The 72,089-nt window shown below is 40.0% G+C and overlaps 1 protein-coding gene and 2 long non-coding RNA genes across 3 annotated transcripts; 2 read left to right on the top strand and 1 right to left on the bottom strand.

Annotated features, from left to right (window-relative positions):
* Window positions 1-27,776: 27,776 nt before the first annotated feature.
* Window positions 27,777-29,387, top strand: LOC122051677. Its single transcript, XR_006131491.1, has 3 exons — window positions 27,777-28,513; window positions 28,587-28,704; window positions 28,984-29,387. It is a non-coding gene; the product is annotated as an uncharacterized LOC122051677 (long non-coding RNA).
* Window positions 29,388-29,823: 436 nt separating this feature from the next.
* LOC122051678 lies at window positions 29,824-30,333 on the top strand. The gene is made up of 2 exons (XR_006131492.1): window positions 29,824-29,987; window positions 30,143-30,333. It is a non-coding gene; the product is annotated as an uncharacterized LOC122051678 (long non-coding RNA).
* Window positions 30,334-34,621: 4,288 nt separating this feature from the next.
* On the bottom strand, window positions 34,622-37,121 carry LOC122050325 (flap endonuclease 1-A-like). Its single transcript, XM_042611242.1, has 9 exons — window positions 37,063-37,121; window positions 36,917-36,970; window positions 36,781-36,829; window positions 36,642-36,689; window positions 36,378-36,443; window positions 36,151-36,201; window positions 35,948-36,067; window positions 35,801-35,885; window positions 34,622-34,644 (listed from the first exon to the last, which is right to left on the bottom strand). Exons 1-9 carry the CDS (start codon window positions 37,119-37,121, stop codon window positions 34,622-34,624), a joined length of 555 nt encoding a protein of 184 aa, XP_042467176.1.
* Window positions 37,122-72,089: the final 34,968 nt, after the last annotated feature.

The following is a 72,089-nucleotide window of genomic DNA, read 5'->3' as shown; positions in this document are numbered from 1 at the left end:
CGGACGTTTATAGACGCCGGCTCGTCTCTCGATTTTTAACGTCGGAGCTCGACGGTCTTCCGCTCGGAGGGTTTATAGACGCCGGCTCGTCTCTCGATTTTTAACGTCGGAGCTCGACGGTCTTCCGCTCGGACGTTTATAGACGCCGGCTCGTCTCTCGATTTTTAACGTCGGAGCTCGACGGTCTTCCGCTCGGACGTTTATAGACGCCGGCTCGTCTCTCGATTTTTAACGTAGGAGCTCGATGGTCTTCCGCTCGGACGTTTATAGACGCCGGCTCGTCTCTCGATTTTTAACGTCGGAGCTCGACGGTTTTCCGCTCGGACGTTTATAGACGCCGGCTTGTCTCTCGATTTTTAACGTCGGAGCTCGACGGTCTTCCGCTCAGACGTTTATAGACGCCGGCTCGTCTCTCAATTTTTAACGTCGGAGCTCGACGGTCTTCCGCTCGGACGTTTATAGACGCCGGCTCGTCTCTCGATTTTTAACGTCGGAGCTCGACAGTCTTCATGGCTAATCTTTAACACAGCCACTCGGCAAGAATGATAGCCATCCTTTTAATTCATTTCTGCTTACTGCATTACAAGGACATGAGCAACTAGAATATACATAAATATGTGTTACACCAGTGCACCTTTCATCCAGCACGATAAGGCTGGAGATGATTCGCACTCCATGGTCGATCCAACTGCCGTCCGTCCTCATCTTCCAGATAGTAAGTGCCCGAGCGGAGCTTTTCGATAATCTTGAAGGGGCCCGCCCACGGAGCTTCAAGCTTGCCGACGTCACCGACCGGCTTGACTTTCTTCCAGACGAGATCGCCAACCTGGAATGATCTGGGGATTACGCGGCGGTTGTAGTTTTGCTTCATCCGCTGCCGGTATGCCATCAGCCGAACGGACGCCTTGGCTCTTTCTTCTTCGACCAAATCCAGCTCCATGTTCCTCCGTTCGGCGTTGTCCTCATCGTAATTTTGGATCTGAGCGGACTCGACGCCGACTTCAACAGGAATGACCGCTTCGCCGCCATACACCAAGTGGAAAGGCGTGATGCCTGTCCCTTCCTTTGGAGTCGTTCGGATGGCCCATAGGACGCCCGACACTTCATCTACCCAACTTCCTCCCAAGTGATCGAGCCAAGCGCACAGAATGCGAATAATTTCCCGATTGGCTACCTCGGCTTGACCGTTACTTTGGGGATAGGCCATGGACGTGAAGTGTTGCTCGATGCCATAGCTTTGGCACCAATCTTCAAGCAATTTTCCGGTGAACTGCCGTCCGTTGTCGGAAATCAGTCGGCGAGGGATGCCGAACCGACAGATGATGTTCTGCCAAATAAATTTTTTGACCATCTGCTCGGTGATCTTGGCGAGTGGCTCGGCCTCCACCCACTTGGAAAAATAATCGACCGCCACTAGCAGAAATTTTCGCTGCCCGGTCGCCATAGGAAATGGACCCACGATATCCATTCCCCACTGATCGAACGGACATGAGACTGTTGATGCCTTCATTTCTTCTGCCGACTGGTGGTAGAAGTTATGGTACTTCTGGCACGAAAGGCACGTCGATACGGTCCGAGCGGCGTCTGCTTGTAATGTTGGCCAGAAGTACCCTGCCAACAAGATCTTCTTAGCCAGCGATCGTCCGCCCGGATGCCCACCGCAGGATCCTTGATGCACTTCTTGGAGGATATAAGCCGAGTCCTCCGAGCTCACTCATTTCAACAGCGGGCATGAGAAAGCCTTTTTATAAAGCTGATCTCCGAGGAGTGTGAACCGACCGGCTCTCCTCCTTACCAGCTGGGCTTCACTCTCATTGGATGGTGTGGCGCCCGAGCGGAGGAACTCTATGATGGGTGTCCGCCAGTTGCTTGGAAACGTGAGGCCTTCCATCCGGTCGACGTGCGCCACCAACAGTACTTTTTCAATTGGCTGCTGAATGGCGACCGGCGTGATTGAGCTCGCGAGTTTGGCTAACTCATCGGCTGCTTGATTTTCTGCTCTGGGTATCTTCTGGACAATAACTTCTCTAAAATTGGCTTTAAGTTTCTCAAACGCTTCAGCATAGAGCTTGAGCCGGGCGCTGTTAATTTCAAAAGTGCCAGAGAGCTACTGCGCAGCCAATTGCGAATCCGAATGAAGTATTATCCGACCGGCGCCAACATGCCGAGCTGCCTGCAAGCCGGCTATGAGGGCCTCATACTCTGCTTCATTGTTGGTAGCTTTATAATCCAGCCGGACGGATAAGTGCATCTTTTCTTCTTGAGGGGAGAGCAACAATATTCCAATCCCGCTTCCGAGCCGAGTGGACGACCCATCCACATATACTCTCCACATAGCTTTCGGCTCCAGCTTTTGCACCTCAGTCATAAAATCGGCCAAGGATTGCGCTTTGATTGCCGAGCGGGGCTGGTATTGGATGTCAAATTCACTTAACTCCGTCGTCCATTTGATGAGCCACCCGGACGCTTCTGGATTCAGCAATACACGCCCGAGCGGGCTATTGGTTTTGACAATGATAGTATGCGCCAGGAAATATGGACGAAGGCGCCGAGCGGCGAGGACCAGAACGAAAGCTAGCTTTTCGAGAGCGAGATTCAACATCTTTTAAAATGTGACTAAGGAAATACACAGGCTCCTCTCCGCTCGCCCTCACCAGTGCTGAGCCGATTGCCTGCTCGGTCGAGAATAGATAAATACAAAGTGGCTCACCAATAATCAGCTTGGCTAATACCGGGAGCGAATTCAAATATGCCTTTAAATCTTCGAATGCCCGGTCGCATTCTTCGTCCCAGTGAAATTTTGTAGCCTTGCGTAAGATCTTGAAAAAAGGAAGGCTCCGGTCGGCGGTTTTGGAGATGAATCTGGACAGAGCGGTTATCCGACCGGTCAAACGCTGCACTTCCCTTGTATTTCTTGGAGGCGGCATATCTTGTAGAGCTTTCACCTTGCTGGGATTTGCTTCGATGCCCCGCTTGGTCACTATATACCCCAAGAAACGCCCTCCTTTTGCTCCGAACAGGCACTTCTGGGGATTTAGCTTGACTCCATATTTGCGTAGCGTTCGGAAGGTTTCTTCCATGTCCTTGAAGAGATCGGCCGCTCGGACGGACTTAATGAGAATGTCGTCCACATAAACTTCTAGATTCCACCCGATCTGCTCTCTAAATACTTTATTCATCAAGCGCTGATATGTGGCCCCCGCATTCTTTAATCCGAATGGCATCACATTATAGCAATAAGTGCCGTCGGCCGTCACGAAGCTGACTTTTTCTTGATCTTCACGGGCGAGCGGCACTTGGTGATAGCCCTGGTAGGCGCATATTAATTCACAGCCGGCCGTAGAGTCCACCAGCTGATCTATCCGGGGCAGAGGATAAAAATCTTTCGGGCAAGCTTTGTTGAGATCCCGAAAATCTATGCACACTCTCCACTTGTTGCCTGTCTTGGAGACTAATACTACGTTAGCCAACCAGCTCGGGAACTGCACCTCGCGTATATGGCCGGCCTCTAGAAGTTTTTCCACCTCCGCTCGGATGATGGAATTCTGCTCGGCGCTGAAGTCCCTTTTTCTTTGCTTTACTGGCCGTGCGTCCGGTCGGACATGTAGCTCATGCTGCGTTATGCTCGGCGAAATTCCAGGCAGCTCATGCGTCGACCAGACGAAGACATCATGGTTTCTCCTGAGGCATTCGATCACCTCCTCTTTCTGGTTGGCCTCCAGATCGGACGCGATGAATGTTGTAGCCTCCAATCGGGTGGGGTGTATCTGTACTTCCTCCTTTTCTTCGTAAACTAAAGAGGGAGGCTTTTCAGTTATAGCATTCACCTCGATCCGTTGTGATTTCCGAGCGGAACTTGCTTCTGCTCGGACCATTTCAATGTAGCATCACCGAGCTGCCAGTTGGTCTCCCCGTACCTCTCCTACTTTATCTTCGACGGGGAACTTGATCTTCTGGTGGAAGGTTGAGACGGCCGCTCGGAACTCATTGAGCGCCGGTCGCCCCAAAATGACGTTGTAGGACGAGGGAGAGTCCACCACCACGAAGTTCACTGTCCTCGTCCTCCTGAGCGGCTCTTCTCCCAGTGAGATGGCTAGCCGGATTTGCCCGACTGGCAGGACTTCGTTGCCCGTGAACCCGTAGAGTGGAGTTGTCATGGGCAGCAGCTCGGCTCGGTCAATTTGCAGCTGATCGAATGCTTTCTTGAAGATGATGTTGACCGAGCTCCCTGTATCAATAAAAACGCGGTGGATAGTATAATTCGCTATTACCGCTTTGATGAGGAGAGCGTCGTCATGCGGCACTTCGACCCCTTCCAAGTCTCTGGGCCCGAAGCTTATCTCGGGTCCGCTCGCCCTTTCCTGACTGCAGCCGACCGCATGAATCTGGAGCTGTCGGACGCTCGCCTTCCTCGCTCGGTTGGAGTCTCCTCCGGTCGGCCCACCAGCAATGATATTGATCTCGCCTCGGGAAGTATTGCTTCTATTTTCTTCCTCCCGAGCGGATGGTCGAGACCTTTCTCTTGACGCTCGGCGATTCTCCTGCCTTGGAGAGCGATGCCGATCGGGAGTCTATTGCTGTCGCCTATCAGCTCGCGCCCAGTCGGCTTCATGAGTTCTTTGTCGCCGGTCGACTGAGGGAGACCGTCGGCCGCCATTCCGGGGAACGGGATGAGCCACAAAGGGAAGACTGCGACAATCCCTTGTGTTGTGCGTGTCCGTCCGGTGGAAAGAGCAGAACATCGGGGTCCATTTCTTCTTTGGCTTGGGCCGGGCGGCAGCTACTTCTTGCACGTGAGACCTGGTATGGGGGGAGCGGATTGCTTCGGCCCTCGGTCCTCTGGGCGGCTGATGAGCGGCGTGCTGTTTCCGCTCGGCAGGAGGAGCCCGCTCGGTTGGAGTTTCTTTTTTCCTGGCCGCTTGCGCTTTCTCCACGTTGATGTATTCGTTGGCCCGGTGTAGCATATAGTCATAGTCTTGAGGCGGCTTCCGAACGAGCGAGCGGAAGAAGTCCCCGTCCACGAGGCCTTGTGTAAAGGCATTCATCATAGTTTCCGAAGTGGCCGTTGGAATGTCCATCGCCACTTTGTTGAACCGCTGGATGTAAGCTCGGAGCGATTCACGGGCTTCCTGCTTGATGGCGAACAGGCTCACGCTCGTTTTCTGGTAGCGCCGACTGCTCACAAAATGGTGGAGGAAGGCCGTTCGGAAGTCCTTGAAGCTTGTGATGGATCCGTCCGGCAGCCTCCGAAACCACCGTTGAGCCGATCCCGAGAGAGTAGTAAGAAAAACTCGGCATTTTACTCCATCTGTATATTGATGGAGCGTAGCTGTGTTATCAAACTTACCCAGATGATCATCCGGGTCGGTTGTCCCATTATACTCGCCGATCGTCGGAGGCACGTAGTGCTTCGGCAAGGGGTCTCTTAGAATGGCCTCCGAAAATTGGCGGTTAATTCGCTCGGGCGATGCATCCGCTCGGGGGGCTTTTCCTTTTCTGTCATCCCGTCTAGGCCTTTCATCAGAAGAAGATCCCCGATCTCTGTTAGTTGCTGCGGCTTCGGGGGTGCGGAATAGGGCCCGATGAAATGCAACGGTGGCCGGCGGTGCTTCCGCTCGACCACCAGACATTGACGTTGCTTGCTACTCCGACCGCTCGGCCGTGGCTCTCTGTTTTTGCTCCACAAGCTTGGCGGCCCTTATCTCGATCAGAGCGTCGAGTTCCTCCGTCGAAAGCGTCACCGTGTGTTGTCGTCCAGCCTCGTCCATTGTTTCCGTTCGGATGCAGGAGCGTTCCCACAGACGGCGCCAAATTGATCCTGTCCGAATGCTGAATCAATGGACGCTAGGCACGGGGCGCTCTTCGACTGCTGTCGTGGATCTTCGACTGGTGGCACGAAGCTCCGGCCAACCTGCACAGAAGTCGGACCGGGAAGGGGTTCCCGGCGGCGACTCTCCGACGCTCAAGTCAGGCGAAGCTCAAGAAAGAAACAGTGGCCTCAAAACTCGTAGAATGCGTACCTCCCGCGAAGAATGAGGGCCTTTATATAGGGCAGCGAAGAAGTGAGTGTACACCTACCGAGGTGTACACGTGTCCATGGCCCATACTCCAGTAAGGACTTGTCAGTGAGCTTCCCTAACCCATACTACTACAGTCTCAGCATGTCCTCGATGGGACAGCGGAATCCCCTGTCACAAGATTTGGAGCATGGCCCACACGTGAAACATACCTGCTGTCAGAAAAAGACGTTCCTTGTCCTTTTCCCCTCTGCTCCAGATCTGGCTTCCGGGCGGACAGCTCCCTCAACATCCGGCCGGACATATACGGTGGTTTACTTGGGGAGATCTTCCATCACGTGCTTTGCGGAGACTATTAGCAGTGTTACCTTATGGCTTTGGCCGAGCGTGAAGTCCGCTCGGCCCCGCGACCTTTTCCACTGAGCGCCGGAACCCTGATTTCGACGGCCCCTTGAACCATCAACCACACCGGCCGGCCATCCGGCCGGTCGGACCCACCCTCTCCGGATGGACAACTGCCACTGTGACTTCCACGTGGCGTTGACTCCACAGGGCGGGGTCCCCTGTTCTTACTACCGGATCATGCGATATTTCACCAATTCTAACAAATGGTGAAAAATCTGAGAATAAATTTTTCAAAAAAAATTGGAGGGAAAAAAATGAAAGGCGTATCGTACAAAAAATGAATGAAAAAGCGACAAAAAAATGCTCGAATGGTAGTTGTACCGCTTCAGAGCAGCTTCGCTCTAATACTAATTGTAGGATCGAGATGCGCTAGAGGGAGGTGAATAGCGTTCGTGTCTTTTTCATACTTTTTGAAAAACACAGAGTATCGTAGCGAAAGATAGAAATAGAGCGAAAGTAAAATAATCGCTAACACTTTTCTTTTACTTGGTTCGGAGCCTGTGATGACTCCTACTCTAAAGCCCATGATCGTCGATCACTTTCGTTGTACAATCACTATAGATTCAGAGAATTACAAATTGAAAGTATAATTAAGTTCAATAATTAAACATATATTGACAACTTTTGAGGATCTTAGAAGATCGTGCTTTCGGTCGTCGGAGTAGCGTCGCTCGGTCGTCGAAGTTGCATCATGGAGTCACAGGATCGTCTTTTAGAGCAGTGCGCCATAGAATGATAGCAAAAGTTAGTGTTATTGAGGCTCGACCCGAGACTGCCTTATATAGGTTGTTGAAGGCACCTTCAAGCTCCGTGGAATGCGTCTCCAGCTAAGCACTTATCCCCGCAGATTCGATCGTCGATAAAATCTGCTTTCTATGAATTCTATCTGTCTGAAGGAACCTTCAAGCTCCATGGAAGGGGCTTTCCACCCAGGATCCAAGGTGCCTTTAAGCTCCTTGAAGGCGCCTTCACGCCTTGCTGCGCGAGCCCTTCGACTAAGGCACCCGAGGCACCCGAGGCACCTCCAGCAGCCTCGGAGGCGCCTCGAACACTGTTCATCCGAGGTTTTCCTTGTGCAACTTCCTTCCTGCAAGGCATATTATGTTGGGATATGCTCGATATGGTGTGTGCTAAAACACGTTTCATAAACATGCACAGTGGAAGACTAAACGTAAATAAATCTAATTTATTACAACACACACACACACACAACACGCATGTAGGATACAATCTCATAGACAAGATCATAAAACAAAATGAAAACGAATAACAATTATTCAAGGTATACCTTACAAATGATCTGTAACAAGAAGGGCATCAACCGTAGCGATGTTATCGAACCTCGCCTCTATTCATATCCACACCGAGCTCCTCAAGACAACTTCGTGAGTACAAGCCTCTCCTTCAAAAGTTACTAGCCACGAGTGAAGAAGAGGGATCAAGAGGAAGAAGAGGAAGCAAAACAAGGAAGAGTTTTCTTGTTTTGGTGGCTCACAACAACAAGGAGAAGCCTCTCCTTATTGGCAGCGAGAGAGAGAGAGAGAGGGGAGAGAGGAGAGAAGAAAATTGGGCTAAGGATTTCCAAAACCCTTACAAGCCAATAATGATCTCAAGTGTTATTTCTTCTCCTAACCATATCTTTATATAGCCCTCATTAATGAGTTGGATTAGAAAGTCCAAATCCAACCCATTATCCCTTAACAAAAAAATTAGTCCATTAACCCCATGGTTTGATTCACAACTAAACCAAGTTGGTTCATGACTAGTCTAATTTGGTCTAAATCCCCATATGTGATGTGGCTTGTCCGTGCTTCCGTTGCGACAAATATTTCCATATTTATCTTATCTATGGTCCAACCAAACATTTATCTCTTGATCTAAGAATCTTATTCTTTAACTTGTTTTACGTCTTTTAGAGACTCGTTGTGCGTGTGACCCAATAGGTTCCCGATTTATCTTGGCCATCTATAATTAATTACTTAATTATAGAACAATCATGAGTGACACCTAGTAGTACATCATGATCTCCAATTAGCCAAAAAATCATAGTTGATTTCAGAATTACTTCTAAACCCTTTAGCCGCTACAGTAGTCATGCCTCGTTTCTTTCACTTGTCTTATACCCACTTGATTCAGGACATGGTCTATGTGTCTGTCCCCACTAGACTGACTACGCCACACCTAGCCCAAGTAATACTTCATCGTTCTGTAGATTCAAATTACTCATACATGTGTTCAAGAGTCTCACACTCTTTACAAATGATGCTTTTGCCAAAGACTTTGAGTAATAATCTTACGAGTGACCATAGCGTATACGTCTCCTCTCAAGGAGCGGTGAATACTCTTTGAGCTATCTAAACATCTTCAGGCACTTTGACTTATACTCAATCATCTCGGGTCCACACCTCGATGTGATGCTTGCTTAAGCTGTCAAAGTATAAGTCTCCATGACCAAGATGACTTATATACCTCAAGTCGAAGGAAACTTATACTTGAGCTGTAGTAAAACTTCACAGACATATCTATATATGTAGATAACCATATGAAGTCTTACAGCGAGTCACTCCAATGACCTAGTTACCATAACTTGCATTCACGTTTAACTCTCGACATCCTAATGTCTCCAGCTAATGAGAAAATAATTGCTTGGCCAAACCAAGGAATATAACTCGTGCTAGTCTTATAGAATTAATGATGTTCGAATACATCAATTCGATGACTAGGAAAATTCCAATACGTTCATAATTGCATATGTAGAGATAATCACTAGTTGTGATCCAATCACAACTTCTCTCATGTTATGAATTGTATTGCAGACATTCAGTAAATGAGTTTAAGACCTTCAAATATATAATATGTACTCAAATAGTGAATCTATATCTATCCAATAAATAGTAAAATCATAAGGTGATTTGTCTTAGATATCTTTCAAATTCTAACACTCCTACTTGGCCTAAAGCCAATCGCCACAGTGTCCTAAACTGTAAGTACAGACGTGACTCTTAAACTTACTTTGTGGTAGAGCCTTTGTCAAAGGATCTGCTAGGTTCCTTTCAGTGGGAATTTTTCCAAGTTGTATTCCTTTCCTACTAATGATCTCCCTAATCAGATGATAGCAGCGAAGTACGTGTTTTAATCGCTGATGAGACCTCAATTCCTTTACTTGCACAATAGCTTCAATGTTGTCTCAGTAAACAAGTAATGCTTCAACAATGGATAGAACCACACCAAATTCAGTAACAAACTTCTTGATCCAAACGACTTCTTTTGTTGCTTCTGAAGCTGCAATGTATTCCTCCTCACAAGTAGAATCTGCAACAGTGTCTTGCTTGGAACTTTTCCAACTAACTGCACCTCCATTTAATATGAATTATAAATCCAGATTATGACTTGGAAGCATCCTTATCTGTCTAGAAACTAGCATCCGTATAATTGTGTATGATCATATCACCATCTCCATATACTAAGAACATATCCTTAGTTCTTCTTAAGTACTTAAGGACCATCTTGACAGTCGTCCAATGATTCATTCCTGGATCAAACTGGTATTTGTTAGTAACACTCAGAGCATATGATACATCGGGTCTTGTACATAACATAACATAGCATACATGATAGATCCTATTGAGGACGCATAAGGTATCTTATCCATGCAAATCCTCTCATCTTCTATGCGCGGGTACATAGACTTCGAAAGGTGAATTTTATGCCTTATAGGTATGAAACCTTTCTTGGATTCAGACATGCTAAACCATTTTAGCACTCTGTCTATATACGTCGACTGTAAAAGACCAAGCAACCTTCTTGATTTATATCTATAGATCTTTATCCCGAGGATGTAAGTTGCTTCTCCTATGTCTTTCATGGAGAACGTCATGAACAACCAAACTTTAACTGATTGTAAAACTAGCACATCATTTCCTATGAGCAATATGTCATCAACATATAATATTAAGAATACGATCACACTCCCACTAACCTTTTGATACACACAAGGTTCGTCTGGATTTTGTGAGAAACTAAACTATTTGATTGCCTCATTAAAATAGATATTCCAACTCCTGGTTGCTTGCTTTAGTCCATAAATAGATCGTTGAAGCTTGCATACTTTATTTTTGTTAACAGATGTGAAACCTTCGGGCTATGTCATATACACGTCCTCAAGCAGATTTCCATTAAGGAAAGTTATTTTCACATCCATTTGTTATATCTCATAATCATGATGAGCTGATATGACCAGAAGTATCCGAATGGATTTACGTATGGCTACATGTGAGAAAGTTTCGTAATAGTCAATGCCTTACCTTTGACAATAGCCTTTCACCACCAACCTGGCTTTGTAGGTAATTACATTACCATCCATGTCGGATTTCTTCTTAAAAACCCACTTGCACTCTATAGGCGTAATGCCTTCAGGTGGGTCCACCAAATTCCAGACTTGATTTTTGTACATGGAATTCATTTCTGACTTCATGGCTATAAGCCACTTCTCTTTCTCTGAACTATTCAGAGCCTCTTCGTAATTAGTAGGTATCTCATCTTCAATGAGTAACATGTTATTCAATTCTTTTACAAGAGATCCATATCTCTCTGGAATATTACGTATCCTACCTGATCTACGAGGAGGTTGTGTCATAATCGGTTGTGGTTCTAGACTAGGCATCTCATTAGTGTTTATTGGAGTCTGTTGAACTTCATCAAGTTCAACTATACTCCCACTTGCTTCTTGTAAAGAAATTCTTTCTCTAGAAAAATAGCATGCCTTGAAACAAACACCTTTTGTTTCAAGGGGTGATAGAATTGATAACCCTTAATTTCCTTAGGATATCTAATAAATAAATACTTATCAAACTTAGCGCCCAACTTGTCTGATACAGTCCTCTTCACATAAGCAGGACATCCCCATATCTTCAAATACGATACGAGGGGTTTCTTACTAATCCATACCTCATATGGAGTAGTTGAGATTACCTTCATCGGGACTCTATTTAGCAAGTAAACAACAGTCATAAGTGCATAACCCCAAAAGATTTTAGGAAGATTTGCACTATCCATCATTAATCTAACCATGTCTAACAAGGTTCGATTACGCCTTTCAGATACACCATTGTGTTGTGGCTTATAAGGCAGAGCCCATTATGACAATATACCATTATCCCTTAGATAATCTTGAAACTCTTGGCTTAAATACTCACCACCTCGATTGGATCAAAGTATCTTAATATTTTTACCAAGTTGTTTCTCTACTTCATTTCTAAATTCTTTAAACTTTTCAAAGGCTTTATATTTATGTTTTATTAGATACACATACCCATAACGAGAGTGATTATCAATGAAAGTAATGAAGTAGCTATAACTTCCTAATGCACGAGTTGCCATTGGTCCATATACATCGATATGTACGAGCCCAAGTAACTCATCAACCCATTCACCCTTTCGAGAAAAAGGTAACTTTGTCATCTTGCCTTTTAAACATGAATCACATGTATCTAATTCAAATGATTCGAAAACTGTAATCTTTTGCAATTCAGACATGCGTTTCTTGCTTATATAGCCAAGGTGACAATGTCACGAGTAAGAGGTTAATTGATTATCTAATCGAGCGCGTTTATTACTCGTTTTGATATTGAGTACGCCACTAGATATATCTAACGCGTAGATACTATTGCATAAAGTTTCAGTGTCATAAAGAACACTATTTGAAGTTATATAACAATAATTATTACTAAAGGTTAAATGGAAACCTTTTCTATTTAAGAAAGAAATAGAAACAATGTTCTTTATTAACATATGAACAAAATAACAATTATCTAGTTCTAAGACATGTCCACTAGGAAGTTTTAACAAGTATGTTCCGATGACGACTGAAGCAACCTTTGCTCCATTCCCAACTCACAGGCTTGTTTCTCCCTTGATGAGTCTTCTGCTATTCCTTAGCCCCTGTATACCATTACATATATGTGAGCCACACCAAGTATCCAATATCCAAGTGTCTGAGAAAATAACATGACAATCAATAACGAAAATACCTGAAGAGGATGGGGCATCAGATGCTTTATTCTTCTTCACGGACTCAAGATAAATCTTACAATTTCTTTGCCAGTGTCCCATCTTGCCACAATGATGGCATGAGTCTTTTTGTGTCAGTTCTATTATCTTGGTTTTTTTGTTCTTCCTTTTAGCCTGATATTTTGGCTTCCTCTTAGAACCTTTCTTGGAGGAGTCTACTAACATCATAATTTTCTCTTCAACTTTAATAGAAGACTCCATAGTCTTGAGAAGATTAATCATCTCGGTAATGGTTGATTATAAATTGGTCATCTGATAGTTCATCATAAATTATGAATGATTTTTCGGTAAACTATGTAGAATTAAGTCATACTTAACTCATAATTCATCGTAAAATTGAGTGATGCTAAGCACTCTATGTAGTCGTTTATCTTTTGTACATATTATACTGCAGATGAACCCTCCTGTATCTTTGAGTAAAAGAGAAGCTTGGAGACCTCAAACCTTTCAGATCTAGCTTGCTCATCAAAAAAACTCATGAAGATGATAGACAATATCATAAGCATCCAAATGCTCATGTTGTTTATGTAATTCAGGAGTCATAACCGCTAGCATGATGCAACTTGCAAGTATAGAATCATCCTTATGTTTCTGAAGGGCCAACAATTGGTCCATAGTCGCATCAACATCAAGATTTATGGGAAGAGGTTGATCAAGGACATAAGCTAGTTTCTTAGCTTGAGAACAATTCTCAAATTTCGAAACCAGTCCAAGAAGTTCGGCTTAGTCAGTTTGTTAGAGTCCAAAATCGAACGCAGATTAATGGAAGTCATAATTAAATGATTAACCTAGAAATACAAAAACGAGAATGTATAAGAGATATGATTTTATTCATGTAAACATTCTACATGTAATAAAAGTCTGCTTATTTATCAAATTCAAACACCCTTATTTTGAATTCGGGAGATGGTAGATTTTCTCCAAGTGGGTTGATATCCACCATAGATAAGAACGACCTTGACTTTGGCCAACAATCCATTCTTAGCTATAGCGGTAGGTAACATGTTTACCGATTGCATATCACTTATATGTAACTATCACATTATGCTAGCAACTAATTGATCTTCGTATAAACATCGGGTTATTAACACATTAACAAGTATACATCGAATGCATATCACCCAACTTCACCTCTATTCACATTGATCTTGGCGTTGGCACAACAAATCAATGCTTCAAGTTTAAAATTGACCTGTTAATCATAAGATTGCATAACTCAATGGTTTGAACATATTTAATTTCAAGTTGAGCTTGACTTTGGCCAACAATTCAAACAAGAACTTAAACTCTAGTTCTTACCATATTAACAGAAGGTGTATGTTTTAATATTGTGTAAGGGATTTCGGTCTCATCTACATCATGTAAATATTCTATCTACATGACATTACACGCATGACATAAATGATGACATGGCACGCCGCACGCATGACATAGTATGACACATCACACGCATGGTATAACCTAATCACATCACACGCATGACAACAATGCAATTTATATGACATACACATGACATGAGATGCATACTTAATTTTATAGTTATCATTATTTTATTTAGATATATAAAATATGTGTAAGGATTTGATTTCATAAATTATGATCCTTTATTTACAGATTTTATAAAATATTTCTAAAAATATTTGATTTCATAAATAAAAAATCTTTAGTTATAAATTATAAAATATCTGTAAAAGATTTGATTTCATAAAATAAGATCTTTTAATTTTAGATTTGGAAACTGTAACGACCCACCTCCTACTAACTAGGCTGTGAGGTCGATCGTTACATTAATCTGTGCTACTATTCCCTGACCATCACTAAAACTAGATGCGGAAGCGGTACTAATTAAAATTCTACTCAACTACTAACATTTCTTGGTTCTATACATGCTAAGGTAGGTAAACTAATTATTCATGACATGTTTTACCTTCCCCATGGTCAAGGAACTGAACTTAGACATTTTCCCGCTGATATCAGACCTCCCAATCGATCCATTGATCGATTGGAATGTCGGATCGATCCAGTGATCGATCCAGCACGCTACTGTGCTCGGGGCAATAATTTGGATCGATCGGCTGATCGATCCAGGCTGGTCAATCGGCTGATCGATCCAGGCTGGTCAATCGATCCATTGATCGATCTCAGAGCTCTTTGTTCACGACGGAAATGGCTGGATCGATTGGCGGATCGATCCAGAAGCCTACTGTTCACGGAACAGATTACCCCAATCGATCAGCTGATCGATTGGGAACCCCCAATCGATCAGCTGATCGATTGGGAACCCCCAATCGATCCACTGATCGATTGGAGTTTCTGATTTCACAGCTAAACTCTGATTTCAGCACTGTTTCGTGCCTCAATCACATTACAAGTGCTAAAATGACTAAGAAACACTCTAACGACAACAACTAACATTCTAACAACATAAAAGAGGTGTTCTAAGCATAATAAGGTGCATGGTTAATTAATTCATAGCGATTAACATATTAAAGTGCAAAATGGTGAAAACACTGAAAAGTTCTAATGTTTGAAACAAAGCTTGCTAAGGTTCCCTAAGATCTCTATTCCAAGTTCCTGCCCACACACATCTTCGTAGCATTGCCCTCCAGCCTCCGCTAGTCCACCTTTCCTTTACCTTTATCTGCAGTATAAGGAAAAGAAAGTATCTATAAGCTTTCGCTTAGTAAGAAACCATCTACTCACAAAAACATGCATACGATAAGTTCATGCTTTGAAAGATGCTGATTGAAAACATGATGGAGAGTGCTAGGCATGGTATACTATCATACAAGACATAAAAATCAAGAGCTACTCATGGCAATAACTGAAGTATCAACAAGAAAGAACTAAACTGAAACATAACTGAGTTAACTAAAACTGAACTAAAACTGATTTCAAAACATAATCATATAACTGATTGTGAGTTTGGAAAGCTATTACCATAATAGATCAAAATACATAATCATACTGGTAATGGGCCCGGCAACTGTACATGCTATGCGCGTATCCTTAACTAGACCCGGGGTTGCAAGTCCCGAATTTAGTAAGATTTACTAGGTTATCTAAACCTAGGGACCGACTATGGGAGCCCAGCCCAATGGATATCTAATCCTGTACAGTGCCCTTACTGAAAGTAAAATACTGGATCATAGCTAATTAATTTATCTTGCTTTTACTAGGTTATCTGAACTTAGAGGCGACTATGGGTGCCCACCCATTGGACCGTAGTCCCATATATGCTGTAGCAAGACTAACTAAACTATTTTAAATGCTTCTAGTGCATTTACTGAGCTATTAAGAATGCCTACTGTAGCACTTTACTGAGCTAAGCATTTTATCGAACACTTAGTGTGCTCCAACTCTCCCCTCTATTAGGGAGATCACCTCTAGGCACCCGACATCGTCTAGAATCTCCAACTGAAAGGAGAAAACGTGTTTGGCCCATCTAGAGGTGCTCAACTAGATCCCTAAATCTGCGAGGAGGGTTCAATACACGCTATGCGTCGAAAAATCTACATATGGCTAAATTAAAAGCATTCTATCGTACGAAAAGCTACTTATACTGCAGGTGAGTAGTTTCTTACCTCCTATTCGAAGTTTCTTACGATTCTAATCGCTAGATTTCTGGAGGAGACGATCCTTTCGACGACCTTCTCGCGTCTATGCGTTCTTCTCGCGGAGGTGAACGCCCACGTGTCAAAGTCGTCGTCGGAATTGCCCTTGGAACGGAACCCTTGCTTGTTCTTGTGGTTGGCGCCGAGAGGGGAAGAGAAGGGAGAGGGTCGGCGGAAACTAGGGTGAGGAGGAGCAAGTCACGTTAAAGAGAAAAATAACTCTTCACCCATTAATTCCCTATTTATATCAAGTGGGTATTTCGGCCCAACTTAAACTTAAATATAAATGTTTCCCTTTCCTTTCAGCACGGCCCTATTGGGTTCACTTGGTTACCATGGTTCACCATAAGGCATAGGACCCAATAGGTCTCGGGTTCAATTCCCGCTTAGGCCGTTTTCGTTTTCTATTTATTTTTGCTACTTCCGCTACTCTAAAAATTCTGTAAAAATATCCTAAAATTCCAGAAAAATCATAGAATATTTCTAAAATAGTTCTGAGAATTTTCGGGCATTACAAAAACAAATTTCCAAAGCTAATCACATATTTTCTTTAGAGAAAATAATTCCTAATTAAACAATTCTAAATTAGGAAACAAATTTCCTAATCACATATTAGGAAATAAATTCTCTAAATATAATTTTGGGAACAAATTCCCTAATTATAATTTCCTAACCGATTAGGAAACAATTAGAATTTTGTTTAATAACTCAGAATTACCAAAATTGGAATTTTTCAACTCCCTATTTCAGAAACAGGAGTTGAATCGATCTGCTGACCGATCCAGAGCATCTGGATCGATCGACCGATCGATCTAGATTGCTTCTGTTGTGAACAGAGCCTTCCTAGATCGATCGGTTGATCGATCTAGGGCATCTGGATCGATTGGTCGATCGATCCAGATGCTCTCTGTTCGAACGAACGATTCTGAATTGATTGGCCAATCGATCCATAGCCAAAAATTGCTTCTCAATCGATCAACCAATTGATTAGTTGACAATCTTTCATGATTTTTTGAACTGTGAATCGATCGGCTGATCGATTGATATGTTATCAATCGATTGCCTGATCGATTTAGTGAGGTTTTGTGCCCCGGAAATAATTTCCAATCAATTTTTCCCTAAACATCCAAAACAAATAAAACTATAACTACAACATTCATAAACTATTTTATGATCATGTCGAAGCACGATCGAGCTCTGATGCCACTATTGGGATATGCCCAATGTGGTGTGTGTTAAAACATGTTTCATAAACATGCACAGCAGAAGACTAAAAGTAAATAAATATAATTTATTACAACACACACACCACACGCATGCAGAATACAATCGCATAGACAAGATCATAAAATAAAATGAAAATGAATAACAATTATTCAAGGTATACCTTACGGATAACCTGTAACAAGAAGGGCATCAACCGTAGCGATGTTGTCGAACCTTGCCTCTATTCATATCCACGATGAGCTCCTCAAGACAACTCCGTGAGTATAAGTCTCTCCTTCAGAAGTTACTAGCCATGAGCGAAGAAGAGGGATCAAGAGGAAGAAGAGGAAGCAAAACAAGGAAGAGTTTTCTTGTTTTGGTGGCTCACAACAACAAGGTGAAACCTCTCCTTGTTGGCAACGAGAGAGAGAGAGAGAGGGGAGAGAGGAGAGAGGAGAGAAGAAAATTGGGTTAAGGGTTTCCAAAACCCTTACAAACCAATAATGATCTCATGTGTTAATAGTTCTCCTAACCATATCTTTATATAGTTCTCATTAATGAGTTGGATTAGAAAGTCCAAATCCAACCCATTATCCCTTAACCAAAAATTAGTCTATTAACCTCTTGGTTTGGTTCACAACTAAACCAAGTTGGTTCATGACTAGTCTAAATACCCATATGTGATGTGGTCTGTTCGTGCTTCCGTTGCGACAAATATTTCCATATTTATCTTATATATGGTCCAACCAAACATTTATCTCTTGATCTAAGAATCTTATTCTTTAACTTATTTTACATCTTTTAGAGATTCGTTGTGTGTGTGACCCAATAGGTTCCCGATTTATCTTGGTCATCTATAATTAATTACTTAATTATAGAACAATCATAAGTGACACCTAGTAGTACATCATGATCCCCAATTAGCCGAAAAATCATAGTTGATTTCAAAATTACTTCTGAACCCTTCAGCAACTACAGTAAGTCATGCCTCGTTTCTTTCACTCGTCTTATACCCACTTGATTCAAGACATGGTCTATGTGTCTGTCCCCACTAGACTGACTACATCACACCTAGCCCAAGTAATACTTCCTCGTTCTGCAGATTCAAATTACTCGTACATGTGTTCAAGAGTCTTACACTCTTTACATGTGATGTTTTAGCCAAAGACTTTGAGTAATAATCTAACGAGTGGCCATATAGTATACGTCTCCTTGCAAGGAGCGATGAATCCTCTTTGGGTTATCCAAACACCTTCGGGCACTTCGACTTATACCCAATCATCCCGGGTTCACACCTTGATGTGATGCTTGCTTAAGATGTCAAAGTATAAGTCTCCATGACCAAGATGACTTGTATATCTCAAGTCGAAGGAAACTTGCACTTGAGCTATAGTAAGAACTTCACAGACATATCCATATATGTAGATAACCATATAATGTCTTACAGCGAGTCACTCCAATAAACTAATTACCATAACTAGCTGTTAGGATGCATACTAAAAGCCTAGTTTTTTGTAAACATTTATTTTAAAATAAGAATCACATTGGTCAAATGTCTATATTTATGTTAAATGTAGTTGTCCATTTAATTTATATTATAGATAACATGGTGTGTGGTGCCACACAGAAGATCATGTTATCAGTTTCTTATAAATTATAAATAGTAGCTCACAACTAAGATGGAATGGGATAAACCATTGGAATGGTTGTAGTGTAATTTGGTATTAGTTTATCTTAACTATAAAATTACACTAGTACACTATGTGTGTATTGAGCAGGACTATTTGAGGTTGTTTCTTTTTATATTGACTACATAAAAGAATAAAACCTTTGTTATTATGGATGTGCATACTCTTAATCCCGATATAATAACAAGCATGTATACTTAGTATTTATTTCTTTGATTTATCAGTGGGTGAGATTTAGTTCGATAAATCATTAGGCCCGATAAGTTGGGAAATGATATTATTTATATGGTGTGTTGTTGATTATAGAAGGAAACTATGTCCTAGTAATCTAGGTTGATGATGCCCCCTTGAGGAGCTCATAAGAATTATCATGTAAACTCTGTAGGTGGACTTAGTCCGACATGATAATGAAGTTGAGTAGTACTACTCTTGGAGCTAGATATTAATTAAGTGAGTTGTCAGTAACTCATTTAATTAGTGGACATTCGATATCTTAAACACAGGAAGACTAACACACTCATGATAAGAAGGAGCTCATAATGTAATTTGAGATTGGTGCGGTAGTTCAATAATAACTCTTTAGTGGTATGAGTTATTATTGATGAACTTGAGTTGGGTGTTCGGGACGAACACAAGAAGTTCAAGCTTATCGGGAGACCAAATCAATTTCTTCTCTCGGTCCCTATTGTAGCCTCTATAAATCCTTGTATCCATAAAGTCCACTTCTTACCCAAGTAATGAGTCGGCCACATCCTTGCTTGGTGCAAGAGGGACGGCCAAGCATTAGCTTGGAGCCCAAGAGGTGGTCGACCAAGCCATGCTTGGTGCCCAAGCATGAGGCCGACCACACCATTAGAACTAAAGGGAGATTTTTTTAAAAAAATCTTTCCTTTTGTAGCCATTCATGAAGGGATTTAAAAGAGAAATTTTAATTTTAAAATTTTCTTTTATAGCCATCCTTATGATTTTAAAAGAGAGTTTTAGAATTTTAAAATTTTTCCTTTTATAGCTATCTACAAAGGATTAAAGAAAGATTTTAATTTTGATAAAACTTTCCTTTTTTTAATCATGATTTAAAAAAAAAGAAATTTTAATTAATCTTTCCTTTTTTTTTTGTAGTTGTCTACATGTTTTAAGAGAGAGAGATTAATTTCAAAACTTTCCTTTATTGCCATGTACAATAGGAAATTTAGAAAAGAGAGATTTTAATTGTTGTTAAAATTTTATTTTTTAAGAGGAGGCCACAAATAAGGAAGTTTTAATTATGTTTAAAACTTTCCTTTTTTGAAGTGACCAAGGATTATAAAAGAGAGGTAGGGGTGCCTCATAAAAGAGATATACACATAACCTTAAGCCTCCTCTCTTTTCCTTGGTGTGGTCGACCCCTTCTCTTCTCCCTTTCTCTTAGGTCGGCACCCCACTTATATCCTCTTTTGCTTCCTTAGGGTTGGTGGTATCAAGGATTGAAAAGTCCTTGTGGCCGGTTGCTTGGAGAGGAAGAAGAAGAAGAGGAGAAGCACTTGGTGACCGGTTGCTTGGAGGAGAAGAAGAGGAAGAAAGTTTCCTATTTTGGCATCCCTTGGTGGCTCGAGAGTCTTGGAGGAGAAGAAGTGGTTCGGATGGATTCCATCTTGGTAGATCGTTGCCCACACAACGTCCAAGAGGAGGAGAGAAATACAACAGAAGATCAAGAGGTCTTTAGCTACAAAGAAAGGTATAACTAATTAATAGTTTCCGCTTCGAATTAATTAGTTAGTTTTCTTTGCATGAATTCTGAAACACCAACACAAGAGGCTAGTAATTTTATGTTTCGATTTCATGTTATCGATTTTGTATTTTAATTTTGTGTTTCGATCTTGCATTTCTATTTTGGTCTCTGTAGTTAAACCTAGGGTTAGTGTAAAAAGTTAAATATCCAATTTCTTTGAAAGGCTTTGTCTAGGAAGTGGTGGATGATTCCATAATCAAGAAGGCCTAGTGCCTCGCCATGTTTAACCTGGAAGTCAATCTTTAAAATAGATATTTAATCAACTTCTGTAATATGGTTTTAACTTAGAAAGATCACATCGGTTAAACTTGGAGTAAAAATGTTAAGTATCATTTTCAATCCAAGTTTAACTTCTGAAGAGCAACTTGGATGAGGCCATAATAGTTGAAAAATTAGTTTTCATATTTATTACCTTTTATGCTGTGATGTGCTGTGTTTGTGTGCTTGTGTGCATGTTAAAATTCCTCGTTTCTAAATAATTAAGTGGGAGAGGAATTAATTAAATTCCACGGTCTCCATTACTGGTTTGTAAGTGATGCATTCAAACTTGCGCGTTGGCTCTGAGTGCCTTCCTCCACATTTGATGAGTTTGTTTGCGGATCACTAGATCAAACTTCCTTAATGGATGATTATAAGAAATTATTTAGGAGCGTGTGATCTTCTCCATCTGAAGGGGCACAATCTTATTTAATGGACTTAGTATCAAGTAATGGTATACACTTAGGCGTATTTAATAGTATCCTCCCCATCGGAGTCACTGCTATTATTTATGTGACCGAAGAAAAACCAACTATTACTTTTATTTGTCATAAAATTAGGTTGACAAGATAATAAAATTAATAGGTAAAAACTCCTCTTAGAAATATTTGAATTTGTATACGTCCACACTAACATGACATACAAAATTCACAGTATTTTGAGGAGTTGGTGAATTTAAATGATATTGTTTGAAGATTCAATATTATTTTAAATTCTAAAGTATTGACCAAATATTTTGTGATTCTTAGGATTTTAAATGACCTTCAAACCTCCTATTATTATATTAGAGAATAAACTTACAAGTCCCAATTATATTGATTGGAAACAAAAAGTGGATTGCCCTCACAAGATTGAGAACAATAAATGTGTATCCTATTCATTAGTTGTTGAAACATGTTTAGTGGTGTTATCTACCGGTACCTGGTGTGTAGATACGGGAGCCACTGATCATGTCTACAATTCATTGCAGGGGTTCCAAGAAACCCGACGACTACATGAAGGGGAAATCACCATCTACATGAGTAATGCTACGAAAGTAGCGGCTATTGCAGTGGAAGATGTTTATTTATCTTTTGATAGAAATAAAACATTGATTTTGAGAAATTGTCTTTACGTACCAAGTTTTAGAAAGAACTTGATTTCAGTTTCTAAACTATTTAAGGATGGATATTCTGTTTCTTTTGATGATGAAGTTGTTATCAAGAAAAATAGGGTAGTTATCTGTTCTGGTACATTGGTTGGCAATTTGTATACTCTAAATCCAATAACTCCCACGATGCAACAAATGGAAATTAATAACACATCTTCTAATTCTAATAAGAGAAAACAACATTCGGAAATGAACCAAACATATCTTTGACATCTAAGGCTTGGTCATATTAACTTGAGTAGGATTCAAAGGTTAATAGCCGATGGATTTTTGGGTTCATTGGTGGTGGAAAACTTTCCAACCTACGAGTCTTGCTTGGAAGGAAAAATTACCAAGAGACCTTTTAAGGCCAAGGGGTATAGAGCCAAAGATGTGTTGGAATTGGTTCATTCTGATTTGTGTGGACCTATGACTATCCAGGCAAGAGGTGGTTTTAAATATTTTATCTCTTTTATAGACGACTATTCGAGATACGGGTACATTTACTTGATGCACCACAAGTCTGAGTACTTTGATAAGTTCAAAGAGTACAAGGCTAATGTGGAGAAACATCATGGTAAAAGTATCAAGACACTACGGTCTGATCGTGGTGACGAGTACCTCTTAGGAGAGTTTAGGAATTACTTATCAAAGGCCGGGATTCAATCCCAACTGTCTACACCTGGTACACCCCAACAGAATGGTGTAGCGGAATGAAGGAATAGGACTCTTATGGAAATGGTTAGATCAATGATGAGTTATTCAGAATTACCAAATTCATTTTGGGGATATGCTCTGGAAACGACAGTGTATATTTTGAACTTGGTACCTTCTAAGTCAGTACCTTTTACTCCTATAGAATTATGGAATGATCGTAAGCCTAGTCTGAAATATTTTCGGATTTTGGGTAGTCCAGCACATGTGCTGAAGGGAGATACTGATAAGTTGGAATCACGTACAGAAGTTTGCTTGTTTGTGGGTTATCCTAAAGGAACAAAAGAAGGTTTATTTTATAATCCTAAAGATCAGAAGGTCATTATTATCACCAATGCCCGATTTTTAGAAGAGGACTATGCAATGAACCACAAACCCATGAGTAAAATTGTTCTTGAGAAAATAAGAGAAGACACGTCTATTTTAGTACCAACGGTACGAGATGAGATACCACAAGAAACTGTAACACGTGTCACAAATGATGCACAATTTGTAACACCCGTAAATTTCCTTTATTTTTACAAAGCGCAAAAAGAAATAGAAGAAGAGAAAAGAAATAAAAATATATGCATAAATAGTCCGGGCTAGGATTTGAACTCGAGACCTCTTGCTTGAGATTTGTTTAAGTAGCCATTAGGTGGTGGTAAAGCATCACATGAGCAATACGAAACAATTCCTTATATATGGATTATGTACGAAGAGATGTTCCAACTTCCACTTAGTATAAAAGGAGTTGGATGAGATCAAAACCTAATCTTCCGCCTCCTTTTTCCTCTCTAGTCAAATCCTCTTCTCCCTCCTTTCAAGTTTTAGCCAAGGAAACCTAGGGCTCTAAGTCTTAAAGCTTTCCCAAGAGGGAATCTAAGAGGAGGGTTTCTACAAAGGAGGTAGCACACAAAAGGAGGGTGACTCGAAGATTAAGGCATACGAGGGAGGATTTTGGGGTCTTCTTTACACCTTATAATCGTAAGATCTAGCGAAAGGATGTAAGTATCTCTCACCTGCAATATGAGTAGCTTCATTAATACTTGTTACGATATGTTTTAAGCGTGTTGCATGTTAAAGAAGATAGATACTATGATATGTAAGATATAAGATGCCCTCTAAAGTTTTGGGATTAAGAGCATGTTTAGATCATCTTGGTTTGCTTCCCATTAAGTTTTGGGACTAAGAAGTATAATCAAGTGCCTAAAGTGCTTCCCTATAAGTACGGGATAATTAAGTGCACATAAGGTGTTTGGTTAAATGCCAAGCAAGTGCAAGTACAAGAAAGTAATAGTTAAAAGGAAGTATTTTACTTTAGAAAGGCATGTACTGGACACAAGGTCCATGGGTGGGCTCCTAGATTGCCCCTAGGCTCCTAGACCACCTAGTAGTACCTTAATGGGTTCGGGATTAGCTACGTCAGATCTTATTAAGGATGCGCGCAAAATGGTACAATACGGGGCCCAAGCAAGTGATTATTATTTTCACTATTATGTAATATAAAGTTTTAAACTTCATGATTTGTATTAGTGGAAGTTTCCTAAGTTTAGAATTGAGTTATGTAGTGCAGTAGTGATAAACTCAATAATATGTCAAGATGACTGTTTTATTTCGTTACTAGCATGGTTTTCGTGTTGATGGTTTGCATGACAAACTGGTTTGAAAATACATGTCATGTGCATATTTCCGAAGTACGGTTTTAGTGTGAACTACTGGCAAAAGCATGTTTACAATGTTGCATTTTTCTTCAAGCAGTTTAAAAAGTATGTCTTCTTTTAATGTATCATTTTGTGAGTAGATGATACTTACTAAGCATCCGCTTATAGATTGCATTTCCTTATACTGCAGATAAAGGTAAAGGAATGCTCGAGTAGAAGGAGGCAGCAAGAGCAGTGCTTGGGGGTGTGTGTGTGTGTGTGGCAGAACAATGGAAAGAGATCAGAGAATTTGTTATTTTGGGAACCATGTAGAACTTTGGTTTTGTTTCTTCTCTCCGCTTTACCTAAGATACTGGCACTATGGGTGTAGAATGAATTTGATGGCTTGGTAGAATTTTGAATGACAAGTGAAAGTGAAAAAAAAGGAGAACAAGCTTTTCCGGTGGAGAAAGGGGGGTCCTTCGTACGGCCCTTGGCACGGTCGTGCGAGTTCGCACGACCTTGCGCTGTCTCCTCTCTGCCAAAGTGACACGGTCGTGCCCTTCCTCCTCTCGGCCAAAGGTGACACGACCGTGTGAAAACACACGGCTGTGCCTTTCTTCCTCTTGGCCGAGGTGGCACGACCGTGTGGAATCACACGATCAGGCACTTCCTCCTCTCGACCAATGCTACACGACCGTGTGATTCCACACGGTCGTGCCTCTCCTTCTCTCAGCTAAAGTGACACGGTCGTGTGGGTTCACACGGTCGTGCACCTTCCATCCTCTACCAAGGGTCACGACCGTGCGACCCTTACACGGTCATGCCCTGTGTGTCAGTTGGGAGTACAATACCTGTCAGGGCCACACGACCCAAACTCACTAGAACCTTCAGACTCCCTTCGGCCCTACGTTGTTGTAAGTCATGTCCTACCAGACATAACAGGTTAGAATAGATCTATGGACTAAGCAACATGTAATAGTTAAGAAGGACGAAAATTTAAGAGGAACGAGGAAAAGAGTAACGTTTGTCCTGTAGCTTAAGGGTATGAGTAAGGGCGAGCGTTACAGTTTGATATCAGAGCAAGTTCCATCCTTCCGTCACACATCTCAAGCATTAATCCTGCAGCTTCCAAGTAAGAAATTACCGTTTTCATAACTTTATGCATTTAGTTTTGTTATGATTATTAAGAATGCTTATTAGGATTTAGTATGCTTATACATAGAAGTACTAATAATAGTAGATAAGAATAACGATAGGCTGACGAAATATCTCACTGGTTGGTATATGGATATGTAGAATGGCTGGAGGACGACCGGCTAGACAACCGAGAGTTAATGAACCTCAACCAGTGGAGAATGAGTTTGCACCCCAGCCCAACCTTCTAGAAGTAGCAGCTCAACTGCAGAGACAATTGGCGGAGCAGCAGCAGGTTATTGCCACCCTGACTGCTAATCAGCAAGCTCCTCCTGTTGTCCCACCGGAAGCCACTATAGTGACACCTACTACAGTCAAAGTTCCATCAGTTACACCTATAGCACTAGCAAAGGTAGTGAGGCAAGAAGCATACCTCATCCAGTGGAAGAAATTGAAACTAGAGGATTTCTCTGGCACCAATGAACCATGGGATGCCCAGGCATGATTCAAAACCCTGGAGAGCATAATGGAGCTACTGGACTGGTCGGAGGTAGAAAAGATTAAGTGTGCTTCCTTCTGTTTTACTGGTGACGCAAGAATGTGGTGGGAAAGGGTTAAGGCAAAATGAAAAGTGGATCAAATGACCTGGTCCGACTTCGAGACTGAGTTCTTCGAAGAGTTTTTCCATATGTGAGTCACGAATAAACATTATGACGAGTTCACGGAATTTCGACAAGGAAATTTATCGGTGGACGAAGCCGTGAAGAAATTTAATAGACTAGCTCGCTTATGTCCCGAGCTAGTCAGCACGGAACGAGAAAGGGTGAGACTAATGCTTAAGATGTTGAGGCCAGAGATAGCTCTGAATGTAGCTGGCGGAATAAATAGACCGCATACTGTAGAAGAGCTAATTAGTAGTGCCCTGATCATGGAGCATTACCTGAACAACATCAAGCAGCAGAAGCTAGTACAGATTGAGAACAAAGGTCAAGGGAGTTTTGACACTCAGAAAACTCAGGGCCAAGGTTCAACCTAGAAGGGGAGCTCCAAGAGAAAGTAGTGGAGTAATAAGAAGGGAGGATCCGTAAGCAAGCAACCTAAGTACGCCACATGTTCCACGTGCGGAAAGATGCATCCTGGAATCTGTCGCACCTTCTGATTATCTTTGTTAGCAACAAGGATTTTCTACCTTACTGTCTAGGTAATTTACTATTCGTAACACTAATGTTCATCAAATATATTATTTACACCTTATTATGATTGTTCACTTAAGTTTGATTAATCATTAATCAATTATTGTAAAAATAATTAACCTTAGGTGTATTAAGTTTAAGTTTCAGGTTAAATGAAATAATTTGTTACTAATTTGTTCATCCTCTGTCATCAAGAGATCAAGGAGTTTTGCGTCCAGTGCATCTTTTTCTTATGTACGCATTGAGACACCGACTAGATTTTGACTTAGGTCACTGAGGATTTAGGTCTATTATCTACTATTTGTGGTATAGTACCTTGAATAAAGTTCATATGATCTAGTGTCATGTTCTCACTGTATACATTGCTTTACTAGAGGTAAGAGTTCATAGAGGTGATTTGATAGAGTTCTCTGATTTTGATCTAGTTGGGATCAGACAATTGTCTTTGATTAGGATCAGGACTAGCGCAGAGGGACTGGTGTATAAGTGGACTCATCCATGATATGCCCCACCTATAGGAGAGGAGGCCATTGCTAAGGAAGAGCTGATTGCAGTCAAGGAGCCTCACTAGCTGCTTTTTGATTTGGGATTCATCATAACACCTATTTTTGAAGTAGGACAAGGGACTTTTATTACAAAAAAAATAGTCTATCATGACACACATAATTATCCTTATAGTATATTTATGGTGACACTAACATTTTGGTGACATCTACCAAAAATGCCCTATAAGTGATATTGTAAAATACGACAACAAACATTTATTAAATAATAAGGTTAAATAGAGGAATAACATTTTTTTTTTAATTTTTAGAAATTTTCTGAAAATTTTTCGGAGGTCGTGTGGTGTATGTTATGGGAATAAATATTGTGCCACAAGAAAACCTGTTTGAACTATCCCATTTAAATAAGGAAAAGTTGGATTTTTCTTTTCTTTCTTGTCTTTCTTTTCTTTTTCTTTTTCTTTTCTTCTCCCGTCGCCGAACCCGTGCCCTAACCCATCTACTTCCCCCGCATGTCTCTCCTCCCGATTCTTCTCCCCTCTTCTCACCTTCTCTTTCTCTTCCGTCCCTACCCAAGCGCCGGTGACGCTCGAGCCACCGCCGGCCAAGCCCCTCTCCCAATCCCTCATCTCTTCTCCTTGATTTCCAGCAGCCGATCTCCCTTCCTCCTCTCCTCTCCTCCCCGATGTATCCCTCTTCCATCTCTACCTCTTCATCGCCGGTGACCACAGACCGTAAGGCGTAAGCTGCCGTGCGACCTTCTCGCTGTGGATCCCAATCGTTGTCACTAGGGTTGATCCACCGATCTCCCCTTCACCGACATTGTGCCCTAGTTCCGAATCACCGTCGAGCCCTAGCTTCTGTACCCGACACCGGTAGAGGACTTGCTGCACTGACCTTCGCTAGAGCAAGCCGAGACCAGCGCTACGACATCCACGATCTGCCACCGTCAACCCATGCTGCCCTGCCGTGGCCACCATTCGGGGTCCTTATGCCGTCGTCGTCCCTCTGATTCGGTTCACTTCCTCAGTAGCCACCCACTTTGACCTAGCATCGCTGATTTCCCCTTCCTTTACCCTCTGCCTTTGCTGAAGAGGATCATATTCCGGCAGGAACTCACTGTGTTGGCGTCTCTTTACCTAGTGCCACCACCAGATATCAAATTTATTGCTGCCGTCACCGAAGAAGAGGTAATCGGCTAACCCTAGCTCGATGTGAGGGTTTGGTTATTCTTACTGCTAATTGGGGGTATTTGTGTTGGAGATCAACCGCTCTGCTGTGGATCCGAGCATCACCATTTGAGGGTGACTCACAACTCTGGCCACAATTTCCAGCAGCAAGATCCCTAGCAGTGAATTGATAGAATGATACTCAAATTCGGGTAAGCTGAGGTTTGGTTCATGAATAAATTTAAAACTAGTTGGGTTGGTGACATAGCTGGAATTACTAATCCGAATTAAGCTAGAAAGATTAGGGATAATGTCCATGTGGTTTCGGTATGATTGAAGTTAAAATGTTGGATTCAAGCTAGGCTTTGGGATTGGATCCGATTTATTTAGTTAACCGAGATCAATGAAGGAATTAAGGTTCCTGGTAAATAAGAATTTGATTTAGATATTTGATATTTGTGGTAGTAGCTAAATTAAAGGTGTTGTTATAGGACTCTGATTTGCGATGGGTTGCCTTCCGTGGGATTACTTTTGGCATGCGCTATATTGGAGGCGGGTACCCTGACTTATCTCTTTTAATATGTCATGTTGATATACTTAGTAGATTTTTAATAAGTAGTAATAATTATGTTTATATCTGCATCGGTATGTCACTATTTATTTCTGAACTTGTTTTGTTTATTACTTGTTTAGCATTCATGCCCCTGTTTATTCTTTATGTTATAGAGGTAGTGGCATGCCATGCCTTATGAAATACTGGACTGGTTAGATACCATACCTGACCTGTGTACCTAGATCATATTATTTGATCCACGTATTTTGGTACATGTTTTATGGAGGTAGATATGGTCAGAATCTTCATGCTTAGTGTCATGTATCATCTCGCATGTTGCATGCTGAGCGATTGACAGCTCCATTATTGTTGAGCACATCGCCAGTTACATGGATTTGCACATACAACCACTCATGGGTTAGTGGTATATCAGGTAGGGTGTATGACATTTATACTCTGTTAGGCTCCGCTGGTCCACTCATGGGTAGTGGTGACGCAGCGTGGAAGCCGGCAAATAGATTTGCTCTGTTTGGCTCCATTAGTCTGCTCATGGGTAGTGTGACACAACGTGGTAGCCAACAGGGATCCCTCCTCTGGACTGGCTCAGGGAGATGAGATTATTGAGCTCCCCCACTTATGATTTAGGGTAGGAGGATAGGTGTACTTCGACAGCATCTTGTCCACTCGATCACTCATCAGGAGCAGTGATGGCAGAATGCACAGTTGTCATAGTCCTACCTACTCGGTCTCACCATCATGTATGAGATGGCTGACTGGCGTCAGGGGTGACCAGGACATGTCATTTGCATCATATGCATTATTACATTTATTGCTTGTATTTGTTGCACTTATTTATTGCATATTGGATGGATGCATATGATTGACATGCATACAGGGACATGTTATTTTCGGGCTGACGATCTATCATGATAGGAGGTCTTGGTGAGTACATCTTCTCCCTTTTTCTTTCAGTTTTGCATTATATATTATCTCAAGAGACTATACGCATATTTATTACTATTAGTTATAGTTTGTTATGCATGTCAACTTGGTATCCACTGAGGAGTTGACCCACCTCGTTGATATTACCATTTCAGGTTGATACTGTCGGGAGGTTCCAGTCGCTAGTCCCCCATCAATTCATGTCGCGACAATTTTTGGTTTACGGGCTTGGATTCCTTGTTTGTGTTGATATACTATGTTGATTTATATACTTGTGATGTTGGATTGTACTCGAGGATTTTATCGACTTCTGGTCTACTGCATTTATTTTTTTCCCGCTGCGTTATTTTCTCTGTTGTGTTTTACGTTTTTCGTTGTGTAGTGGAGTAGGTGGTTTTCAAATATAAATTACGTTGTTGTGTCAGCCAGAGGTTGAAATATATAAACTACGTGGTTGTTTAGTTGTTTTTTATTATTATTGTTCCGGTCGTGTTGGCCGAGGTATATGTGGCCCAGAGCGCTTTATAGAATAGTTTTATATTGTCACCCGTACAAGGGAGATGTTGTCGAAATTTCTTCTGGCAGGGACTACTTGGGGCGTGACAGATATCGTCTTAGACCCCCCTTAATTTCCTAACATTTTATAATGTCGTTATACAATATCAATACTAAATCAAAAGTGTCACAATTTAAAGATATAATGACACTCTATAATGTTAGAAAATGTTTTTTTAGAACATTTATATATGTCGTGTTATCATCATAATAATGACAAAATCAAATATCACCAAAACTCATTTATTATGATATTTATGTTTTTTATAAAGACAATAAAAAGTGTCAATAAAAATAATTTATAAAATCATTTATATGTCACCTTAACTAATTTATAATGAAATTAATAAATGTCATTATAATAATTTATAAATACATTTAGAATGATCATTAATATTTATTTATAATATATAATATTAATTTAATTTTACACATTATCACAATCTATCCACCATTTAGAATAGAAAAAATTATAAAATATAATTTAAAGTACAAATAGGTAATCTAAATTCATCCAACAAATATTTGATTCAAAGTTACAAATGCAAACTAATAACAAATTCTTTACATCCAAAACTAATTACACACTAGACTCAAAATATTAAATTTTAGAACTAACAAAGTCTTATAAAATAAAAACTTAACTAGACAGATCATCTTCAACTGTCATATTGATTCACAAAAATCCAAGTACCATCACCTACAAAATACAATGAATATATTTGTATTAGTGAAATAAAACAATATTACAGACAAAAAGTTAATAGAAATAATGATAAAGATTGAATATCATAAGAAAACAGAAGATGTAATGTATCATTTCATATTCACCTAATAGTAATCTTCGCTTACTGTTAATTTCAAATACATTTCATATTTTTTAAAAAATTATAATAACAAGATAAATATAAAAGATTAATGATATTTTAATGAAAAGTTAAAATTATACCATATGATAAGACTAGGCTATTATTCCTCCAAGTGTATCCTCAAACTTCTGTAAAAGATCATAAGGTCTAATCAAACTCTCTTTTGGTTCTAGGATAACTTGTATTCTTACTTCACACCAATTTGGTCCTAGTGCTTGTCTCCCTACTATAGTATTTAGATCCATGCTATGAAGCACTCCTTTTGCTATAATTTTCGTTGAATCAAATAAACTTTTGATCAAAACAGAGCATCCAACCTACATAAAAGTGTAAAAGAAATAAACATTTGAAGAGTTTGAAGCTGTGTGAAATGGATAATAAAAATACAATTAAATAAACCTTATTTGTAAAGATGAATGATGAGAAATAGAAATTTGTGGATTACTACTTGGTAATGTGTTGATTGCTATCGCAATTTGAAAGATGATTCTAGTTTGATTGATCAGAAATCTTGGTTTCTAATATTACAATATGTTGCCCTTGCTTTTTAATTTGCTCATCCATTTTTTTTAATTGTGTCTGTTGTTCCATCACTAGTCGATTGCATGTGGTACAACTAGGAACTTCTCACATAAATTTGTCAAATCTACAATAAAAGGTTGCAAGTAGATGTCGATGTTATTTCTTGGAGCGGATGGACCAAATATCAATAGTAACAACATAAAGTATGGTTGCTTCATACACATCCATGGTGGAAGATTATATGACATTAAAATAACTAGCCACGTACTATGTGTCACACTCATATTTTTGAATGAATTAAATCCATCTGATGCTAAACCAAGCCTTATGTTCCTAGGATCCTTTGCAAATTCTGGGTGTTTATGGTTAAATGTTTGCCAAGCTGAAGAGTCAGCTTGATGTCGCATGAACAAACGTTGTAATCTAGGCTTTATTGGAAAATACCATAAAACCTTATGTACAATTTTTCTCTTCTCACCAATAGGATCATGTTTAGATGTTTCCCATCTAAGCTCATTACAAGTTTTGCATTGAATTCTATCTTTATCCAATCTCCAAAACAAAGTGCAGTCATTAGGATAAGCATAATTTCTTCATCAATTTTTCTGCTTCATAGTACGACTTAGGCAAATTATCCATTGCATTTGGAAATGCTTCTCTCAACAAATTTAAAAGCATATCAAAAATCTTGTTGGTCATTTTCCCTAGACACTTCAAGTGAAGCAAACGAATAATAAATGCAAGTTTTGAGAATTTCTTACAACCTGGATATAATTCTTTTTGTGAATCATCAATTAATTTATAGAATTTCTCTGCCTCTCTAGTTGGAATCTCCTTATCATTTTCAAATTCTGATGTGATGATAATACTATCATTATGCTCTAGGATCCCAAATGTCTCATAAACTAATCATTGCATATCATCTGCATTCTTACGAGATGTAACAAAATCAAAGTTTGTAGATGCACTATATGCTATCTCTCTATGAGCTACCTAGTGAGTACAACTTTTGATAAATCCATCAATCATCAAATGATCATAAGCAACCTCTCTTGAAACAAATATACCAATCTTACACTGCAGATAAGGGCATAAAATCATTCCATTTATGTTAGCATTGGAAAATACAAAATGTAAGAAACACTCAACTCCATTTCTATACTCCTCAGTTTATCTTGATAAAATCATTCAATTCTTATCCATAACAATTCTAAAACAAAAACTTATTCAAATAAGTTTAACATTATATATAAATTGAAAAATTTTTATCATGATAGAGGTAACGCAAGTGAAATGCATGTCTGGATAGTATAATCTTTATTTTAAAATGTGCTCTGGAAATATTTTATAAAGTAAGGTATATTGTTAGGGGATAGTATATCCCATGATGCTCAGTAGGCAGAATTCAAGGTGAAGTAAAATTGAAGAACCATAAATTTTATAAAATATATTACATTTCCTAATATAATTACTACAACCAAATGAATCAAAATTAAAACATTGTAATTAAGCAAACTTTATCACTGATATTACTCAAGCACATTATTAAAGTGATATTTTGCTAGTTAATGGTATAAGCAAAACAAAAAAAAAAGATATGGAAAACCTAGAACTCTATCAAAGAATTTTTATCCTACTTGTTAGAAAGAGAGGGAGAAACAAGAGAGGATTAGCAATAAATCAATTAATGATTTCGTCAAAGGATCTATATAATTTGTCCTTGATATCCAGAACGATCATAAGCCAAGAATAAGAGAACATAATAGTGATCTGTATTCAGATAACAGAGGGGAAAAACTAGATATTAAAGAAATTATGAGCTGATCTACCATAAACTACAATATGAGAAGTGAACTTTCAAGCCACAGTGCAAATGTTGCTCATGGCAGTGATAGGTAAGACAACAGTTAAAATTGACAAGAAGTTGAAGGTAGACTAAATGCAACGAGCTAGACTTTTACTGTTCTAAATATAGTGAACAGATTTGAACAAAAAACACAAATTTGACTTCCGATTGGATAACCACTACAACAAAAATTGCAAACGACAACGAATATTATCCGTTGTCGTAGGGTGAAAAAATCGTTGTAACTGAGGGTGTTGTAGAATGTATGACCCTACGACAACGGTTTTGAATCCGTTGTCTTTGTAGACATTTGACAACGGTTTTTATCCGTTGTTGTATATATGCTCAAATTTGGCTACGAAGGATACGACAACGTTTTAAAACCGTTGTAGTAGATAATTTCAACAACAGAAATAAATCGTTGTGGTAGACTTTTTTTACAACAGATATAAACTGTTGTGGTAGATAATATTTACTCGTTTTGCTTTTTTTTACAACAGTTTTAATATATTTTACAACGGATAAAACTGTTGTCTTTTATCACTTTTTTCAAAAAAAAATCATTGTGGTTTACATAGTTTTTACAACATTTTTAACTGTTGTCTTTAATGTTCATTAATACCAAACAACCAATCTTATTTTACTATAAGCAAACCACCAATACAAAACTAAATATTTACTACATTAAATCCAAAATAAACATCCATATATACAAAATGAGTTGTTACTCATCAAAATACACATGTTTTCCATTTGTTGTTATCCATATGGCGCGCTTTTAATTTACAAATTAGCAAGGCAAGCTACATCCTAACAAAGCTCACTTTTTGCATCAAAAAAACTCAAGCCTTACGAATTGCCCCACCTGCAAAAGAAAAATTCAACAAAACTTATAAAATTCCATAATTCCAGATTATAGTCTACATGACAACATGAATTCTTGGAAAATAAGCAATACAAGGAAACATGCCATTTTATACTCGAAGTTGCATGTTTGAGGTGGTTATAGTCAAAATTACTATAAATATGATTACCAAAGAATAAGAGCAACTAAAAAATTACTTTTATCCAGTTAGGGAAAAAAATAGACAATTGTAAATTTTCCTTCTCTTACGTTTTCAACTAATGACTGGTTTAAAGAGGATTTTTTGCAACTTCATCAAGTTTTACATTGACTCAAACTTATGACTACCCTTGAACATAATCTTTGAGTATCTATTTGTACATGTTGCAGAACTGTTAGCCACTGCTAGAAGAAATGGAGAAACTCTTCCAACTAATGTACTCCATGTGACTCAAGGAGCCTTATCAAAATATGGTTCTAATAATAATAATAATAAATCCTCTCTCAATCAGCTGCATTCATGAGTAACACATTGGAAGAGGAATATCAAGGTTGTGTCTGAAAGGAAAAGAACTCTGGTATTCACAAAATATAATTTAACCGTCGGTCCTTGCATAATGCAAAAACAGCTAAATAAGCGTCATGTAACATCAAATGTTAGAATGAGGTATTGGGCAAAGGTATGTGTATAATTTATTTCATGTAACATCAAATGTTAGAATGAGGTATTGGGCAAAGGTATGTGTATAATTTATTTCATGGAACATCAAATGTAGAAACAGAGTTTTTTTTTCCTTCAACCAAACATTTAAAAAAAATGGAAATTTCCAAAGCATGACATAACTGCCCAAATCTGCGTTGGATATAGATACTTGGATAATGACACTCAAATAGTGACACTAAGAGTGAACAATCACTAATCCTATTGAACACATGTACAATTTGTAAAAATAGCCATGTCAGAGATTGCGATCATACTCATGTTGAACTATATCAAGTCCAAGTAACATAGACATGGAACAGTTGTAGCACTGACACCATATTCAACCACACAAGCATTATCATACTAGAGATTTGAATGAACATTAGTTATCAAATTTCGTAAACAGTAAACAGTAGAGTACTAGCCTTATATGTTAAACTTGTTGAATGTACAATATCTCATAAGAAAGTTTACCTTTAATGTTATCACAATAATCACATCCAGAGAGAATACACAAATCAATGAACTGATCCATAATGAGTCTTAGCTCTTCAAGAACCTGAAAAATAAGGATGAGAATAAATACAGTAATTCAATTAGCAATAAGCAGAATAAATATACCTTTGAAACGTCAAAGTCCATCACAGAGATTTTTTTGGAATTAGGATCCATTAAATGATGGAGAAACCTTGGTACCCCAAAAGTTAAAGTATCCATGTTTTCTGAGGCAACCGCAAACACCTAGAGATTGATAACAAACAAATACGTTTAGGATATTAAAGTTAAAAAAATAAAATAGAATGTGTTACATTGCATCATTTTACCTTGTCACTTTTGCAAAGAGCTGCGCATTGAGCTTCTGCTTCACAAGGTGCCTTTAGATCAGAAAGATGAGTTTAGCTTCTAAAACTAGAGATACAATACTTGTATATTAAGCAATTGCATGCAGCTTTAGGAAATGTTTGCAAGAGAAAGTAAAATTGTGTCATTGTTAGTTCAAATTCTTGTAGCAAGGATAAAGAATTCAATAAGTGAAAGTGGACTTGTTTACCTCAATAGTAGGCACACCCATTAGTCTTAAGAGACGTTTACAATCTTCATTATGTTGCTTGGTTACCTGTGAAAAAACTCTACAGTCATCTACTGGAATCAAATTCTTCAAGAAAGTAATTTGAAAGTTCAAAATATATTTAAAGAAACTCTATGTTACATATGAAGAAAACAGATAATAAGCATGCTAACTTTATGTTGATTGCATCATAATCAATAAGATCCTCATGGTAATTTCCAATAAAATAGCAATATCAAAGATTACCTTGACAGTCCTTTTGTTGTACTTTTCAATTCCCTCCAAATCACCAGTCTGCAAACAACAAATGTAACCAAGACAACAAAAAAAATTCTAGCACACTAAGGAGTCCCAATAAAGGTACTTGTTATGCACAAGCAATGACCTCAATTGTTGTGTTCAGATCGTTAGTTGCATCTTTCCTCTTTAAATATCTAAAGAATAAAATAAGCTTAAAGATTATCATTATCTTGCAACAAAAAAAAAAGGAGGGGGACAATGACAAAACTGTAAAGACTAGCCTTTTGGCAAGTTCTTGTTTCTTCAACTCTGGAGGTTGACCGTCAAATACATATCTGGCATAAAAAAGATGATAATAAAATATGGTGGTTGAATGATAAACAAAATGATATTTAGACATGCAAATGGACTTACACTGGCTCGATACCTGTTTCTAATAATCTGATAGTTCGATTGAACATCCCTTGCAAATGACCTATCGGCCATACAAAATGTCAAGAGTTAGAAGAAGAAATAAAAAAGTCCAACTCATGCATAGATTTTTCAATGAACTCTGCAAATTCTTTCCTAATTCTAGGAAGTCCTCGAGAATCACTATATGCACCTGATTGCTCGAAAGCAAGTTGAGATTCTTATCAACTAAAACAATATTTACTCATCTACATGAAAAAAATAATAAGGCCTGCAGATGATGTTTTGGGTTTGTTACATATAAAGATACAACTAAAAACTGGAATATGACACAAATGTTATGAAAAGGTCAACATAAAAATTGCTTGGGTTACAAATGCACAAACAAGTACAGAATACATTTCTTTTCCAGATTACCGTTAACAAGAGGAAACAAGTTGTAAAGCAGTTTAGCTTGAGAAACAGACTGCATCAAAAAGGAAAAGGTTTAAGTAGACTGCGAGTTGAAAATTGTAGGAATATGTGAATACCTAAACCACCCGAATTCAATGAAAGATAATGTTTAGCTCTTGCAATGACATCTGCTGGGAATAAAAGCCCGACATTAGGGTCATCCAATAGAAATGGAGCTTGGCACAATGCTACCACTTGGAGAATAGTATAGGTAAAAAATTACACCATTAAAAAGAGAAATCTAATGGAAAATGTCTCTTTATCTCAGGGAGCACAGAGAAGGAGAAATTGCTCCATGTACAAGGAATTTTTGACTTGTGAAGATGATTTTTTCTCACTGAGTTCCTTAAGTCAAGCAATAGAGAAGAATGATCAACACTTTGATACAAGTAGTTTTTAAGAAAGAATAAAGAGAAAATGGAAACCTGACGGGGAAATGTTAATGGCTTCTATCTGAGAGCATGAGGGTTCCCGACATTTGTGAAAATAATCTGCAAACAACAAAAAAAACCAATCTCATGGAAAGTAAGTCCAACTTGTATCTTGTTTCTTAAGAATAAATTGCAAGTGGAGTGCAGTATTATAACCTCAAATTTTAATCTCACGAGTGGCATCCCAACAAGCTAACAATAAAAAGAATCAAAGGCATATGTGCACTTCATATCTTGATACAAGCAATAAAGCAAACATATACAGTGCTAAATAACCCAGGAAGATATCTTCAACCAGATAACAAGAATGGAAAAAAAAACAATCAAAATCAAATCTTTCAGGAATCGAAATAAGAATCTCTTTCAATAAAATTTATTCTTTTAACTCAAATTATGTTGTGGCACAATCAACGAAAATTGTGTATGAGAAAGCATCATAACCTTCTTCCCCTCCTTCTGCAACTCCGAAGCCCGCAGGTAAAGCTCCCCTTTGACAGCATATGCAACTTTCTTCACATTCTCATTCAACAACTCGTAGTCTAGCGGCTTCGGCGCCATCCTAATACTAATTAATGATTTAAAATCAAAACTTCTTATCTTAATACTGACTAAACAACAAAAGGAGTATAGAAGAGGTCAAATGCTAATTTTATGATGGAAAGCAGATCAAACTTACTTGGACATCAAATGCTGCCTTCTCCAAGCATGGAAAAATTAGCTTATTTTGACTGAAACTTGTTGACTCTCTTTGTTAGAAAATGGGCAGTCTTCTTGGAGCATATAATGTAGAAATATGCATCTCCGACTCTTCTGTAGTTCTTTAGACATGAACAGAAACAACAATAAACAAGGATGCCATGGCTAAAATCCTGATGCCTTTGCAGTCTGCTATAGACCCTGCAGAAGAAGCTTGCTTACATGCGAAACAGACGTATGTTTTCATGTTCTTCTCTGATCTGATCTAAGAAGTCATTAAGAAAAACTAGAGGAACAAATCTCGTGGAAAATGATCGCCATATTCAATTAATGATACGATTAAGACGATTTGGTGAATTATTTTTTTTAAAAAAAATGGTCCTAATTCGATTGAATCTGAAGCAAAGGAAACTCTAATCGAAGGAAAAAAAGATCGAGCGCAGACCTGGAACTCGGAGGTGTGGTACAAGCTCATAAACAAGCGGAGGGCACTGGCCTGGAGGAGCATGGGATGCGGCTTCCCGCCGTCATCCTCCTCGCCTCTTCCCAGCGGTGCGAAGATGTCGTGTGTGTTGCTATATAGGGAAACAGGTTCGAAGAACCCTCTGCCAAGGCCAGACGACGAAGCGACGACTTGCGTCCCGGAGAAGGTGATGAAGACCGCATCGTCGCTCTTGTCAATGACGAAGTTGGCGCTACCTGCATTGGCACGCAGGCAGCGGGTCCAGGCTTGTGCCAGAAGAGGGGAAGATGCAAGGAGCGCACCAAGGACATGGCTCATCTCGAACCTTTAGGAGGCAAAGGTAGACAAATCAAGAGTGAGGGTGAGAATGATGTTAGAGTGTATACTAAAAGCCTAGCTTTTGGTATAAACATTTATCTAGAAATAAGAATCACATTGGTCAAATGTCTACATTTATGATAAATGTAGTTGTTCAATTAATTTATATTGTAGATAACATGGTGTGTGGTGTCACACACAGAGGATCATGTTATCAGTACCTTATAAATTATAAACAGTAACTCACGACCATAATGGAAAGGAACAAACCATTGGAAGGTCGTAGTGTAATTAGGTATTAGTTTATCTTAACTATATAATTACATTAGTACACTTAGAGTGTATTGAGTAGGACCATTAGAGGTCGTTTCTTTTATACTGACTTTATAAAGAAACAAAGACCTCAGTTATTATGGAAGTGTGTGCTCTTAATCCTAATATAATAACAAGCACATATATTTGATATTTATTTCTTTAATTTATCAATGGGTGATATTTAGTTCGATGAATCAATAAGCCCGATAAGTTGGGAAATAATATCACTTATAGTGTGTATTGTTGATTATAGAAGGAAACTGTGTCCTAGTGATCTAGGTTGAGAATGTGCTCAAGAGGAGCTCATAAGGATTGTCATGTTAAACCCTGCAGGTGGACTTAGTCCGACATGATAATAAGGTTGAGTGGTACTACTCTTGGACTAAGATATTAATTAAATGAGTTGTCAGTAACTCGCTTAATTAATGGACATTTGACATCTTAAACACAGGGAGACTAACACACTCATAATAAGAAGGAGCCCAAAATGTAATTTGGGATTGGTGCGGTAGTTCAATAATAGTTCTTTAGTGGAATGAATTATTATTGATGGAATTAAGTTGTATGTTCGGGGCGAACACGGGAAGCTTAATTTCATCGGGAGACCAAAACCAATTCCTCCTCTCGGTCCCTATCGTAGCCTCTTGTATATAGAGATTTATACCCACCACATACCCACCTTCTTACCCAACCAATAGGGGCCGGCCAAGCTAAGCTTGAAGCTCAAGCTTAGGGCCGGCCAAGCCTAAAGGTTGGCCTTAAGGTGGCCGGCCAATAGCTTGGAGCCCAAGCTTAGGTGGCTGGCCACATCATATTAAAAAGGATTTTTTATTAAAATTATTTCTTATGTGGATATCATAGTTTTAAAAGAGAGTTTAAAAATTAAATCTTTCCTTTTAAAGCTTTCTACAAAAGATTAAGAAAAGATTTGAAATCTTTCCTTATTTGTAGATTGAAAGGAGATTTTATTTTTAAGAAAAACTTTCCTTTTTAACCATGATAATAATTTAAAAGAGAAGTTTAAAAATTAAATATTCTCTTTTATTAGTTTCTACAAAAGATTAAGAAAAGATTTGATATCTTTTCTTATTTGTAGATTAAAAGAGATTTTAATTTTTAGAGATAACTTTCCTTTTGGAAATTATCCACATGTTTAAAGAAGAATTTTAATTTATAAAATTTCCTTTTTATTAACCAATCATGAAGGATAAAATTATTGGAGAAATTTTTATAAATTTCTAGAAACAAATTAGGAAGTTTTAATTCTTGTGTGAATTAAATTTTCCTTGTTTTGGGGAATTAGAAGTGGTCGGCCATTATTATTAAAAGAAGAAAATTATTTTTAATTAAAATAATTTTTCTTTTTATGACAAAAGAATTAAGGAATTTTTTAAAATTTCCTTATTTGTCAAGACCAAGGATTATAAAAGAGGGGTAGAGGTGCCTTGGGTGATCAACTCTATTATTCTCCCTCTTTTCCTTGGTTGGTGGCCGGCCCTTCTTCCTCTTCTCTTCTTCTTATGGCCGAAACCCTCTTGGAGCTCTTGATGGTGGCCGGTTCTAGCTAGGAGAAGAAGGAGAGAAAGGGTGCATCCCTTGGAGCTTGGTGGTGGTGGCCGACTCTTCTTCCTTTGGAATTGTGGTGGTCGAAACTTGAAGGAAGAAGAAGGTGCTTGGTGGTTCTCATCTTGGAAGATCGTTGCCCACACAACGTCCGAGGTTAGAAGAGGAATACGGTAGAAGATCAAGAGGTCTTTTAGAAGGTATAACTAGTAATTTTTCTTTCCGCATCATGCTAGTTATTTATGGAAATAATACCAAATACAAGAGGCTTACGATTCTAGTATTTCGAATATGTTTTTTGAAGTTGTGTTCTTTTATTTTTCTTTTCCTTGTGATTTGATTGTTCTTTTTGGTTGACCTAAAGTTATTTTAGAAAATTAAATATTAGCTTTCCATAAAAGGTTTTGTCTAGTCGGTGGTGGTTGTTCTCATATCCAAGAAGGCCATGTGCCTCGCCACGTCAGTACTGGGAACCAATTATAGAAATTAATATTTAATGGAATTAATAACTCAGGTGATTTGGATCAAACGTGTTAAGTTCCGCAGGAGATCCAAGTCTAAACCTTAAAGAACAAATAGATTAAGTTTTAGATCAAACGTGTTAAGTTCCGCAGGCGATCCAAAATTTAATTTAAAAGAACACATGGTAGCTAGGAAAAGGTTCAGACCTTTGTACAAAATTTTTGTACAGTGGAACCTCTAGGTTTTCCGAGTAGCAACCAACAAATGAGAGAGAGAGGAGAGCACACCGTTGTGGAGGAAGATCCAGTGGTCAACGGGATGGCGTGAAGAGATTGTATGAGGAGAGGGAAAGAAAATTGCCCTAGGTTCGGGAGCGTGAAGGAAAAACACGACGACGAAAAGAAAACAGCGAGGGAAAGGTGTAACACCTGAAAATTCTCAAAATAATTATTAGAAATATCCTAGTATTTTTCTGGAATTTTAGGATATTTTTATGAAATTTTTAGAATAGCGGAAGTAACAAAAATAAATAGGAAACAAAAATATCTTACACGGGAATTGAAACCGAGACCTATGGGTCCTATGACTTATGGTGAACCTTAGTAACCAAGTGAACCCAGCAGGGTCGTGTTGAAAGAAGAGGGAATCAATTATATTTATAATTAAGTTGGTCGGATTAACCACTTAATATAAATAGGGAAATAATTTAGTGAAGAGTTATTTTGATCGTGACTCTTCTCCTCCTCACCCTAACCTCACGCCGCCCCTTTTCCTCTTCTTCTCTTGGCGCCAACCACAAGCACACCTAGGGATTCCGTCCCTAGGGCCATAGGAGGAATTTCCAGCGACATCTTGGATACGAGGATGCTCCCCTCCACGAGAGGAACACATAGACGCGAGAAGATCGTCGAAAGGATCGTCTTCTCCGGAAATCTAGTTATTAGAATCGTAAGAAACTTCGAGCAGGAGGTAAGAAACCCCTCACCTGCAGTATAAGTAGCTTTCGTATGATTGTATGTATTGTTTTAGTTGTATGCAGATTTTTAGCAATAGGGTGTGAATTAGCGCACACCAAGCGTTTGATTAAATGCTTAGCTTAGTTAAATGCCATCCTAGGCATTTTAATAGCTTAGATAAAGGCAATAGAAGCATTTTTACAGTTCATATGGTCTTGCTACAGCTTTTATGGAACTAGATGTCCAATGGGTGGGCTCCCACAATCGCCTCTAGGTTCAGACAACCTAGCTCTAGGTTCAGATAACCTAGAAAGAGCAAGACAAGCAATAATTAGCTATGTTCAGTATTTTACTTTTCAGTGGCACTGTACTGGATTAGATATCCATTGGGTTGGACTCCCACAGTCGTCCCTAGGTTCAGACAACCTAGTAACCCTACTACATTCGGGACTTGCAAACCCGGGTCTAGTTAGGGATGCGCGCATAGCACGTACAGTTGTCGGGCCCATCAGCAGTTTGATTATGTATTTTAATCTATTATGAAAAGTAGTTTTCAAAACTCACAAATCAGTCACGAATACAGTTTAAATTCAGTTCTAGCTTATTCTTAATACATGTGATAGTTCTATGACTAGATTTGGTTTCTATGTTGTATGATACCATGCCATGCTTAGCATATTCAGTGGTATTTCAAATAGAATGTTTTCAAATCATAATTGCATCGTATGCATGTTTTAGTGAGGTAGATGATTTCTTACTAAGCTCTCAAGCTTACAGATACTTTTTCCTTATACTGCAGATAAAGGTAAAAGAAAAATGGACTAGTGGGGGCTGGAGGTCAATGCAACGATGAAGATGTGTGTGGATGGAGCTTGGAATAAAGACCTTGGGAGAACTAGAACATTTAAGAACTTAGCATTTCTTTTTATGTTCTTTTTGTTGTTTAGTCGTCTAAATGCATGGAACTATAGAAAACCTGCTTAGGTTGTTAGTGATCATGTTTGGAATGTTAGTTGTTTGCTATTAGAATGTTTTCTAATTGTTTTAGAACGTGTATGGGTGATTGAGGCACGAAAAAGTGCTGAAATCAGGCTTCTGATACGAAATCAGAACCCCAATCGATCGGCCGATCGATTGGAGGCTTCTCAATCGATCAACCGATCGATTGAGAAGTTCGTACCGCGAACAGTAGGCCTCTGGATCGATCCAGCAAATTCTGTCGCAAACAGAAGGCTCTGGGATCGATCACTGGATCGATTGGTTAATCTGGATCGATCAGCCGATCGATCCAGAATATTGCCCCGAGCACAGTAGCGTGCTGGATCGATCACTGGATCGATCCAACCTAAGTCCCACCCACAGTAGCCTGCTGAATCGATCACCGGATCGATTCGACCCTTCCAATCGATCTGTGGATCGATTGGGAGGCCTGAAATCAGCCGGGAAACCTTTAGTCCAGCTCCTTGACCATGTGGGATGTAAAATATATTATGAATAGCTTAGATTACACCCTCTAGCACATATAGAATAAAGAAATGATGATAGTTTAGCAAAATTTTAAATAGTACAGTTCCGCAACTAGGTTTAATGATGGTTTGGGAATAGTTTAGCACAGCATAATGTGACGGTCCGGCCTTACAGCTTAGTTAGTAGAAGGCGGGTCGTTACAGAGTGGTATCAGAGCAAAGTTCCATACTTCCTTCACACACATCAGCATTGAACCTGCAGCTTCTGTCACGCCCCAGAGGAGTCCCTGTCCGAAGAAATTTCGGCAACACCTCCCTTGTACGGCGGACAATATGAAATATTACTACATACAAAATATACATCAGTCACACTCGGCTGGAATATATATACCATAAAAAATGTAAACAACACAACCACGCAGTTAATATACTCAGCCTACTCGGCTGGACAAAAAAACAAAATAAGCACAGCGGAAAGAAAACGAAGAGAAAACCCACAAATTACAAAGTTATCAAAACATCACAAATACCAAGTCCACACCACAAGTATCAAACCTAGTTCTCACATCACCAAATCCAACGAATACGAAATGCAAGTAAAGAGAAACAGAACCAAAATCAATTTTCGAATATGGCGCGGGACCCAGGATTGGCAGCCGGCATCTCTCCAAGCATCCACGACTCATCTACTTGCTACCTGGCGAAAGAAAACCAATTTGCGAGGGGGTGAGTATTGGAACTCAGCGGGTAAAGAAAGAGATAGTGCATGAACATAACATATAACTAGAAAGTGAGCCAAGAGTATACAGTCTCATAAAAGAAATAGCAGATACTACAATAGAACCAAAATAAGCACTCATACCTGAAACCATATCCTAGGCTAGGTATAGTGGGACAGAACTGGTACTAATCTGCTACAGTACTACTCATAACTACAGAGATAACAAGCAAGGTATACACAAGCAATAACAGCGTATGTAAACAACAACAGTAAATAAGCAATAACAACATATATAAACAACAGCATCCCAAGCAAATATAATAACAGCGTATGCACGGATGGTCACTCCCGCCCACCTCTCCGCACCATGACCCCTGTATGGTCGAGAGGCTGGGTCAGTGACAGACTGTACACCACTCCAGCTACCACTCACACGAGTGGCCGAGGGGACAGTTGCATAGTAGCTAACTAGCACATCTGCGACGGGGTCCCTGCTGCTCGTACTCCAGCTACCACTCACACGAGTGGCCGAGTGTGGCACGACAGGACAAGCGGCATCAACTCCAGCTACCACTCTCACGAGTGGCCGAGGATGCGGCATGCATGTAATGACATGATGCGAACAATGCAACAGTCATCATATATATATATATATATATATATATATATATATATATATATATATAAGCAGAAACAGGTATGTTACATGAAGCCAGCATGCTCAGTATAGTACATAATAAACAACAGTCAAGCATACAAATATGGTATCTAATATCTGCTACTTATCATGGACAACAACTAGAGACTGTATAGATATGGAAACGAATATCTCGAATAACACGTGGAAGTATCAAGCACAGGAAAAATAAGAGTGGAGTCAAGGTACACAGTCCTTATCCAAAATAATTCATGCACTAAGGTCAAAGTACTAGAAGAAAAAAAAGCAAGAAGTACCCGCCTCAAAAATGGAAATCGTATCCAAAGGATCTCACGTCAAGACACTCGTCTCGAATCAACATCCCTGATGTGCGAACAACGATTAGATGCTTATCCCTCCGCCAAACATTGTTCTGTTGAAATCAACCCTAGCAAAGACTCAATTCCTTCCAAGAATCAATCCAATGCAGCAACGGAACAAATTCTCTATTAATTAGGAACTGAACATACCTTACCTTAATCTAAATCCAAAGTAACTTCCTCTCTAATTGCAACTGTGAGAGACAGGAAACTGATGACCTCTACCAAAATTAGTGGCCCTATCCAGTCTTAACCCTAGCAGAAATTCTCCACTCATCCATCAGAAATTGAACAAGAACAGAGCAAGGGAAAGTAAGGAGGCAATCATACCTTCCTGTGGCCAGAAATTCCTCGTCAAGCCAGGGAATGGCTAGAATCAGATATTCCAGCGATCGGTGACACCCAACACATACTTACAGCAGAAATCGATCAAAGAAGAAGAGCTCGAGAGGTGACCTTGAGCATAGATCCTACAAGATTGAACGACAATGGATCAAGGAATACCGAAGGCATTCGCTTGGTCATCGGTGATGATAGATCAGGAGACAACAGGTAGAAATCGGGAGATGGGCAGCATCATCAAGCTGACAGCGTCGCCTCCCGCGATGGCGATAGCCGATGCCTCACTGGAGGATCTCACGCAGAAGGTTGGTGTCAATGCGTCGGCGTTCGGCAAGACAACATGACCAAGTCGTGAGGGAGAGCGGCGGCGATGGAAAAACTAGGGCATGGACCTCAGCGATGGATAGCCTCCACTATGATCGGGAAAGAGGTGACGGCGCATCCTTGCTCTTGGTCGAAGGCAACTCATGCGGGGAGAGCAGCTCAGAGGGGACGGCGGTGGTGGCCGGCGAGAGGGTGAGGACCGAACTAGGGCAGAGGCACGAGAGGGATCGGACTGCTGGCGCGATCGGGGCTGAGGCGGCCGTCGATCTCTCCGCTGCTGGCCGACGATGGGTCGAGCTTCAACAAGCGGAGGAGAGGGAAAAGAGAAAGCGCAACAGAGTCGGGGAGGAGGAAAAGACGCTGTGCGTCGCGTGAGGGAGAGGGGAAGGAAGGAAATCGACGGTGATGGGTTCAGGATTGGGAAGAAGATGACGCGAGTGGGGATTTAGGGCACGGGTAAGCTTTTAAAGAAAAGGAAAAAGTAAAACATTTAAGGAAATTAAACATTTCCTCGTTTAAATCGGGTAACTTAAATAGACTTTTCCTTGGCCCAATAATTGATCCCCTTAACCTAACTTATACGAGCTCTAATTAATTCTCTGAAAATTTCTATAATTTCCTAAAAATCTAAATAAGATTATTTAATTAAATAACCTTATTATTTAATTATTAATTGTTCAGTATTTTACAGCTTCCAAGTAAGAATACCTCTCACTTTATTATGTTTATTGCTTTCCTGTTTGTAGATAACTAAAGTATGCTTATCTGTGGTAGTAACTAACATGATAGTATTAGCTATGTAAACATGATGCTTTAGTTATGTATGCTCTCTCTTCCTTTAGAAATGGCAAGAGGACGCCCAGCTAGAAGGGCACCAGCTACTGAGCCCCAGCACGAGGCAGGCAGTTCAGTGCCTCCCCCAGACCTTACAGCATTAGTGGCTCAGCTACTGCAGCAGCTAGCTGAACAGCAACAGGAGATAGCCACCTTAAAGGCTAATCAGCAGAATACTCCCACAGTCACCCCGGAACCAAACTTAGCAATGCCAGTAGTTTTAGAGGTTCCACCAAAGTCAAGAGGCGGAACAAAGGCAAGAAGAGAAGCCTATCGATCCGGTGGCGTAGAGTCAAGCGATAACTTCTCCGCACGATGAATCATAGGATGCTCAAGCACGGTTCAAAACTCGGAGAGCACGATGGAGCTTGGACTGGCAGAGCATGAAGGTGAAGTTTCTGCTTGATAGGAGATGCACGTATGTGGTGGGAGAGAATTAGAGCGAAGGTGAACCAGATGACGTGGGCCGACTTGAGAAAGAATTCTTCGAGGAGTTCTTTCACATGCGGGTCCGCCACTACGACGAGTTCACGGAGTTTCGTCAGGGCAACCTATCGGTTGAGGAAGCCGTGAAGAAATTCAGCAGATTGGCTCGTCTATGCCCGAACTAGTGCGTACAAAAAGAACGAGTCGGTTGATGCTCAAGATGCCGAGGCCGGAAATAGCAATGAACGTGGTGGCGCGTCATATAGGCCGCAAACCAGAAGAACTAGTCGCCAGTGCTCGACCACCGAGCACTACGAACAATATCAAGCAAAGAAAGCAAGTCCTCTCGAGTCCAAAGGGCAAGGAGGCTCTGCCGAAACATCGTGGTCACAACTCTAGCTGGAAGGGAACCCGGAACAAGCGCAAACCGGGAGTTACCAGAAAGGAGGACCTAGTAAGCATGCCTAGTTATCCCAAGTGTGCTACTTGTGGGAAATTTCACCCAGGAGTTTGTCGCAAGGGCACACGAGGATGCTTTGAATGTGGACAGGAAGGGCATATGGCTAAGCAATGCCCGAACAAGACAAGTCTTCCTCAACCCCAGCCGATACAGTATGGAGGCTAGCCAGCACAGCTACATCAGATGCAGGCCGCTTTAGATGGTCCACACATCAGCCAGGGCAGATTAGAAGCTCCTCCAGCTACGACCAATGCGAGGATCTACGCACTCACCAGAGATGACGTAGCAAATGCCTCGATAGTTGTTACAGGTCAGATCAGTATTTTACAACAAAGTACAACTGTCTTATTCGATACTGGGGCAACTCATTCTTATATATCCAGGACATTTGCCGAGAAGTTAGCAATACCTCCAGAGGTAGTCCGTAGTCAGTTTCTGACGACGTTACCTTCAGGAGAAATTATGGCGTCCACGCACTGGCTCAGAGCAGTGCCAGTCATTATAGCAGACAGAGAACTCTTTTGTGATCTGATAGTGCTAGACATGACTGATTACGAGGTCATCTTTGGAATGGATTTCCTGATCAGATACGGTGCCTCTATAGAGTGCCGTAAACAGAAAGTCGTATTCCAACCTGAAGCAGAAGCACAGTTCGAGTTCATCGGAGAACCCAAGAGAAAGGCCAAGAAGTTTCTCTCAGCTATGAAGGCACAGAGATTAATGGATTCAGGATGTACGGGATTTTTAGCACACGTAGTCAGTACCAGTTAGGACAAGGACCAACAGCTAGCAGAGGTCCGAGTCGTATGTGACTACCCAGCAGTCTTCCCTGAAGAGTTACCAGGCCTAGCACCAGACAGGGAGATTGAATTCGAGATAGAACTCATTCTCGGTACAAATCATATTTCCAAAGCACCCTACCGCATGGCTCTAGCAGAACTGAAGGAACTTCATGAGCAACTACAGGAGCTGCTTGACAAAGGCTTCATACGCCCTAGTCACTCACCATGGGGGGCGCCTGTATTGTTCGTGAAGAAGAAGGACGAGAGCATGCGCCTGTGTATAGATTACCGGGCACTGAATCAAGTCACAATCAAGAACAGGTATCCTCTTCCCAGAATTGATGACCTGTTTGATCAGCTGAAGGGAGCAGCAGTGTTTTCGAAAATAGACCTCAGATCAGGTTATCATCAGGTGAAAGTTAAAGAAGGGGATATACCCAAGACAGCATTCAGGACTAGATACGGACACTACGAGTTCGTAGTCATGCCATTTGGCGTGACAAATGCTCTAGCTACTTTCATGGACCTCATGAACAGGGTATTCAGAGAATACTTAGATAAGTTTGTTATCGTATTCATCGATGACATCCTTATCTATTCAGGAACTCAGGAAGAACACGCCGAGCACCTGGGAATAGTATTGCAGACCCTTCAGCAGAACCAGCTGTACGCCAAGTTCTCGAAATGTGAATTTTTGTTAGATCAGGTGTCCTTCCTGGGTCACATCATCTCAAGGGATGGTATCATGGTAGACCCCAGTAAGATAGAAGCTGTGAGTAGTTGGAAAAGACCCAAGAACGCCATAGAAATCAGAAGCTTTCTGGGATTAGCAGGTTATTACAGAAAGTTCGTAGAGGATTTCTCCAGGATAGCCTCCCCACTGACAGCTCTTACCAGAAAGAACAGGAAATTTCAGTGGACAGAGGAATGTGAGAACAGCTTCAGCGAGTTAAAAAGAAGATTGACCAGTGCACCTATTCTGACCCTACCAGAAACCACAGATAGCTTTGATATTTACAGTGACGCCTCTAAATTGGGATTAGGAGCTGTACTGATGCAAGAAGGTAAGGTGATCGCCTATGCCTCCAGACAACTCAAGGATTATGAGAGGAATTACCCTACTCATGACCTTGAGCTTGCAGCAGTGGTGTTCGCTCTCAAGATTTGGAGACATTACTTGTATGGAGCTCAGTGCAAAGTGTATACAGATCATCAGAGTCTGAAGTACTTCTTCACTCAGAAGGATCTGAATATGCGACAGCGCAGATGGCTAGAGCTGGTCAAAGACTACGACATAGACATCCTCTACCACCCAGGAAAAGCAAATAGGGTAGCAGACGCACTTAGCAGAAAGTCTAGTGCTGCCTTATTATCTCTAGCAGCCATGTCACCACCCCTACAGAAAGAGATCACAGATTTTGGTCTCGAACTCATAGTTGGACAGCTCTCTACTATGACATTAGAGTCTACCTTGCTTGGTGACATCCAGACAGCTCAGGAGCAGGATCCTGAAATTCAGAAAATCAAGCAAGGATTAGCAGAATCAGGAAGTGGAGAATTCAGAGTGTCTGCTAGCGGGGTGTTGTGTTTTGGCGACAAGCTATGTGTTCCAGATCAGGAGGAACTACGAAGAAAGATTTTAGATGAGGCTCACAAGACTCCCTATGCAATGCATCCTGGCTCCACCAAAATGTATCAGGACTTGAAGAAACGTTTTTGGTGGCCTGGGATGAAGAGAGACATCGCTCGATATGTCAGCACCTGCCTAACCTGTCAGAGGGTTAAGGCAGAACATCAGAGACCAGGAGGAGTTTTACAGCCCATTCAGATTCCAGAATGGAAGTGGAAAGATATTTCTATAGATTTCATAGTGGGACTACCCAGAACCACGAATGGTTTTGATACTATTTGGGTAATAGTCGACAGGTTGACTAAATCAGCCCACTTCTTAGCTATCAGGATATCCTACTCCATGGAACAGCTAGCACAGTTATATCTTAAGAAAATCGTTAGACTACATGGAGTCCCACGAACCATTATTTCAGACGACGGGGTTCACATCACACTGGGGTGTGTACATCGACTTTGGGCACGGTTACAAGACGCCTTCCATCCTCAAAGCGGATGGGCGGGAGGCGAGTGAATCGTGCTCAAGATATGCTCGAGTATGTGCCCTAGACTTGAGGGAAGTTGGTGCAAATATCTGAGTTAGCGGAATTTGCATACAACAACAGCTATCGGGCCACCATTGGCATGACACCCACGAGGCTCTCTATGGGCGGAGGTGTAGATCTCCAATCTGCTGGTATGAGAGTGGTGAGCAGAAGAACTAGAACTCCAGACAGATCTAGTGGCAGCCACCACAGCAGCTATACAGCAGATCCGCCAGAGGATAGAGACACCTCAGAGCCGCATACACGACACAGACCTTTAGAGTTTTCGGTTGGGGATACAGTATTCCTCGAGTGGCTCCCATGAAGGGAGTAATGCTTGGGAAGAAGGGCAAACTAAGTCCCGGATATGTGGGACCATACCTTATCGCAGAAGAGTTGGCAAGGTAGCATATGAGCTAGAGCTACCACGGAGATGTCGACCATCCATAATGTATTTCATGTCTCTATCGAAGAAGCATATCCCAGATGCCACCAGGTGATTGAGCCCCAGGCGAAGACCTCAGCGATGATAGTCGGCCTATTCGGATAATAGACCGAGCTAAGAAATCATGGAACAAGGAGGTACCATTAGTAAAAGTCATTTGGCAAAATCACTCAGCAGAAGAGCCAACTTGGGAGACAGAAGTACTCAGAGTTATTCTAAGTTCGAGGATGAACTTTTTATAAGGTATGGGGGATTGTAACGCCCGAAAATTCTCAAAATAATTATTAGAAATATCCTAGTATTTTTCTGGAATTTTAGGATATTTTATGAAATTTTTAGAATAGCGGAAGTAGCAAAAATAAATATGAAACGAAAATAGCTTACACGGGAATTGAACCCGAGACCTATGGGTCCTATGACTTATGGTGAACCTTAATAACCAAGTGAACCCAGCAGGGCCGTGCTGAAAGAAGAGGGAATCAATTATATTTATAATTAAGTTGGCCGGATTAACCACTTAATATAAATAGGGAAATAATTTAGTGAAGAGTTATTTTGATCGTGACTCTTCTCCTCCTCACCCTAACCTCACGCCGCCCCTTTTCCTCTTCTTCTCTTGGTGCCAACCACAAGCACACCTAGGGATTCCGTCCCTAGGGCCATAGGAGGAATTTCCAGCGACATCTTGGATACGAGGACGCTCCCCTCCGCGAGAGAAACGCATAGACGCGAGAAGATCGTCGAAAGGATCGTCTTCTCCGGAAATCTAGCGATTAGAATCGTAAGAAACTTCGAGCAGGAGGTAAGAAACCCCTCACCTGCAGTATAAGTAACTTTCCTATGATTGTATGTATTGTTTTAGTTGTATGCAGATTTTTAGCAATAGGGTGTGAATTAGCGCACACCAAGCATTTGATTAAATGCTTAGCTTAGTTAAATGCCATCCTAGGCATTTTAATAGCTTAGATAAAGACAATAGAAGCATTTTTACAGTTCATATGGTCTTGCTACAGCTTTTATGGAACTAGATGTCCAATGGGTGGGCTCCCACAGTCGCCTCTAGGTTCAGACAACCTAGCTTTAGGTTCAGATAACCTAGAAAGAGCAAGACAAGCAATAATTAGCTATGTTCAGTATTTTACTTTTCAGTGGCACTGTACTGGATTAGATATCCATTGGGTTGGACTCTCACAGTCGTCCCTAGGTTCAGATAACCTAGTAACCCTACTACATTCGGGACTTGCAAACCCGGGTCTAGTTAGGGATGCGCGCATAGCACGTACAGTTGCCGGGCCCATCAGCAGTTTGATTATGTATTTTAATCTATTATGAAAAGTAGTTTTCAAAACTCACAAATCAGTCATGAATACAGTTTAAATTCAGTTCTAACTTAGTTTGATTTTAGCTCAGTTCATGTTTCAATTTAGCTCTCATTCTTGATACATGTGATAGTTCTATGACTAGATTTGGTTTCTATGTTGTATGATACCATGCCATGCTTAGCATATTCAGTGGTATTTCAAATAGCATGTTTTCAAATCATAATTGCACCGTATGCATGTTTTAGTGAGATAGATGGTTTCTTACTAAGCTCTCAAGCTTACAGATACTTTTTCCTTATACTGCAGATAAAGGTAAAGGAAAAATGGACTAGTGGGGGCTGGAGGTCAATGCAACGATGAAGATGTGTGTGGATGGAGCTTGGAATAAAGACCTTGGGAGAACTAGAACATTTAAGAACTTAGCATTTCTTTTTATGTTCTTTTTGTTGTTTAGTCGTCCAAATGCATGGAATTATAGAAAACCTGCTTAGGTTGTTAGTGATCATGTTTGGAATGTTAGTTGTTTGCTATTAGAATGTTTTCTAGTTGTTTTAGAACGTGTATGGGTGATTGAGGCACGAAAAAGTGCTGAAATCAGGCTTCTGGTACGAAATCAGAACCCCAATCGATCGGCCGATCGATTGGAGGCTTCTCAATCGATCAGCCGATCGATTGAGAAGTTCGTACCGCGAACAGTAGGCCTCTGGATCGATTAGCCGATCGATCCAGCAAATTCTGTCGCAAACAGAAGGCTCTGGGATCGATCACTGGATCGATTGGTTAGTCTGGATCGATCAGCCGATCGATCCAGAATATTGCCCCGAGCACAGTAGCGTGCTGGATCGATCACTGGATCGATCCAACCTAAGTCCCACCCACAGTAGCCTGCTGAATCGATCACCGGATCGATTCGACCCTTCCAATCGATCTGTGGATCGATTGGGAGGCCTGAAATCAGCCGGGAAACCTTTAGTCCAGCTCCTTGACCATGAGGGATGTAAAATATATTATGAATAGCTTAGATTACACCCTTAGCACATATAGAATAAAGAAATGATGATAGTTTAGCAAAATTTTAAATAGTACAGTTCCGCAACTATGTTTAATGATGGTTTGGGAATAGTTTAGCACAGCATAATGTGACGGTCCGGCCTTACAGCTTAGTTAGTAGAAGGCGGGTCGTTACAAAAGGAAAACAGCGAGGGGGGAAATGACCAAATTCAATTACAACGGTTTTTTTCAAAACTGTTGTCGTAGACACTAAAAGCGCGGATAAAGACAATGGTTTATAAAACCGTTGTAAAAAGTGTTGTCGTTTTAAAAAAATATTGCTCAATGACAACAGTTTTGCCAAAATCGTTGTCTTTTATATTTAATGGGGAGTTCAAAGACAACGGTTTTGGCAAAAATCGTTGTCTTTGAGGAAATACGCAACACTTTCTCTTAAAACCGTTGTCGTAGGGGTGTTGTCGTTTGTAGTTTTTGTTGTAGTGAACAAAGATATCCAAAACACAACAAAAGAAAGAATCGTCATAGCAAAAGGTCAAAACCAACAAAAAAATACAACTAAATTAAGATGTTTATATACATGAATCATATCAATGTAGGTTAGTTGGAACCAAATTCAGAAGAAGATAATAACATTATGGTGGTGGATTTAGAATTCTCCTAAAACAAATAAAAAATAGGAGGAAAAAATTGAACATGTTTTATTAGAACATACTACTTTAGTAATTCTGTACAATGGAGTATGTAGTTAAAGGGCATCCCAGTGCACGAAGTTCTCACCATGCGGGGTCCCGGGGAAGGATCCATTGTACGTAGCATTATCCTGCTTTTGCAAGAGGTCATTTCCAGGATTCAAACCCGTGACCTAATCCTTAAAAAAACATGTTTTACTGTGTTGTCGAATCACAAATTCTATTATTAGGTCTTCAAAGTACACAAAGATTAGAAGACTAAGTCATTAATTGAAGCAACGAGTAAAAGAAATACTATCAGTGAACTTACACATAAATGTAATATTACGCAAAACAAAACAAAAAAAAATAACCCTATCATAGAATTCTTGTCCATTAGAAAGAGAGGGAGAAACAAGAGAGGATTAGCACATACACAAACCTAAGAGAAGATGAATGGTGGATTCGACACGTTGGAAAAGGCAGCAGAGGTCTGTGTGAGCGGCGACTTGCGGCGTGAGAAAGCAATGCGGTTGCTGTTGGATCGAGACGCGCTAGAGGGGGGGTGAATAGCGCTCGCGGCTATTTCGTTCGATTATCGGAATCGTAAAACGTTCGTAGAGTAATTAAAGCAGCGGAATAAAGGAAACAAACACAAGAACACAGTGGTTTACTTCGTTCGGAGCCTAGGTCGACTCCTACTCGAAGGCCCGCGATCCTTGATCGCTTTCCGTGGGCAACAACTATAATTTCGTATGAATATTACAGATTAATTACAAAAATGTAACTGCAATTAAAATTATACCGACAACAGTAGTAGAAAGGGAATCTGAGCTTCGGGTCGTCGGAATGTTGCAACAGCACTTCGGAAGCAGCACTTGAGCAGAACACAGCAGAATGGAAGCTTGGAAGTTGTTCTGGTGCTACTGCTCGAGATCCCTTATAAAGGGTGTTCAAGGCGCCTTAACTGTTCATCAAGGCGCCTTGAACGAGCCGAGTCACCCGCGTGGATCAGCACTGACCTGGTCGAACTCTATCTGGTTCAAGGCGCCTTCAGCCTATCCAAGGCGCCTTCAACCTCCGGTCCAAGGCGCCTTGAACTCCTTTCAAGGCGCCTCCAGTTTGCACCCGAGGCGCCTCCAAGCTCCATGGAGGCGCCTCGGACACTGTTCATCCGAGTTCTTCTTTGTGTTTTTGGTACCTGCAAGTATGTTAATCCAAAAATACCTGCAACACAAAGTTAACACAAAATAATAGTATGAATATGAAATTATGACAGTCTCCGAACTGTCCGGGTATGACTTTGGATTTCCTGCCGGAAACCCTAGGTCGACCCGACGCCTACTGTTCCCTCTACGGGGAACGCGTCCTCACCTACTCCACTCAGGAGATTTACCTGTTGCCAGTACGATCCTCCAGATCGACTGGACTTTTGCTCGGCACTCGATGCTCCCGGACTTTCTGCTGAACATCCGCTTCACCGGCCAGTTCAGACTTTCACCTGGTTCGCGACACCAGGACTTTCCACCTAGGGTTACCACCCCCTAGGACTTTTGCCTGAAGCCATCGACCTGCCAAGGCTTTCCGCATAGGGTTACCACCCCCTATGACCTAGGGTTACCACCCCCTAGGGTTTTACCTTGCCTAACCGCAGTTAGGGCTTTCCTGAAACACTCAGCAAACGCTGTCAGAAAACAAAGCACCTTAACTTTGAATCCTTTGCCATTATCAAAACTTAGGTTCGATCGTCGGATGCTTCCCGCACCAACAGTTGCATGCAAACAATAGAACCGTGCGTGTCGTGAGAAAGAGGTGTGGCATAGGGAAAAGAGGAAATCTAAGGAGAATGAGGTGGTGTGCGGAAAGCAAAACCTGGTCGTGTGCTATGTGAGAAATAAGTTTAACACAAGAGAAAGTGGTATGTGCGAGTGGCGACTTGCGGCGTGAGAATGAAATGTGGCGGCGTGTGAAGAACAGAACCGTGTGGCATACGGAAAAGAGGAGATCGATCGTTTGTGCGAAAAACAACACCTAGGGGTGTGCGACGTGAGAAATAAGTTCGACACAGGAAAAAGATTGGAGAAGGGTTTTAAGTTAACTCATAATTATAGATTAAACTAGTTATTAATAGATTAATAATGACAGTTATTAAAAATGTCATGAGAAAGGTTCTAATTTGATATTTAATTTTTATTTTTTTTTGATAAATGTCATTATAAGGTGTTTATTACGATACTTATAAATAAATGTCGTTAAGATAATGTCACAATAAACTAATTTTCTTGTAGTGTCTTACCCACCCCCTCCACCGACCAATGACTTTTTCAGTCGTTTACATGATGACATCTTTGGACAGTTCAACTCCCTTGAGACCAAGATGCATGATCAATATACCTCTCTCTAGAAACAACTTGTGGATTTTCATCAGGAGATGACTGATCGATTTGATACTTTTGAGGAGCAACGTAGGATGTTCGATTACTTTGGTGCAACATATGATTGATAGATTGGATGAGTACGATAGAGGGGGGGTGAATATCGTACTCTTTCCGAAACTTTTCTTTTCGTATTTCAAAACAATTCGAGTAAGCAACGGACAATATAAAGGGGCAAGTTCGTTTACTTCGTTCGGAGCCTAGCTCGACTCCTACTCGAAGGCCCGCGATCCTTGATCGCACCGATGGGCAAATCACTATAGCTCTTCTTTCCGAGATCCTCGGAAAGAAACAGATCGTACAAATGAGCAAGATAGTAACAACCCTACTATCTTGCTTAAGTAAATTACAATGCAAGTTTATATAAAATATACCGACAAGTAAATGTAGTTGAAGCTTTGGTCGGCACTTCCGGATAGTGTGGCTTGCTGAGCTGATGAAGGCTTGTAGCACGGTTTGCTTGCAGAACAGAACTTGAGACGATCAGAGAAGAGTTGCTGAGCCTCAGACCTTGAGCTCCTTTTATAAGTGTCATTGTTGTTCGGTCGACCGATCCCTCTGTTCGGTCGACCGAACCCGCTCCCTTCCTTCCTGGCTGGAGTCTGACGTTGGCTCGATCTTTTGCATTAACTGATCTTTAATGGTTCGGTCAACCGATAATCTTGTTCGGTCGACCGAACAGTGAATTTCCCTTCTCGCCGAGATTCGCACCTAATGCTCCATTAATGCTTTTATTGGTTCGGTCGACCGAACCTCATTTTCGGTCGACCGATCATGCTGTGATGCCATATTTGCGATCCTGATCTGCTTTGCCATTTTTTCCCGTTCGGTCGACCGAACTTTTTTTCGGTCGACTGATAAAAAGCCTTTTTCGGTCGACTGAAACTCCTGTTCAGTCGACTGAACCCTTGGTAAATTGAAGGTTTCTGAGTGCTGGTCGCGTGGCCGCTGACAGAGCCTGATTCTGAGTTCTGAGTCAAAAGTTATGATCATTTGAAGTCCAAGAGGTCATATGATTCTGCAACACAAAGTTAGTTCGATATAACAAGAATATTCCTGCAAAACAAAGTTAGCATAGTTATAATAGTAATATGCATGAGTATAACAGTTAGGACTGTCTTGATCTCAACTTGGAAATCTTCTCGGTTTCTTCAGTTGGATCAGCGACCTTAGGTTGTTCCCTTCAGGAACCCAACCTCACTATCGCTCCTCCAGTTATTTACCTCAACCTACTTGCCAAACGTTAGGTACTCCAGACCTGTTTGGACTTTACTGTCTGGCCATGACTAGGACTTTCCTAATTGAGTAAATAGCCTGCACACTTAGCCAAATATCAGATCATAACAAGACTTAACTTGAACCTTTAACAACATCAAAACTCAGGTTTGATTCTAGTGCACCTTGCATCAACAATCTCTCCCTTTTTGATGTTTGGCAACCAAGGTTCACAATTAAGTTTAAAATATGCAGAGTTAAGTAAACAAACATTTAACTCTCCCCCTGAGTTCAATAACTCTCCCTAAACTTACTATCTCTCCCCCTTTGACACACATCAAAAATAGAGGTAATAGCAACATGTTTGAAATAGTTTAAGAGAAAAACTAAGTTTGAGTTAGATAACTGATTTGAAAATTTTTAAAATCAAGGTTCTCTAAGTATAAGTTAGAAGTTATTTGATTGGAAATAATAGTAAAAAAAGATTTTTTTTTATAAAAATCCATAAAATATCTAAGCTTTGAATTATTAAGTTAAAACTATTTGAAAATGTATTTTTGAAACATTATCTAAGAAAAACTTTGGAAGTTAGAAATTTTTAAGAGAAAATAGTGAACTAAGTTTTTAAATTAGTCTTTAAAATTTTTTTTTTAATCTAAGTCAAATTTTGAAGAAGAAACTTTGAAGCAAGAAATATTTTTAATCAAGAACATTTATACTTTTTTTAGGAAAATAAGTATATAATTTTTAAAATATTTTGGAAAGAGAATTTTGAAATATATTTTAAAATCCATAAGTCTAAAAGAAATAAGTTTTGAAAATGTGATTTTTGAAAAATTCTAGGAAAGATTGGTTTTGAAATGATGTTGATGCTCCCCTTAATTAAATAATCTAAAGACCAAGCGAGATATGAAAAATATATGTTAGACCAACGTTTTGGAGTAATTTAGTTAATTATTTAAGTTAAACTTAATAAAGGTTAGTTTTGAATTGATTAAGATTAATTAATTTAGGATTAAATTTAAATTAATAAAATACGGTGATTAGTTTAAGTTGTTAATCAATTTTAGATTAATTAAAGCAACTTAATAATTACTTGATTAAAATTAATTAATATTGATTTTTAATTAGATTAGACTAAGATTATTTAAACGTGAATTAATTTACGTATTAAATTAGAGATTTTATTAATTAATTGATTAAGTTGAAAATTAAATTTAGATTATTTTGAATTTTGTGTTAATTAGATTTGTAAAGTTAATTTAATTAACTTCAAATTAATTAATGATTTAATTTTTGTTTTAATTAAAATAAATTTTATTAATTAATTGATTAAGTTGAAAATTAAATTTAGATTATTTTGAATTTTGTGTTAATTAGATTTGTAAAGTTAATTTAATTAACTTCAAATTAATTAATGATTTAATTTTTGTTTTAATTAAAATAAATTAGGTTTGAGATTAAAAATTTATTGATTTATTTATAATTTATTGTATAAATTAAAGTTATTTAAAATTAAGTTAAGTTTTAATTATTTAAAGTTTAAAATTTAATTAAGTTTTAACAAAGTTTTATTTTTTTAAAAAAAAAAATTATTTAAGTTTTAATAAAGTTTTTTAAAAAAGTTTTAATTAAGTTTTAAAATAATGTTAATTAAGTTTTAAAAAAATTTTAAATAAGTTTTAAAATCATTTTAATTAAGTTTTAAAATAATTTTAATTAAGTTTTTAATTAAGTTTTAAAATAATTTTAAAAAATTATAAAATAACTTTTAATTAAGTTTAAAAAATAATTTTAATTAAGTTGAAAAATAATTTTAATTAAGTTTAAAATAATTTTAATTAAGTTTAAAATAATTTTAATTAAGTTTTTAATAAAGTTTTAAAAAAAGTTTTAATTAAGTTTTACAATAATTTTAATTAAGTTTTTTTTAATAATTTTAAATAAGTTTTAAAATAAGTTTTAAAATCATTTTAATTAAGTTTTAAAATAATTTTAATTAAGTTTAAAATAATTTTAAATTAAGTTTTAAAATAATTTTAATTAATTTTAATAGGTTTTAAAATAATTTTTAATAAGTTTTAAAAAGTTTAAAATAATTAATTAATAAGTTTTAAAATAAGGTTTGATAATTAAGTTTGAATTAAAGTTTGATAATTAATTATGAATTTAAGTTTTAATTGTTGGTGCAACATCCCTCAGGTCAAGGTTGACCTGGGTGACCAAGCTGAGTCTTGGTTTGAGTTTAGATGTTTGACAATAAGAAATTGATTGAAGAAGAGTCAAGTAGGTCAAGGTTGACCGGATACTTGACAGGGAAGTCCTGGTGAGTGAAGCCAGGCAGAAGGAAAGTCCTAGTGAGTGAAGCTAGGCGGATGGAAAACCCTAGTGAGTGAAGCTAGGTGAAAGTCCTGGTGAGTGAAGCCAGGCAGAAGGAAAGTCCTAGTGAGTGAAGCTAGGCGGATGGAAAACCCTAGTGAGTGAAGCTAGGTGAAAGTCCTGGTGAGTGAAGCCAGGCGGAAGGAAAGTCCTGGTGAGTGAAGCCAGGCAGAAGGAAAGTCCTAGTGAGTGAAGCTAGGCGGATGGAAAATCCTAGTGAGTGAAGCTAGGTGAAAGTCCTGGTGAGTGAAGCCAGGCAAGGGAAAATCCAGATGGATCAAGGATGATCGGACATCTGGTGTTAGGAAGTCCAAGTAGGTCAAAGGATTGACTGGATACTTGGCACGAGGAAATCTGAGAAAGTCGAAGGGTTGACGGACATCCGATGAAAGTCCAAGTAGGTCAAGAGTGACCAGATACTTGGCATGAATAGAAAAGTCCAAGTGGGTCAAAGGGATTGACCAGACACTTGGTGGGAAGTCCTAGCAGGTCAAAGGAGTGACCAGATGCTAGGCATGATGTACCAACAGGTCAAGGTTGACCGAATGTTGGTTTGAGAGGCTTGGAACTTGGTTTTGGGCAAAAACCAAGTGTTGGATCCATCAGTGGATCGATCCAGGAGCTGGATCGATCAGTGGATCGATCCAGGCTTCTCCTAAGCGAACAGAGAGCCTCTGGATCGATCCGTGGATCGATCCAGATGTTCCAATCGATCAGTGGATCGATTGGGACGCGGCTGCTTCGCGCGATAAGCGCTGGATCGATCCGTGGATCGATCCAAGCGTTTTTCCCAGAGCACAGAGGCACTCTGGATCGATCCGTGGATCGATCCAAAGCCTCCCCGATCGATTGGGAACATTCGAATCGATCGGGATCCGACCGTTGGCGTCGATAAAGGTCGCAGGCATGCATTTCTTTCGACATCACTTCACCGTTTCATCTCAGATCTTCGCCAGCTCCTCCACAGCACTCTCAAAGCTCGTGATCGCCAGTTCTTGAAGGTTCTTGGAAGCTCTCCGAGTCAAGAGGCGGATCAAAGGCAAGAAGAGAAGCTAGGGTTAGGGTTTTCTGCATTCATTGTAAGCTTTGTGTTTGTATTTTGTTTCCCTTTCCTTCTTCTTGTACCGAGAGTCTTGTAGGGCTTCTCCGCCCTCGGTAGTTACCGAAAAGGAGTGTTTCATAGTGGAGGATGCGTGCGTGGTGTGGATCCTTGAATTAGTCACCTCCTTTGGAGGTGGATACCAAGTAAAATCCTAGTGTTAGCGTGGTTGTATTTGTTTCTGTATTTTCCGCTGCATATTCTTGAAGAAACAAGCAACGCCGAGCAACGCCAAGCACCGAGCGAACGCGACGAGCTATTCACCCCCCCCCCCCTCTAGCTACTTTTGGTCCTAACAAGTGGTATCAGAGCAAGGCCGCTCTTCACCGGAATCATCACCGGAAGGGTCAAGCATAACAAGAAAAGCTAGAGGGTGAAGAAGTTGAAGCAAAAATTGTCAAAGTCAAATATATCAAAAAGCTCAACTTCAAGATGCAATTCCAAGATGGACTTGGATTTGACACAAGGGTGGCTCCACCATACACTTCCACGAGTTTTGATTCTTGGAAATCAAGAATTGAAAATTTTCTTATGATGGAGATAGAGCAATGGTTTGCTCTAATGGAAGGCTTCGAGGCTCCAAGAAATTCAAAGGGCAAAGTTCTCAAGAGGAGCAAGTGGAGCCAAGAGCAAGTCCAAAGGTGCGAGGCCAATGATAAAGTGACCAAGCTCTTGGTAAATTTATTGCCAAGCACCATCCTTTGCAAAATTGGAGAATTTGAAGATGCAAAGGAATTATGGAGCAAATTGGCCAAGCTTCATGAAGAGATCCCCTCCACTGTACAAGAGCAAGAAGTATCCAGAGAAGGTGACTCTTTGGAGCAAGACCAAGAGGAGGGCTCCGAGGTTGAGAGATGCTCAACCTCCGAAGAAGAGGAAATCCAAGAAGCTTCATCCTCAAGGGAATGCAACGAAGGGAACAAGGAGGGAGCATACTCCTTGTTTCATATTCAAGATGATGAAGCCTCCACCTCTAGGATTGAGGGGGAGCAATCCTTGGTGACGCCGGATCAAGAAGAAGGAGAAGCTTCTACATCCGGGTCAAGAGATGAAGAGATTGAAGAAGCTTCTACCTCCACGAGTCAAGAAGAATCAAATGGAGGAGAATCAAGATCGGATCAAGAGGAAGCTTCTACCTCCGGATCCAAAGGAAAAGATGCCACTCCTACAAGCAAAGGTATAAATATTTCAATTAAAAATAAAAATCATATTATATGCTTTGAGTGTAGGGAACATGGGCACTACAAGAGCAAGTGCCCTAAATTGGCCAAGAAGAAGGGCCAAGTGGCACAAAAGGGCAAGGCGAAGCCCAAGGAGATCATCCCCAACACAAAGAAGAGCAAGGAGCATATTATATGCTTCTCTTGCAATCAAAAGGGGCATTACCGAAGTCAATGCCCCAAGGGGAAGAAGGTGGTCAAGGCTCAAGGAGGCACTAGTCAAGGGGGAGCCTCCAAGGTAAAGAAGAAGGTATCTTTTATTGAGCCTACCCCCTTACATTATGGTGAAAAGCATGATAGTTCTAACTTTTATCATTTTAATGCAATTTACCATAAGAATAGAAAGCATGAGGGCTTTAAGGAAAAACATGTGGCCCTACATGCCAAAACTACCCAACCTAAGGTTAGGAAGGTAGATAGACACTTGGGCGGGAACACTAAGGAAAATAGACACATGCCCAAGATCAAAAATGCTCATGGACCAAAACCTAAGGATTTAATGATAGAAAATCAAGTCTTGAGGTCAAGACTTGACAAACTAGAAAAGACCCTAAAAAGGATGGAGAATATCCTTAAAGGGCAAAATGAGCAATACCTAGGGCTAGGAGCACAAAGGTCATCCAATGGCTATAGAGGTTTGGGATACAAACCCAAAGCTAAAAAGGATGTGCCTAGTTATCATAGGGTTCCATATAGCTATGGAACAAACCCTAACACTAGAGGTCAAGTCAAAGATACAAGGGAAGATATCCCTAGAAGTATCTTTGCAACCAAAGTGACTAAGACTTCTAAGAAGTCTAAGAAAGTCACTAACAAGGTCACAAGGGAGGCTATCCCTAGAGTTGACCTAGAAAATGTGACCAAGGCTTCTAAGAAGCCCAACAAGGTCATTAGGAAGGTATCTAGGGAAGTTATCCCTAGTGAGTACCTAGAGCATCCAAGGAGCACCAATAGGTGTTGGGTTCCTAGGAGCATCTTCTCTACCCCATAGATGGGTTAGAGAGTGTCAACTCCGATTAGAAGGATAGTTAACCCAACTTTGAGGAAATTGACACTCAAGGAGCATTTTCAAGGTTTTAGTTAACCTTTGAAAATGAAATGGACCTATTGATTACTCCTTGAAAGAGTAAAATGTGTCTAATGATGGAAAATTGATTTTATCTTAAAATGGCACAAATTGGGAAAACCTTGAGAAATACCAAGTTGGGATTTTGGTATTCTCTTAGAAATTTAAGGCAATCCGGGCCTTGATTTATGTGATTATTTTGGAGGAAAAATGGAATATGCCAACATTTGAGGATATGCTTAATTTTTAAGTGGCATAAACAAATCAAGAGATTAAAGAAATGTCAAGTCGGGTTTTGGCATTTTCTTAAGGAAATTGGGCAATCTAGGGTTTATGCTTTAGGATTAGCTAAGGGTTAAGGATACTTAGATAGATAATCTAGGTATATTTTAATTATGCTAAATCTTGCCATGTTTGGTTGCCCATTATATGCCATGACATCATGTTTTATTTGTGCATTCATGACTTATTATGAAAAACTCAAAAATACCATGTCATGACATACATACATCATGTAGTTATAGGAAATTTTCTTCTGAAAATTATTCCCTTTTGATGTATGTCATAACATAATCATGCATTAAGTTTAATTCCTTGTAATTAAGGACAAATGGCATTTAACAACATTTATTAACAAGTGACATCCTAGGTGGATGTCTAATATTTCTAAAATGCCTAGATAGATATGCATGATCCCTAGATTAGGGCAAAAACCAAAATCTACATCTCACAAAGACTATAAGGTGACTTGTATGTGATTAGTGCACATTAGATACAAGTGAGATGTTAGGATGATGAACAAAGCTCAAGATGTTGATTTAGTGCATTCTTTTGAGTTTTTAGGTTCATCAAAACACATAGTTATGTGTTTTCCCATCATTGGGAAAGCTAATGTACAAGTCATGTGCATTAAGCCCAAGGAACATGATGGGATATTGGTTTTTAAAAGGTTTTTAAAATGTTTTTGAAAAACCTTGGTGAAGGCTATCTTTTGATAGTAATCACCATTGAATAGTTAGACACAAAATTGAAGAAAACACTAAGGTTTTTGCAAGTTTTCAAGTTTGTGTCAATCTTTGAAAATATGAAGTATTTTCATAGAAAACTATTTTTCTTTGATAGTATATGCCCTAAATAATGTCTACACGAAATCTCATGATTTTTGGATTTTTGTAGAATTTTCTAGGGGTTTCTGAAGTTGACTGAAATGGAATTTCAGCAACTATCAGAGCTCCGATCGATCCATGGATCGATTGGAGTGCCTGAATCGATCCGTGGATCGATTCAGAAGGCAAGTCTCACTGGATCGATCAGCCGATCGATCCAGGTAGTCTGAATCGATCAGTGGATCGATTCAGAAAGGTTCAATCGATTGGATCCCAACTCCAATCGATCCAAGTTGCTGATTTTGGCTCGGAAGGCCTAATTTCAGCATCTTTGAACCATGGTTAGTCTATGCAACCATTCCAAACCCCTAAAATACATTTGTATACAATACAAGGGTGTTTTCGTGTTGAAAACAAGGATGGAATGGTTAAGAAAGACTTCGTTGAAGTTTAGGTTGGGGTTTGTTTCAAATTTTGAATATTTAAACCTCAAAACTTCTATATTTGGGTTTTCTAAAGGTTTAGAAATTTCAAGTCATTGTTGGTGCAATGACAGAAGTTACCACCATGTCTTTAGGGGGAGGGACTCTTTAAAGACATGAAAATTATTTTTCATGAACCTTGGAAGGTGGTCAACCTTCCGTTAAGAAAATGCTCATGTATGAGCTTTTGAACTTGAAATGGGGAGTGGATATCCTCATTGTTTCAAGTGGGAACTCAAGTGGTTAGAAAATGCTCAAGGTTGGGTATTTGTCTACATTGAGGGAGAAGTTAAGGATAAATGAAGGGTATGAGACCTTCATTATCGTGTTGATCACAACGAGTGATGTTGTGAACAACGATCAGCAACTCTTCAAGGGGAGAGTCGTCAACAAATGGATTTGTTGATGTGTAACCAAAATTGGGGCATGGGTTGAAGTGTGCCCAAAGATGGGTTGATGTGTGCCAATAGGGGGAGAATGAAAGGACCTATGAATGAGTGTAAGTTAGGCTTTCATTACCTAGAGGGAGTTTGCCCTCGTAGGGGGAGAATGAAGAGCTTAATTTATGTGTTCATTACCTAGTGGCATGAAGATTGAGGCTATAGGATTAGTCTAACTTACATGTGGTATTGTAAGTGAAATTGTGGTATTGTCAAACATCAAAAAGGGGGAGATTGTTGGTGCAACATCCCTCAGGTCAAGGTTGACCTGGGTGACCAAGCTGAGTCTTGGTTTGAGTTTAGATGTTTGACAATAAAAAATTGATTGAAGAAGAGTCAAGTAGGTCAAGGTTGACCGGATACTTGACAGGGAAGTCCTGGTGAGTGAAGCCAGGCAGAAGGAAAGTCCTAGTGAGTGAAGCTAGGCAGATGGAAAACCCTAGTGAGTGAAGCTAGGTGAAAGTCCTGGTGAGTGAAGCCAGGCAGAAGGAAAGTCCTAGTGAGTGAAGCTAGGCGGATGGAAAATCCTAGTGAGTGAAGCTAGGTGAAAGTCCTGGTGAGTGAAGCCAGGCAGAAGGAAAGTTTTGGTGAGTGAAGCCAGGCAGAAGGAAAGTCCTAGTGAGTGAAGCTAGGCGGATGGAAAATCCTAGTGAGTGAAGCTAGGTGAAAGTCCTGGTGAGTGAAGCCAGGCAAGGGAAAATCCAGATGGATCAAGGATGATCGGACATCTGGTGTTAGGAAGTCCAAGTAGGTCAAAGGATTGACTGGATACTTGGCACGAGGAAATACAGATAGGTCAAAGGGATTGACCAGACATCTGATGGAAGTCCAAGTAGGTCAAGGGAGTGACCAGATACTTGGCATGAATAGAAAAGTCCAAGTGGGTCAAAGGGATTGACCAGACACTTGGTGGGAAGTCCTAGCAGGTCAAAGGAGTGACCAGATGCTAGGCATGATGTACCAACAGGTCAAGGTTGACCGGATGTTGGTTTGAGAGGCTTGGAACTTGGTTTTGGGCAAAAACCAAGTGTTGGATCCATCAGTGGATCGATCCAGGAGCTGGATCGATCAGTGGATCGATCCAGGCTTCTCCTAAGCGAACAGAGAGCCTCTGGATCGATCCGTGGATCGATCCAAATGTTCCAATCGATCAGTGGATCGATTGGGACGCGGCTGCTTCGCGCGATAAGCGCTGGATCGATCCGTGGATCGATCCAGGCGTTTTTCCCAGAGCACAGAGGCACTCTGGATCGATCCGTGGATCGATCCAAAGCCTCCCCGATCGATTGGGAACATTCGAATCGATCGGGATCCGACCGTTGGCGTCGATAAAGGTCGCAGGCGTGCATTTCTTTCGACATCACTTCACCGTTTCATCTCAGATCTTCGCCAGCTCCTCCACAGCACTCTCAAAGCTCGTGATCGCCAGTTCTTGAAGGTTCTTGGAAGCTCTCCGAGTCAAGAGGCGAATCAAAGGCAAGAAGAGAAGCTAGGGTTAGGGTTTTCTGCATTCATTGTAAGCTTTGTGCTTGTATTTTGTTTCCCTTTCCTTCTTCTTGTACCGAGAGTCTTGTAGGGCTTCTCCGCCCTCGGTAGTTACCGAAAAGGAGTGTTTCATAGTGGAGGGTGCGTGCGTGGTGTGGATCCTTGGATTAGTCACCTCCTTTGGAGGTGGATACCAAGTAAAATCCTAGTGTTAGCGTGGTTGTATTTGTTTCTGTATTTTCCGCTGCATATTCTTGAAGAAACAAGCAACGCCAAGCACCGAGCGAACGCGACGAGCTATTCACTCCCCCCCCCCCCCCCTAGCTACTTTTGGTCCTAACATTAATTAGGTTTGATAATTAATTTTGAATTTAAGTTTGAATTAGGTTTGATAATTAATTTTGAATTTAAGTTTGAATTAGAGTTGATAATTAATTATGAATTTAAGTTTGAATTAGGTTTGATAATTAATTATGAATTTAAGTTTGAATTAAAGTTTGATAATTAATTAGGTTTGATAATTAATTTTGAATTTAAGTTTGAATTAGGTTTGATTATTAATTTTGAATTTAAGTTTGAATTAGGTTTGTTAATTAATTATTCGAGAAAGGTTATTGAACTCATGTTAGATTCAAACTTAGCTTTAGGTTAATCAAGCAAGCATCCTAAGGATAAGCTTTCAGTTCAGTGGCGAGGCATACGGCCTACTTGGATATCATTAGACCACTTGCTGAAGGCTTTCCAAACTGTTCCCGCCCAAAAAACTTAATACTAAATTTTGGTCTAACTAGCCCATGTTTGACTGGGGTAGCTTCGGTCAGATCCACTAAGTCTAGTGTGTTGGTGCAATCGACCTAGGTTTTGATCGGTACGATCATAGTTTTGATGTGTGTGTCAAAGAGTTTAAGTTAGGTTCACCCTTGTATCTGATATGTGTATTTGAGTTGTGCAGGTTCGCAGGATACACATGCGGCTCAGGTTGATGGCTTCGGGTCCGGTGAAGGATGAAGCATCCGAGGGACAGTGGACAAGGCAGCGAGGACAAGGGCCGAGGGAAGCAATTTCGAGGCATACGCGAAGGATGGCATTGGGGACGAGCTGCAGGCTTGAATGCATCCGAGGGACGAGAGCCAAAGAAAGTATGCTTGAAGGTTCTGTTAAAGCTGCAAAGGAAGCGTCAAAAGAGTCGTAAGGGTGAGGGTACGAGTGCACGAGAGATTGTACTCGGAGTAAAAGTATAAATTTTAGGGTTTACTATAGCAGCACTGTAGCAGTACTGTAGCGTTACTGTAGCAGTACTGTAGCAGTCGACTGCATGTTTTAGCAGTCGACTGGTGCAGTCGACTGCACGCGAACAGAATAGTTCTGTTCGTTCGGTCGGTGTGGATCAGTCGACTGCAAGTTTTAGCAGTCGACTGCTAGTTTTAGCAGTCGACTGGTAAATGACCATTGGTGCTGAAAAGTAGCCGTTGGCTACCTCTAACGGTAACACTAGTCGACTGATGGTTTTGTCAGTCGACTGGTGCTGAGATGAGTTGATATGATGATCAACTCTCTCCTCTTATTTAAGGAAAGCTTTGGGGCTTGAAGGAGGTTACTGATTATTGTTGAATCACTCCTTGTCATTGCCCAAAGCTTTCAAGTCTACTCTCTTCCTCCTAAACCTAAGTTCATCTTGTAAGAGGAAGAGAACTTTGTGAGAGGTTGTACTCCACCGAGAAGGAGTAAGCTCTAGCCGGAGATTGTCGGGGATTGATCCACCGAAGGATCAAGGGCTCGTCCACCTCAAGGACACGCCGTGGAGTAGGAGCAAGCAATCTCCGAACCACGTAAAAGAATCGTGTTAGTGTTTGTGTTCTTACTCATTGCTTTCTTGTTTTAGTTTCATTTCCGCTTGCGCAAACTAACCGTGTAGAGAAGAAATCGAAGTTGGGGGTGACCTAGCTATTCAACCCCCCTTCTAGCCGGCCACTGATCCCTTACAAGTGGTATCAGAGCGAGGACGCTCTTCAACGGACTAATCGCCAAGAAGAACAACATCATCAATGGCCGGCTCAAACATTCATCCACCCAAATTCGAAGGGGACTTCTCTTGGTGGAAGAAGAGAATGGAGGTATTCTTCGTAACCGATTTTGATATTATGCTAATCATGGACAATGGTTTCGAAGTGCCTAGGGATCAAGACAATAAGATACTTGAGAAAACAAGGTGGAACAAGAAGCAAAGAGAAGAACATTTAGCGAATTCAAAAGTCATCCATCATCTACTAAATGTTCTTCCCCAATAAGAAGTAACAAGGGTGGGAACCTACTCAAGCGCTAAGGAGTTATGGGAAAAGCTAGTGGAGCTTCATGAAGGCACATCGAAGGCTAAGTTGGCAAGAAGAGATCTTCTCCGAACTCAACTCAATAATGTAAAGCTTGAGAAGGGAGATAAGGTATCTACACTTCATGCTAAAATTAAAGAAATTTTAAGTGGACTAACAAGTGTAGGTGAGAAGCTCTCCAACCGAGACATCATAATGAAAGCCATCAATGCCTTCCCAAGAAACTCGACATGGAGCTCCATTGTAGATTCATTCTATATTTCAAAGGATCTAGAGAAGAGCTCTCTAGATGAATTTCTTCTCAACAATGGAGCTTCACGAAACAAGGGTTGAAGGATTAGAAGGAGAAGCAAATAGATCAAGAGGAGTAGCCCTTGTGGCAAACAAGGGAAAGGGTAAGAAGAAGAAGTCTTCATCCCCACCATCCTCCGACTCCGAAGAATCAAGTGCCTCAATGGATAGTGATCAAGAGGCATATATGGTAAGAAAAATGAAAAAAGCATTTAAATCTTTTTCTTCTAACAAATCACATGCTAGGAGAAGTTCAAGGGGCAAGAGTAGAAGAAGAAACATCAAATGCTACAATTGTCAAGGAGAGGGACATATGAGAGATGATTGCCCTCTCTTGAAGAAGAAGGAAGGGAAGAAGAAGGAGGAGAAGAAGACAAAAGAAAAGGGGAAGAAGGCTCAAAACCTAAAAGCAACATGGGATGATCCTTCATCATCATCGGAGGAAGAAGAGCACCATGTAGTAAATTTTACTTTAATGGGAATTTATGATGTAGCCTCCACCTCATCCGGGCAAGAAGAACGAAGGAGCTCAAGCGAAGATGAAGAGGGGAGCTCAAGTGAAGGGGGAGGTCAAACTTCGGATTCGGACTTCTCGGTAAGTGAGGTACATAATCTTCCTCCCCATATTTTAATTAAAATTATTTCAAGTACAAATGATGATTTGTTTAAGGAAAAAAGAAAGAACAAATCTTTGAGAAATGACATTTGCATGCTTAAAGAAAAATTAGAATTCATGCCTATTAGGGATGATGATTTGCATGCTTCCTCTACAAGTGCAAATGATTCATGTTTAGAAGAGGAAAATAGGAAATTAAGGGAAAAGGTAGAATACCTCACCATAGCCCTTAGAAAATTTGAAATTGGCTCAAATACCTTAAACATGATTATTGAGAGTCAAAGGGCAAGTTTTAAGAAAAATGGGCTAGGATACAATGAACCCAATAATGAAAAGACTTATCATTGTCTACTTGCTAGGGGGAAATCAAAGACAAAGACCATAGATAGGAAATGGATCCCTAAGGAGTACTTGGTCAACCCAATTAGAGAGAACTTCTATTGGGTGCCAAAATCAATCCTCAAGGGTTAGAGGATTTTAGGTCAAGTCAACCATAGAAATCATAATTCTAATTTTTTAGTTGACTTGAGACCTTAAGGGGGAGCACTTAGCCTTGATAGAAATTCATGATAAAAAGGGCTAAGTAGAGATTACCTTTATCTCACAATGACTTGCATTATTTTCTAACAATAAATGTGAGATACTAGGATGATACAAATAATTCACATATGCTTATGGCATTTTGATGAGTTATGAAATGTATCAATTTTTAGTGATCATAGACCAACTATGGGGAAAGCAAATGTTTAATTAATGGACATCTTGCCCATAGATCATAGTTGGACATTTCAAATGTTTTGAAAACAATTCTATGATTTATTTACTGTGGTTTAGCTATTTTGAAACATATGATTGCAAAACAAGGTTTCAAATTGATACAAACTTGATTGATTTTTAAAGTGTTTGAGTTTTTATCAAAGCATCCTAAATATGATGAATTTTCATGAAAACATATTTTTCCTTGTTAAAGAACATTATAAGAAATATGTGTTCAAAATTTCATGATTTTTCGAATTTTCTATAATTTTCTATGCATTTCTAAAGTTGACTGTAAAATGCTGAAATTCGGGTTGGTTTGTGCCAGTCGACTGCAACAGATAGCAGTCGACTGGTAGCTATTTTCCAGCACCTTCAAGAGCTGGTTTTGGGTATTTTTAAGTCCATATTGATACCATAGTATGTATACATGTTTGGTACAATTTTTGATGGTGTCAAAGGGGGAGAAATGTAAAGGTTTAAGTTAAAAACCTAACT

This window comes from Zingiber officinale, chromosome 3A (assembly GCF_018446385.1).
Source record: "Zingiber officinale cultivar Zhangliang chromosome 3A, Zo_v1.1, whole genome shotgun sequence".
NCBI lineage: Eukaryota > Viridiplantae > Streptophyta > Magnoliopsida > Zingiberales > Zingiberaceae > Zingiber > Zingiber officinale.
Note: the sequence above shows the minus strand (reverse complement) of the source record. Positions and strands in the feature narration are given on the sequence as shown.

Coding starts and splice junctions, on each gene's coding strand:
- LOC122050325 (XM_042611242.1), bottom strand. CDS start 37,121: ATGGCCGATAGGTCATTTGCAAGGGATGTTCAATCGAACTATCAGATT. Junction 36,830..36,916: donor AAACAAGAACTTGCCAAAAG/GCTAGTCTTTAC, acceptor TTTATTCTTTAG/ATATTTAAAGAGGAAAGATG. Junction 34,645..35,800: donor TTATTGTGATAACATTAAAG/GTAAACTTTCTT, acceptor TTTCTTTTGCAG/GTGGGGCAATTCGTAAGGCT.